Source organism: Ochotona curzoniae, unplaced genomic scaffold (genome assembly GCF_017591425.1).
Source record: "Ochotona curzoniae isolate NIBS_2020 unplaced genomic scaffold, NIBS_Ocur_1.0 scaffold_2453, whole genome shotgun sequence".
Classification (NCBI taxonomy): domain Eukaryota; kingdom Metazoa; phylum Chordata; class Mammalia; order Lagomorpha; family Ochotonidae; genus Ochotona; species Ochotona curzoniae.
The window spans coordinates 27163510-27233867 of NW_024467094.1; the positions used below are offsets into that span (position 1 = coordinate 27163510).

The window sequence follows — 70358 nt, forward strand, 5'->3', positions numbered from 1 at the left end:
AATCCAGTTCACCAGCAGCTCCACTGGTGCTGGTGAGAGGCGTGCAGAAGCTCCAGAGGGTGAGCTAGACAGCGGCGAAGTTGTGAGGGTTCTGCGGAGTCCCGGGGACTGCATTCCTGTACCGGTCCTTGGTGGCGAAAGTTAGGAGAACCCTGGGCAAAATCCCAGGAACAGACACTAGCAAAGAAATAGCAGGCTTAAAACTCCCTGTCTGCTAGCACTTCATCTGTTAGCCCGCACCACCCCCAATTTTTTTTTTTTTTAAGATTTACTTAATCTATTTGGAAGGCAGAGGGCCAAAAAGAGGAATAGAGAAATGTTCCATTCACAAGTTCACTTTTGCAATGGCCACAACACCCAGGGCTGGGCCAGGCTGAAGCCAGGAGCCTGGAGCCCCCTCTGGGTCTCTCACATGGGTCCCAAGTACCTGAGACACCTGCTGCTTTCGTGGGTGCTGGGTCAGGGGTACAGCAGCCACGGGGCCAGCATCATGCATAACAGGGAAAGCCACAGGAGTGCTGGTTTGAATTCTAGTTGCTTCACTTCCAACCCAGCTCCCTGCTAATGGCCTGGGAGAAGCCTGACCTGGATGGAGTTCCTGGCTCCTGGCCTGGGCCCTGCTCAGCCCTGGCTGTTGTGGACATTTGGGGGAGAACCAGCAGATGGAAGATCTCCTTCTCCCTTTCTGTCCCTCTCCCTCTCTTTGTCACTTTGCCTCTCAAATAAATCAATAATAAATAAACCTTTTGCAAGATGGTTGAGAATTCAGCTGGATTCCACCTCTCCCGGGCTGTTTCTATTGTTCTGAAGGTTTATGCTTGCATCTGGTTTGTTTTCTGTTTTTTTTTTTTTAAAGATTTATTTTTATTATTATTTTTTTCATTGGAAAGGTGGATATACAGAGAGGAGAGACAGAGAGGAAGATCTTCCATCCGATGATTCACTCCCCAAGTGAGCGCAACGGCCGATACTATGCCGATCCGAAGCCAGGAGCCTCTTGTGGGTCTCCCACGCCGGTGCTGGGTCCCAAAGCCCTGGGCCGTCCTCGACTGCTTTCCCGGGCCACAGGCAGGGAGCTGGATGGGAAGCAGGGCTGCCGGGATTAGAACCGGCGCCCATATGGGATCCCGGGCGTACAAGGCGAGGACCTTTAACCACTTGCGCCACCGCGCCGGGCCCGTTTTCTGTTTTTTTAAAAAGATTTATTTTGGGCCTGGCGCTGTGGCCTAGAGGTTAAAGTCCTCGCCTTGAACACGCCGGGATCGCATAGGAGCACCAGTTCTAATTCCGGCGGCCCAGCTTCCCACCCAGCTCCCTGCATGTGGCCTGGGAAAGCAGTCGAGGATGGACCTTGGGACCCTGCACCTGTGTGGGAGACATGGAGGAGGCTCTGGGCTCCTGGCTTTAGATCAGCACAGCACCAGCCATTGCGGTCACTTGGGGAGTGAGTCATCGGACAGAAGATCTTCATCCGGTCTCCCACGGGGGTGACAGGGATCCAAGTATGTTGGTCTTCATCTGCTGCCCCTCAGACATTAGCAAGAAGCTGGACTGGAACCATGAACCAGTCTAGATATAAAACAGAGCACTCTGTTACAGGACGTGGGCATTCCATGTGATGGCTTAACCCACTCTGCCACAATGTCCATCATCTATTTTAATTGCAAAATAGGTAAGTGCTCATTGTGAAAAATTCAAACAGTGTGGAAAGGATATAGCCAAAAGTGAAGTACCCCATTACCTCCTCCCCAAAATACCCCCGAGGAGTTATCTGGGGAGTGAACCAAGAGATGGGAAATGTGTGTGTGTGTGTGTCTTTCTCTCGCTCACTCACTCTCGCGCTCTCTTACCCTGTCTTTCAAATAAGTAAATCTTGAAGGGGGGAAAAAAGATGTAAGGCAGGAAGGATAATGCCTTATTAATGTGAAGTCATCAACAGCAGGAAGTAACAAATTATCCAATCATCTTGTGTTTTATTTATTCTTAAGTTTCATTTTGTAATTGGTTTTTGCGCCTAGATAAAAATGCAGTTGTTTTCTGTTTTGGTACTTAAATTTTTTTTTTTTTTTAGTTTCATTTGAAAGGCAGATCTACAGAGAGATGGAGAGAAAGAGATCTTCCTTTCACTGGTTCATTCCCCAAATGGCCACAACGACCGGATCTGAACTGACACAAAGCCAGGAGCCAGGGGCTCCCTCTGGGTCTCCCATGCAGGCACCATCCTTCATTGCCTTTAATGCCTTCCCAGGCCATAAACAGGGTTCTGAATGGGAAGAGGAGCAACTGGAACATGAACCAATACCCATATGGGATCTTAGCACTTACCGGGGGAGGATTAGCCAATTGAGCCATCGTGTCAGACCCTGTTTTGATGCTTTCTTTACACTTTATTTGAAAGACAGAATGACAGAGGGAGAGAGAAAAACCCATCTTCCATATGCTGAGCCATTTCCCAGATGGCCAGGAATTCCAGCTGCATCTCCCATGTGGGAGGCAGGGGCCTAAGCACTTGGACCATCATCTGTTACTTTCGCAGACACATCAGTGGTGTGCTGGGTCACAAGGGAGTTGGAGGGCCTTGGATACACGTGTGGGAGCTAGCGGTAGTATTACACCACAGTGCTAGCCCCGAGCATTCTTCCTCGATGGACATGCCAGTTGCTTCCATTTTCTTTGTCAGTCCAGCTGTTTGAAATATGAGTCTTTAAAAGAAGCAAAGCTCAGGCCTGGACACCTCTGTTCCACACCAAGCAGTACCAGTGTCCCTGCCCGCTCTCACACCGCACTCGCCGGAATTCCCAGGGCAGATCCTGTCCCCCTCAAGCTTCGGCCAGTATGAATTGGCAGTTTGTGTGAAGTTTTCGCAAACCAATGTGCAAAAGCTGTTGTTTTCATTTGAGATCTCTGTGTTTTTAGTGCAGTTGAGTGCCACTCTACCTGTCTGTTAACAAGTTGTGTCTTCAGTCCCGGCGCGATAGCGTAGTGCTTAAAGTCTTCGCTTTGCACGCACTGGGATCCCTTATGGTCAATGGTTCTAATCCTGGCCGCCCCGCTTCCCATGCAGCTCCCTGCTTGTAGCCTGGAAAGCAGTCGAGGATGGCCCAAAGCCTTGGAACCCTGCACCCGTGTGGGAGACCTGGAAGAGCTCCTGACTCCTGGCTTCGGATTGGCTCAGTTCCAGTCGTTGAGATCCCTTGGAGAGTGAACCATCGGATGGAAGATCTTCCTCTCTGTCTCTCCTTCTCTCTGTATATCCATCTTTCTAATAAAAAATAAATAAGTCTTGAAAAAAAAATAGTTGTGTCTTCAGTGAATTGATTCAATCTCGCTGTTGATGGATTTCCACTGGGTTTATATACCTGTCAGTAGTTAATTTGTAAGAGTTCTTTATACATAAATAATTGCAAATAATTTTTGTATTTGGCCACCTGTCTTTCATATTGTCTACATCTTCCTCAGGTTTATCTTTTCACCCATACATTTGTTATTAATAGAGAAATCTGTTTACAGGTAGAACATGCTAATTTTGGGTCCAGCACAATGGCTCAATTGGCTAATCCTCCCCTGGCAAGTGCCAGGATCCCATATATGTGCCGGATCATGTCCTGACTGCTCTACTTTCCATCCAGATACCTGCTTATGCAGTGGAAAAGCAGTGGAGGACAGCCCCGAAGGCTTAGGACTCTGCATTTGCATGTGAGTTCGATATCTGACTCCTGGCTATGGATTGGCTCAGCTTCAGCTATTTGGGGGATGAATTAGTATCCTTTCTGTAAATCTGCCTTTCCAATAACAATAAATAAACTTGGGCAAAAAAAAAAATGCAACTTTTCTTTGATTTTTAGATTTTTGGTTCGTTTTGTTTTTCGAAAAAAGGTCTACCCAACCCAAGGTTTTTTTAAAGATGATGTTTATTCATAGACTTGTAAGATGTTTCGCTGTTCAACCCACCTGGAATTTTTGTGTATGATGGGATGGAACTACGTCCCCCCAAAATTCATGGTCAGTTGTCTCCATACTGCTGTCTCCCACAAGCTTTCACTGCCATTGTCGTCATGGGCTAAGTTCCCATTTGCACAGGATGTATTTCAGTGCCAAATCTTGTCTTTTCCCATCCATTTGGCTATTCTTACATCAATACCATGTTTTTTTTTTTAAATTATCATATCCTTGATATCTTTGTTGTGTGTCTAAATAACAGGGAGTGTTCCTCTCATTATTCTTGCATTTCAGAGTGTTCATTATTCGTATATTTTTACTTCTCCTAATGGATTCTATAATCAGCATCTCCATAAAATATCCTGCTGGGATAGCATCAGGAATTAATCTGAAGGAAAATTACATCTTTTTAATACTCAATGATTTCATACAGAAATCTGAGCTATTTCACTGTATAGCCAGTATTATCTTTCAAAAAAAAAAAATGTCACGGTTTTGTGGTACCAGTGGAGTGCCAGCTGCTCTCCTCTTCAGATCCAGCTCCTTGCTAATGTGCCTGGGAAAACCGTAGAGGCTAGCCCGGGTGCCTGGACCTCTGCCATCCACGTGGGAGACGCAGATGGAGCCACAGGCTCCTGCCCGTGACCTACCCCAGTTCTGACCGTTGCAGCCATTTGGGGAGTGAATCAAAAGGCAGAAATTTCTTTCTCTTTCTCTCCCTCTCTCTCTGTTACCCTGTCTTTCAAATAAATAAGTAAATCTGTAAGTTTATACAAACTTAAAATATTATATATTAAATTAAATATCTAATTTCAATTTCAATTTAATTTAAAATTTAAATTTTGATTTAAATAATACATTAAATTAAATATTAAAATATTATGTAAGCTTCAAATACATAAATTGTTTAAGTTATAAACTTAAGTGTATAACTATAAGAGGACAATTACGTTTTCTTCATAGTAAGTCATACATACTTTCAAATAATTTTTTCCTGAACCCCTCTTAGCTTTTCTTGTTAATGCAAACTTGGTATGTTTTCCCCTAATTTTTGCTTTCGTTTAGGACACCCAGAGATTGTCCTTGTCTGTTTTCCAACTTAACACCCTGCTAAATTCTTTCATAAGTTGCTCATTTTAGGAGTTCTGCATAAATAATTACGTTATCTATAAATAATGCCATTTTGTCTCTTCTCAATGCTGATGTACACTTTTTAATTCCTTTTCTTATTACAATGAGATACACAAACAAGCTATAGTCTATGCTTATTTAATAATAGTGCTGACACCAACTCTCCTTGTCTCCATATCGACAAAAAAATTGTCTTCCCCACTAAGTAAAACATTGCTATGGGTTTCTTTCTTTCTTTTTTTTTAAAGATTCATTTTTTTTTTAAAAAGGTAGATTTACAGAAAAAAACAGATAGAGATCTTCCATTTGCTGGTTCATTCCCCCAAAATGGCTGCAGTGGCTGGAGCTGAGCCAATCTGAAACCAGGAGCCAGGAACTTTTTCTGGGTCTCCTATATGGGTGTAGGGATCCAAGGATGGGGCCATTCACTGCTGCTTTCCCAGAGCATAAGCAGGGAGTTGGATCCAAAACAGGGCAGCTGGGACATTTGGAATGCCAGCACCCCAGGCAGAGCTTTGACTTACTCTGCCATCTTGGTCAGTTACAGGCACATTTTCTTTTCTTTTCCTTTTTCTTCCTTTTTTCTTTTTTAAAACAATTGCTGTGATTATTCCCCCCCTTTGATTTGTTAATGCAGTGAGTTACATTGACATATGTGCTAGTATTGACCCACCCTTGAGTTATTTTTGATATACTGATTCGATTAGCTGATATTTCATTTACTTCTGAAGTCTATGTTCTTAAGCAGGTTTGGCCTTTGGGTCCATTTCTTTGGCTGCTGTACCCTTTTCCACTTTGGTATCCATGCTAAGCCCACATCAAATAACGAGTTTTAAGATTTTTGTGCTCCTCTAAGCACTAAATTCAAATAACAAACTTTCTGGCAGACGGAATAGCAAAATCAACTTGACCTCCCATATTTTCTGTAGGGGCTCTTAAAACAATCCTTTTCCATTGTTGGCGAGCTATGCAATTTCTTGTGTCAATTGAGACTTGTTTTGATATTTTCTAAAGAGTTGTAAATTTAGTTCAGTCATGTATAATGTCCCCTTAATTCATTTATAAACTATTTCTATAATCATGTTCTTTCGTTTGAGTTCATTTCTTTTCATTAGACTTGTAAAAAACTATATCTGTTAACTTTAGATGCTTGAACTTGGCTTTTATCAACTACTGCTGTATCTTCTTGTATTTTATTTATTTAGATACATTTTACTTCTCTTTCTCTAGCATTCTTAATGAAATGCTTAGACAACTTAGGTTCAGGTTTGTGTATATTCTAACATGTGTATTTAAGGGATAGGTCTTTGTTTGGTTATCAGTTTATCTGCATTCTATAAAATAGTGTCCACATTGTGTTTATGTGGAACAATCCATCATTTTAGGTTTTGACTTCCTGTTTAACAAGTTGTGTGTAATTCGTCTGATTTCTTCTTCACCATCAGAGCTACTTCAAAAAGCGCTCTAAAATGAACAGTAAGCAGTTTTTACTTTTTGTTTGATCTGTTGTTAATTTCTGAGGCTATTGCTCTCTGCACAGTTTGAACCATGAGAAGTATTTGGGAGAATTCATGGATAGTTGGAAAATCCCGTAAGAACAGCAATATCTATTAAATCAAGCTTCTTGATCATATTAACCAAATCTTTTCTTCTGTCGTGGGAGTCTTTCCTTCTGATTTCCTTACTTCTCCCCTATCCTTGTTTCCTTTACTTCTGTAATTCCTATGTTGACCAATACTGAATCGGTTGAAACTAATCTACGGGTCCTTTGACATCTTTTCATTATTAACCATATCGAGAAGAGAAGAGTCATGGTTTTGGCTATGGAATCCCAATGCTGGGTCTGGCATTGAGTCTTCTGGAGCTGACCTAATAAGCAGAAGGCCACGCTTCTAAAGCATGAGCACCACCACCCCGGGTCCCACCCACTCCCCTATTGAAGAATCACTTTCTAAAAAACAAAATGTATTGAGCTTTATTAGAAAGGCTGAGCTAAAGAGAGAGAAGGATAAGCAGAGAAAGAGAACGGTTCATGCTTCACTTTCCAAATAACTACAACATCCAGAGCTGGGCTGGACCGAAGCCAGGCACCAACCAGCTTCCTTCAGGGCTCCCATGTGAAAATCAGGAGGCCAAGGACTTGAGCCATCGTCTGCTGCTTTTCCAGGCCGTAAGTAGAGAGCTGGATAGGAAATAGAGCAGCTGGAACATGAACCAGCGCCTAAATGGGATGCCGGTGTTGGCAGTAGGAGGAACAATCATCACGCTGGCCGCGAGGATATTGATACTTGTACATAGTTTTCAGAAGTTTCACATCTTTTCTTACTTGAGCTGCAGCAAACTGAACTGTAATTTTTGCTTTATATAAGAAGCACGAAAGAGGAGGAGGAGGGGAGCTGAGAACTAGGGAAAGGACAAATGGGAGGAAAAAAGAAAGTATCATAAGGCACCCAGCCTTTTCCCAGATGTCACTTCTTCTCACTCGATACTCAACCAAAATGAAGCAGACACACACACACACACACACACACACACACAGAAATGTGGAAGCAAGCCAAGAAAACGTTCATGGGAAAAATAATATAGGTGTGGGCCAGCGTGATAGTGTAACGGTTAAGGTCCTCACCTTGCACGCGCCGGGATCCCATATGGGCGCCGGTTCTAATCCCTGCGGCCCTGCTTCTCATCTAGCTCCCTCCTTGTGGCCTAGGAATGCAGGATGGCCCAAAACTTTGGGACTCTGCACCCACGTGGGAGACCAGAATTCTCCCAGCTTCGAATTGGCTCAGCTCCAGCGTTGTGGCCGCTTGGGGAGTGAACCATCAGACAGAAGATCTTCTTCTCTGTCTCTCCTCTCTGTATATCCAACTTTCCAATAAATAAATAAATCTTTAAGAAGTAATAATATAGGCAGTGGTAAATATGTGAAAATATGTTCACCACATATATAATCAAAGGTATATACATGAATTAAAATATCAATAGATTATTTAAACCACCTACTTGGCCACAAATCTGTTTGGTAAGTGATGCTGACTAGGAATGCAGTGAATTGAAATGAGTTCCACTAGGGGTGTGAATTAGCACGAACCTTCTGGAAAGTGGATAGTCATGTAGGAATGTGAAGAGTCTAAAAAAATCCCTTTAGCAGGTGGTTAGTTGGTAGCACGGTTCAGTTCCGAGCTCTAGCTCCAGACTCCAGTTTCCTGCTAATTGCAGACCCTGGGAAGCAGCAGTGCTGGTGCAAATAGCTGGGTGTCTGCCACCCACATGGGAGACCTGAATTGAGTTTCCAACTGGCTTGGGTCCCTGCCACTTACGTGGGAAACCCGAATATAATTCATGCAAGGAGAAAAAAAAAACTGATATTCTACAGTAGAAAATGATTATTTTTTGAGACTCAAGTTCATGTTTTTTTGAAAGAAATTATCATTTTTGCTGTGAGTACTTGCAGCTACTGGGGTTGAAAAAGGAGACCAGATTTAGACAGCTATTAGTATTGGTCAGAGCCCTATGTTTTTAATTAACTTTTGCGCTTTCTTCATGATTGTGATGCTGTTGATATTAGATCCATGTTCAAGGAAGACAGAGGCAGAAGTACCCCAGTAGGGATGGATCCCCCAACTCTGCCATTTTTCCTCTGGGATTTGGGAGTGTTATTTCTCCTTGACTCTGGTTTCTGAGTTCACTGCCCCATAAAGAGCACTGGAAGTAGGCATGGGGACTTTTGAGACTGGACCATGAAAAGCTAGGCAGCTTCCATGTGGCTCTCAAAGAATGTTCCTTCTCTAAAAACTCCCTACGGGGACACGTGCCAGACTGGGAGCCACTGGTGTCATGGAATGGGGAGTAGGGTTCATGGGCCACATGAAAGACTCCCCTGGGAGCAGCAGTACCCACTGAGCCCAGCCCAGCCCAGCTTGTGAATCATCACAGCTCAGGGGGTGGGCGGGGGTGGACATGTTTGTGAAGAAGCCTCCAGAATTGTGCTGTCCAAGTCAGAGCAGGTGGCCACATGGAGTGGCTTACATGTGCAAGAAAATGAAGTTGTCAAAACTTTAATTCCTCCCCCACACCAGCCTGACTTCAAGTGCCCAGGAGCTTCATGCAGGTGTTGTGTCCGACAGCAAGACACAGCATCCTGCCAGCAAAAGACCTGGTGGTTGTGGCACAGACCAGCTCCCAGTGGGCCCCAAGTGTTCAAAGCAGAGACCAGCCATCCATCTCCCACGCCCTGTCTGAACCGCTGACCCACAGGATCTGAGCATATAAACATGAAGGTTTCAGGCCATAATAACTGGGTGTTTGGGGTTGTTTCTTGTGCAGGGATAGTAAACAGAACACACCCCTGTGTAAGAAAAGCAAAGCTTGCTCTGTAACCATCCCAGTTGACTTCTCTGTATGTCTCACTAGTAGCAGGACTACAGAGCCAGCCCTACTGCAAGGAAGCCTGGGAAATTTCATGAAGACAAGGAGCTTGGGCATGGGCACAGTGTCTGCCACGATGAAAGATATGCACACACACACACACACACACACACACACACATATCCTATTTTAGTATGCAGAACTGCATAATAACATATGCAACCCATGCTCTGAGTGTATTTAAAGTATTCCAGTAGCACTCACTCACAGAAGACTTAAAATAAATGTTCTTTGTACTTAGAATATCGTGAACAGTGTATCACTCCTGGAATCTGCAGCTTAATCTCTTACAGGAATCAAAATCCTCGGCTGCGCCTACTGGAAAGTAATTTCAAGCTGTGTTTGGGACCTTCATTCATCAAGATAACAGGGAGTGAGCAAGTTCTAAGCTGGCACTCACCCACCGGCCCCAGGTGCCCCAGTGGAATTGCCCATTCCTAAGAAAAATGGGTTTGTCCAAGGTTATCTAGTGTCTTTTAATTATAAATGTTCCCATGACCAGTTTCTCCTTTACACACTCATGGAAGTGTGTGCACCAACTGCCTTTGAGAAATGCGTGCAAAACACATTTCCTTGGTTTTTCACAACCCAATGATTAGTTCAAATTTGTTATTTTATGAATTTGAAGATGTGCATGCTATAGTTGTTGCTGCATGGCTCTCTAAAAAGCTTAGCAAGGATGAAAAGCACTTGTTTTCTCATCCGTGTAAACAACCTGATCTCCAACAGTGAAAATGAGCCTCCGTACACCCCCACAGCCTGTGACGGCCAGGCTCCCACATACCTGTCCCAGTTTACAAAATGGAACGAGAAACAGCGAGTTGGGGATGCATCTCTCTCAGAAGTCTAGATGGCCAGCATGGATTTGAATGGTGATGATTTGGGGCATTTTCAAGGACCCGTATGTTCCTAAGAAGTTGGAGGTCGCTCCCTGGACAACAATCACCTCGACTGCAAGACATCCTTCAAGGAACTGTATGGGAGGCAGGGCTGTGGGCTCCCCACCCCCCAACACAATGAACTAAACACTCAACAGTCTACATCCCCTTCCCCACAAAAACTCCAGAGCGAATGCCGACAGGTGCTTAACCACCAGAGAGGGTCTTTAAAACACAAAACTTAGACAATATCACACTGTGTGACTGGCACTGTGCCATGAGACAGTTTTCCCTTCTATTTGTAACCCTTGTCTGGAAAAAGAGCTACATTGTCAGGGTGCTGAGTTTTAAGTGTGATTTTTTTTTTTTCTGTTGAGAGGGATGTCAGAGATGATCTAATACAGCCATTTCTAGAGGTGAGAAGACAAAGTTATTAGAAACTGACAAGAAGCTTGGACCTCCCAGCACCTGCCCTGTATCCCATGAGGCTTCAGGGCGCCTGTGTGTCCTTGTGTCCTTACTGGGGATGAAATCCTCTGATGCCTGAGTGAAACAGCATGAACTCATTACATTTTTTAAAAAGATTTATTTTTTAATTGGAAAGTCAGAATTGCAGAGAGAACAAGAGACAGAAGGATCTTCTGTCTGCAGGTTCACTGCCCAAGTGGCTTCAATGGCCAGAGCTAAGCCTATTTGAACCTAGGAGCCAGGAGCTTCTTCTGGGTCTCCCATGCAGATGCAGGATCCCAAGGCTTTGGGCCTTCCTCTTACTGCTTTCCCAGGCCACAGGCAGGGAGCTGAGTGGCAAGCGGAATAGGGATTAGAACTGGTGCCCATATGAGATCCCAGTGCATGCAAGGCGAGGACTTGAGCTGCTAGGCTACCACGCCAGGTCTGAATTCATTCTCGACATTGAAACTTCTGACTTTGAAATTCCATTTATTTATTGGCATTGTTATTTAATCACCTGATGACCTGATGAGTACTTTTTAAAACTTATTTGAGAGGCAAAGAGCAAGAAAAAGCACTCTCACCTGCTAGCTCTGTCCCCGCCAAAGGCCCGCCCAGATCTCCCGTGAGGGAGACTGGAGCCTCAGTCCAGCAGAGCGTGCTCCAGCAGGAAGCTGGAGGCAGGGATGAAGTCCCGGCTCTCCGGGAGGGACTAGTATTTTAAACGTGGACTTGCAGACTGCACACACAGCCTTTCATGATGAGTATGGAAAAGCTTGACAACATTACAATCCATCCATCTTTAGTTAGACATTTAAATCTCAGCCAAGCCTAATAGGCTTCCCTAATTATGGTGATATATTTTCCCAAATTACAAATCAAAACACATGGCCCAACACATGGTCCTACCATTCTGAGTATCAGGGACGAAGGTAGCTATGTGGAAATGGTAACTGGAGAATGAATATTGGTGGTATATGTATAAGGTGTAGTTTGAAGTATGATTCAATGTAAATTTTTTGTCTTAATGCTAATAGTTATGATATTCTATCTTATTAAAGGGGATAGTGGTGAAATTTTAAGTTGATGTTATATAGAAAATCAGATAAAAATGATGAAAGAGAAAAACACAAATGATTTATTTATAACATTTGTATGCAGAGGAAAAGGAATATCATTGAAAATGAGAAAGTACATTATATTCCAATATTTAGTTTGAAACAAAAAAAAAAATTAACATAATATTAATAACTAATTAAATAAAATAAGTATGTAAAAATAAGTCAAAAAAAATGAGCGAGTGCAGGTTTGGGGATACTGAAGTTATCAATCAGAATCTTGAAACGCCGTGTACTGAACCATTATTTCAAGACAGGGTATTATGGCAAATGGGCGTGAGAGAGGCATGATCGGAATCTCTCGGTCACAGACATAACTGAGCTGATACGAGGGTTCGAGCCGAGCAGGCGAGAGGTCTACACAAGGCGGGAGCTGCGCTCCAGCTTCTTCCTGGCAGGTGGAGGAGGCGAGCCTCCACAGGAGCCGCGTGTTTGTTCAGGGAGCAGCCTCCCGAAAGCCGAGCCAAGGCGAGCGGGCAAGGCCGGGCCTTGGGCGTTTCATTCATGGCTCTGCCGCCCCCTCGCTCCCCCTGGACTCTCTCCCCTCCGGGTCCTAGCTTGACGTCCGTCTCCTGGATACCAGGCAGCCAATCGCCGGGTTGTCAGGGGCCGAGCGCGGCCAATCGGGCGTCGTTGCTACCTGTGAGTAATATTTTTAGCTGACAGCGACGCCCCGTTCCACGCCCCGCGTAACTTGGTGTATTTGTTCGCGGCGGGGCTGTGAAGAGACGGCCCCCCGGGATCTCTCGGCCCGCTCCCTAGCTTCCCCGCATCGAATTCAACCCGGATATCCTCTTCAACGCGCCGTGTGTGTTCCGTGCACCTGCGTTCGAGCCCTTGATGCGCACCCATGCATATGTATAGATGCATACACACACGCAGAGATACGTACGCAGCTCGGCACGGTGTCGCCACCCCCTAGCCACGGACGGCCTGGGCTGGGGCCCGGGGGATGAAATGGGATCCTTCTGACCGCTTCTCCCAGCTGCTGCAGGGTCGCACGGGCGGGTCTCGGGTGGGACTGCAGAGGCAGTTAAACTGTCACCTGGGCGGAAGGTGCGGCGACGTGGCCTCCCGTCCCCACCCCCAGCCCGGCAGTTTTGGGTTCTGTAGTTGCCACTCTCCCGGTGGCGGTTGGGCGAGATCCTGACGTGATTAATATTCAATTAACCAAAGGGGGGGGCACGAGTCCTAGTCCGCCCTTCCTCTAGGCTCCCTGGGGGTGGGCAGAAGGCCGACTCAGTGGTTCCTCCGCCAGCAGGATTTTCCTCGGCCACAGTCCCGCTCGGGTGGGGCATTTTTCTGTAACCCTCCCCTCGCTCTCGGGGGGGCCCGAGCTGCTCCCCCACCCCCACCCCACCCCCTTCTCCCCTGCTGCTTCGCCACCTGCTCGGCTCCCCTCCCCCTGCTCGCCGGCGCTCGGCTTCGACCGAGCCATCCCGCCCCACCTCTTTCTCCCTCACTGTCAGGTCCCTCCTCCAATCGCTGTCTAACGTTCCTCTCGGTCCCGCCCACGGCCTCTCCAGGCTGTCGACTCATTGGCTACTCTGGAGCGGGTGTGGCCTGCTCCCCACCCCCGGCCGTCGGCCGCCCGTGGGGCCTGGGCAGGCGGGCCTGGGCCAATGGCGTCGAGGGGTAGGGCAGGGGTGGAGCGAGCCGGCGAGAGTCTGGGGTGCGGGACCGGGAGGGCGGGGAATGGTTACGCCGCCCGAAGCTGTGTGACGCGGGCGGGCGCGCGCACCCCCACGGAAAGCACTGGGAGGGGGCAGGGAGGAGACTATAAAACGAGAGGCGGGGCGCGCGCCGCGGCAGAAGGAGCGAAGCTCTGGCCCGGCGCGGAGTGGGCACTCTACGGGGACGCTGGGCCGGGGCACCGGGCTGTGTGGAGAAGTGAGCGCGCTCGCCTGACCCCCCTGTCCCCGCCACCCCGAGCCACAAGCTGCGAGCTCCCTAGGCCCGCCCGAGGCCTCAGTTCCCCCGTCCCGAGGCGGCGACGACGTCTTGCATTCGGCTGAGTCGCCGCGCCCGCGCCCCCGCCCTGCCGCCCCCTTCTTGCCCTGCCGGCCGCGGGTCTGTGGTGAAACGCAACCCCGAAGCAGCCCGTAAGTATCGCGGGGCGGCGGACGGCCGGGACACCGGAGTCCAGGCCGAGGCCCCGGAGGAAGGGCTTGCAGCGTCGTCGAGCCCCGGGCTCTCAGGGAGTGGAGGCCCGGGCGGGGGGCCAGAGGGGGACGCGACGGCGGCTTGGCGGCCGTGGGCGCGGCGGGGACAGCTCTCGGGGACCGGCCCGGAGCGGCTCTGAGCGCCGGGCCCGAGCCGCTGGGATCGGGGGTTGGGGCTGCGAGGATGAGCGGCGGAGCTCGCGGGAGTGTGAGTGTGTGAGTGTGTGTGTGTGTGTGTGTGTGTGTGTGTGTTGGGGGGTGGGGGAAGGACGCCGGGATTTGAGGGGCCGGTGGCCGCCGAGGCTGAAAATGGTGCCGGGGAGCCGGTGCTCCCCGGGCTCTGGCCGGGTCCCAGGAGCCTCGGGCGGGGGGAGGGAGCGGCGGGTCAGGTTACGGCGGGGGGAGGGGAGCGGCTGACCCGGCGGCGCCCGACCTGCCCGGTGCCCGATGCCCGGGTGCCCGGCCGCGGCTGCTGGCTTTTCGCCCTCCCGAGGCCTTCATCGTCGTCGTCGTCCTCCTCCTCCTCCCTTCGGGAAGCTCGTACTCTTTTCCCCCTCCGCCTCCTCTTGCTGGCTGCTGCCGTAGCGCTTGGGGCTCGAGGGCTGTGAGCAGAAATCTAATGAGACCCAACTGGCTGTTTATGTAATTCTTCATACTCCCGTCTTCAGGCGCTGCTTGAAAACTACCTTCCACCCAGCCCCAGTTGGTTCGGCTGCACCTTGGAGCAATTGAGCTTCATCAGCCGCCTCCGCCTCCACTGGGGGCTTGGAAAGTGTTTGTAGTTGGGGAGTAGCCAGGGAAACCCTTTTCCTTTGTCATCGTGAATCTAGGAAAAGAGAAGGCTTTCCACCAGCTTGGTTTTCAAACGACCTTTTCCATCAGCTTCAGGGAACCAATAGGTCTCCTTTGCAAGTATCTGGTGTTTGCCCTTGATCTTATCCCCACCCAGTGCTGACCCAGCAAACGTTTAAAGGTCGACCTTATCAGACAAGCCTCACCACTGTGCTCTTACCATCTTGAGAGGCTTGGAGGTGGTTTTGAAAATCAGAATAAAATTCAAAACCCTGCCCGCTAAGCGCAATAAACAATAGTGTTCTGAAATTCGTCCTTTCTCCTGTTAAAGAAAAACACTTGAGCTTTGTACTTGCTGGCCAAGAGGTGTTTCCAGATGTAGAAAAACACACCACACTGGAAAGAAAAAAGGCATGGCGAAGCTCCATGTTGTGTGTGCCTTGAGTATGTTTAAGTCCTGGAGCGGGCAGGATGGCTTAGTGCGTGATTATCCTTGCCAAGGATGGCAATTCGTTTGGCATGTGGGGCCTTTCATGTTCACATCACGTACTTTAAAATTAGTTTTCCCTGCTTCTCTGCTTTCAAAATGTTTAAGGATAGTGTGCGTTAAACAGTATATAACCAAAATGGACCAACATACAGGACTCCTAGGCTGATGAAGAGCGATAGCAATTAAAGAGCAGCTCCTACCAGCAGCATGTGCGTGTGGGTGGAGGGTGCGTGAGGGGGTGTGCTCGCTTGTTTCCAGTAAAAATTTTTGGGAGAACTGGGAGGGGGGAGGAGGAGAGAGACTGTGTAGAGTGAGGGATACTTGCTTTAGAACTCTGTTCACTGAACAGTCCTTTTAAAGAATATTTATTTCAGCTACAAATTGACATTTCCTCCTGAGATTTTAAACTTGAAAAAATAACTTTCTATTATGTATTTGTTATGCAGTTTATATTTTTCAGGCTTTCTAGCCTACTCATCATTTTTTTGGAAGGTGAAATAACTATGGGGGTAAAATAAAGGTCATGGGCCTGAACCTTATGCTTGTCTTACTCGGATTTGCTTTTGTTTTGTTTTCCTTAAGGGCCGAGTCCACTGAAGGTAAAGGAGAAGGATAATCTTCCAATACCAGCACTTTGAATGAAAGCTTGTTTCTCTGCCACACACTGAACACTTTTTTTTTGTAGCGAAGTTGAAACAGACCTAATTTTGTGGCCTAGCAGCTATGCAGCTTGAAATCCAAGTAGCACTCAATTTTATCATTTCATATTTGTACAATAAGCTTCCCAGGAGACGTGTCAACATTTTTGGTGAAGAGCTCGAAAGACTGCTCAAGAAGAAATATGAAGGGCACTGGTATCCTGAAAAGCCATACAGAGGATCAGGGTTTAGATGTATCCACATCGGGGAGAAAGTGGACCCAGTGATCGAGCAAGCGTCCAAAGAGAGTGGGCTGGACATTGATGATGTGCGTGGCAACCTGCCCCAGGACCTCAGCGTTTGGATCGACCCGTTTGAGGTGTCCTACCAGATCGGGGAGAAGGGACCCGTGAAGGTGCTATATGTGGATGATAATAATGAAAATGGATGTGAGCTGGATAAGGAGATCAAAAACAGCTTTAACCCAGAGGCCCAGGTGTTCATGCCCATCAGTGACCCCGCCTCCTCGGTGTCCAGCTCCCCGTCACCTCCCTTTGGCCACTCTGCTGCCGTGAGCCCTACCTTCATGCCCCGGTCCACCCAGCCTCTGACCTTTACCACTGCCACTTTCGCCGCCACCAAGTTCGGCTCCACCAAAATGAAGAACAGCGGCCGCAGCAGCAAGGTGGCCCGCACTTCTCCCATCCACCTCGGCGTGAACGTGAACGTGAGCGACCTCCTCAAGCAGAAAGCCATCTCCTCCTCAGCGCACTCTCTGTACGGGCTGGGCCTGGGCAGCCAGCAGCAGCCGCCACAGCAGCCCGCCCAGCCGCCGCCCCCGCCGCCAACCCAGCAGCAGCCACCGCAGAAAACCTCTGCGCTTTCTCCTAATGCCAAGGAATTCATTTTTCCCAATATGCAGGGTCAAAGTAGTAGTCCCAATGGAATGTTCCCAGGTGACGGCTCCCTCAACCTCAGCCCTCTCCAGTACAGCAATGCCTTTGATGTGTTTGCAGCCTATGGAGGCCTCAACGAGAAGTCTTTTGTAGATGGCTTGAATTTTAGCTTAAATAACATGCAGTATTCTAACCAGCAATTCCAGCCTGTTATGGCTAACTAAACAAAAAATCCAGAGGAAAGAAAAAGTGTATCGTACAAATTAAAATGCTCGGGCCCAAGGGGGTATTTTTTTTCTCACCTCCTTGAGATTTTTTTTTAAGCTTCTAGTGAAGATACATTCAAGCTTGGTTACAAAAATAAAACATGCATCATTTTTCATTTGCCAACCAAGCACAGAGTTATTTTATACTGACTGTATATTTTAAAGTATACTCTCAGATATGGCCTCTGACAGTATTTAAGATATAGCAAGGACGTGGCTGATTTTTTTTTTTTTTATAAAAAATTGGCACTAATAAGTGGGTTTATTGGTCTTTTCTAATTGTATAATTTAATTTAGTACAAAGTTTGTAACATATCAGAGGATATATATATTGTTTCTACGACATGGTATTGCATTTATATCTTTTTACTACAGTGATCTGTGACAGCAGCAGCTTCATGTTGTATTTTTTTTACTGAAATTGTAAGATATCCATCTTAAAGACATCAACTATTCTAAAATTGTGTACAGGATATTCCTTTAGTGGTGGAATTAAAATGTACGAATATTTGCTTTTTCAAAAAAATGTATTTTCTGTTAAAGGTTTAAAGATTTTTGCTATATATTATGGAAGAAAATGTAATCGTAAATATTAATTTTGTACCTATATTGTGCAATACTTGAAAAAAAACGGTATAAAAGTATTTTGAGTCAGTGTCTTACATGTTAAGAGGGACTGAAATAGTTTATATTAAGTTTGTATTAAAATTCTTTAAAATTAAAAATGCCTCTTGTCATTTTTTTCCTCTAAGCCCTTGCTAAGGACCTGACTCCAGAGTTAGATTGTAGACACTGATGGGAGAAGGCCTGACTCACGGAGTCACAAAGCAAAGGCGGGAAGCGGGCACTGCCCTAGCATACTCGCTAGGCTTTGCTGCCCGTGCAGTCGCTTGCTTGACCAGTGCTTGGGGCAGCTTGCTTTTTGGAGGAATCTCTGTGGTCCGCCTTTGTCTTACGATGATGGCACAGTAAGGCTGTAGGTGCTTCTTTACAGCACATTTTACAACGAGGTGTCGCGTAGACTTCTCAGAGTTGGGAAATATGAGGAAATCCACTTGTGTAATCTGGGAGGATTTAGTTGTATGTGTGTGTGTGTGTGCAGAAAAATCACTAGATAGATTTTCTGTTTTTACATGGGAGGTAAGTTCAGTACTTGGCTTGAATAGAGCAGCTGACCCAACTTTAAAAAGTTTTAGGTCTGTTTCCTAATCCTTGTGCCTAAAGCTCGTTGTTTATTGCTAGAAAGAGCCTTTGGTCAGAAACTTATTCACAAACAGGAGGCTAAATGTTAGCATTTGCCTTCATTTTCCAGCTAAAAGTTTCTAAGTGTGGATCCAACTTGGTTTCGGGGATGGGGCAGTTCAAAGGTCATTATCATGATAGCTTGGTGAGGGTAGTTTTTTAAGAATGATGACCAGAAGTTGGAAGAAATTAAAATGAGTCATTTCACTGCGTAAATGCCACATTGATGGCAGTGTTGACACAGCACTGCTAAGAAAATTGTCTTAAGCTGGACAACTTTCCCTGTGCTTTTTATACTAAGAAACCAGCCCAGAGTTGCCAGTGAAATAAATTTTGATCTCAAGATGATGATTATTTTTTTTTTACAAAAGCCTTTTGTCACCCATGCAGCTTAGAACAATAAGTCTTAAGGAAACAAGCCCTGGGACATATCAAGAGTTTGGCTCAGGCCTGGCACGACAGCATAGTGTTTAAGGGCCTCACCTTGCATGCCTGGATCCCATATGGGCGCTGGTTCTAATCCCAGCGTCCCTGCTTCCCATCCAACTCCCTGCTTGTGGCCTGGGAAAGCAGTTGAGGACTGCCCAAAGCCTTGGGATCCTGCACCTGCATGGGAGACCTGGAGGAGGTTCCTGGCTTCAGATTGGCTCAGCTCCGGCTGTTGCAGTCACTTGGGGAGTGAACAATCGGACGGAAGATCTTCTTGTCTGTCTCTCCTTTCTGTATATCCGCCTTTCTAATAAAAGTAAATAAATCTTTAAAAAAAAAAAAAAAGTTGGGCTCTTCTGTGGGCTCCACGGTGAGGCCTTGGTGCTTCAGAAGACAGAACGAGGCTGTGGAGGATTGGAAAGGAGTAAGTGGTCCTGGCGGCAGCCCTTAGCCAGTTACGTGCTTTTGTTGTGAAAACTGTCAGAACAATCATTCCCGCTAATCTGTGTTGCAGCATTTGGTGAAGTTAGAGTCCTAACTTGGGAAAACATTGACTAGAGATGGGGCCGAGATTTTTCTGGAAATTCTAAGGCAACTAAATAGCACATGAACATAGCATTTGTGGCAGTCTGGAATGAATCCATCAATTGCCATTTTAATGATTGAACTTAATGTGAGCATGAATGTCATCGGTTCTTAGTAATAAACATATTGACGGATCTTAGAGAAATTGCATCTCCGGACATTGTGTAGGCTTGGCACTTGAGAAGGGTTACACTGTATCAATTGTTTTCATGAAATCTGATTTGAGCTTTGTGTCTTCGTAATTTTTTCTTTTAAAGCATGAACAAAGGCCTTGCTTTCATGCATTTGGGAATGGAAAGTTTTTAAGTAGTAAGGTGCTCTTGTCTGACGCATCTTAGAAGCTTATGTCTTTGTGCCCCTTCTTCCCACTTCGCCATCACACTTTTGGTCCTCTCTGGGAATTCTTTAGTAGGTGGTATAAAGTGTTAATGACCCTCGTGGAACTTTCCCTTCTTTCCAACTCCTATAACAATGAGGTATTGGAGCACCCACAGAGTGTTCCACCATGGGCCAGCTTGCTTGACCCATGACATCAAGTAGTTTTCCAAGTTTAGTTCTTTGCTCCTGCAAGTGCTTAAGTTCTAAAAGTTCTGTGAAATCTTTGAGCAACTATCACCTCTTGCAAATGCAGGCTTTTGAGTCAAAATGCCTCCTTCACAATGACAAGCCTTATTTGATACTGTTACTGGTCTGCCTTTGAAGGGGAAGCTAGGGCCCAGGTTAATGTGTCTCTAATGTATGTTGGTATGACTTGCAGTCACTTAGGTATTGGCATTTTACTTGGGTGAATTGATCTGACTGCATCTAACCTTCAAGCCACCGTAAGGTAAAGAAAACCATATGTGTCTCTCTGGACATAATTAAGCTGATGAAGTAAAATACTGCTTGGAGACCTCCTCCAACACTTTTTCTTCTCTTATACAAGCAGAAACTTAGACAGACATGGTACATTATACAGGTATCCCTGCTTGATGAGAATGCTTGCTCTGTCACAAGTACACATACAGGGAAGAGGAAGACAGCCCTCTTAGAGGTATGTAGCGTGGTCAGTACTGAGTCAAACCACTGCTGAGGTATGCCAGTCGGGGGCGTTTCATCGGCAGGACCCAGGAGGGCACATGAGGTCAGGGTGCTTTAGGTTTTGTGGTATTTGGAGGGAGATTGCTACCTTCTATCTGAAAGATGTGAGGTCAGTCTCTGTATGCATACAACTTCGTTTATTAAGGTCATTTGAAAAAAGCAGTTTAGATCATGCCATTAACAAACACTCATACCACTCACCATGTGGCAGGCACAGTTTTAACCCAGTTTATGAGGTGGGGAAGGGTTAGGGTAGGTATAGAAAACTTAACTCACCCCAGGTTGTGTGGCCAATAAATGGCCAAGGGCATTGAGATTACAGTAGTAGCTGGCAGAGTTCATGCTGTCTAACCTAACACTTGGTTCCCTCACATGGGCAGCAGTTCTGCTGGGGAGGCAGGGAAATGAGGGCATTCTTGCTGTGCAAGCCAGGATATGTTGAGAAGGGTCCAGTGAAAGGCTAGGTGTCAACTGTACCCTGAAGTCACATTGATGTTTTCAGAGACTGTATTTCCACTGGCCATAACCATCTGCTATCTGGAAATGTTTTTAGAAATTAAGTTATATCCATGCTCTAATTTTGTGAAATTTCTTAATCCAATCATGTAAATAACTTTTCTCATTCTAGAACTACTGGATGACTCTTTAAGGTAAGTTGTAGATTTAGTGGCCTTGTTGCCCAAGCAGGATTCTGACTACTTAAGGCTATTTTCGTATATATTCCTTATCTTTGCTTAAGGGTAAACAAAATAAAAGGCCAAGTGACTTAGCAAAGTGGGCCTCTACTATGTGTTTCTAGTGCCCATGATTTTTTGATTTTTACATTTTGGGTTACATACTTAGGATCCCATTCTCTCTGTCTCTCCTCCTATCTGTATATCTGACTTTGCAATAAAAATAAATCTTTAAAAATAAGGTATTAAAATATGATTTGGCTTAAAATGAATTTGGTCACATTTTAGAAGTAAAAGCTATGGTAGATGAACTTACATAGCTTATATTATTGCCATTAGTTTTAAACATGTTCAAATTGCACAGAACACAGAAAAAACTTTTTAAAAGATTTATTTTTATTGCAAAGTCAGATATACAGAGAGGAAGATCTTCCATCTGCTGTTTCACTCCCCAAGTGGCCACAACAGCTAGAGCTGAGCCAATCAACCCAGAGTCAGGAGCTTCCTCCAGGTTTCCCATGTAAGTTCAGGGTCCCAAGGCTTTAAGCCATCCTCTTCTGCTTTCCCAGGCCCCAAGCAGGGAGCTGGATGGAAAGGAGCAGCCACGACACAAACTGGAGCACATATAAGATCCCAGCACATGCAAGGCAAGGATTTAGCCATGAGGCTGCCAGGCCCAGAAAAAAAAAATTTTTTTTTAAAGGCTCAGGAGGGTTTCTGTGGCTTCTGGGTAGGTTAGATCCGAGGTACTAAGCTGTCTGCTGCTTAGATTTTTTTTCCTTAGTTACAATTTGATCTCCTGGGTCCTGAGGTGGGCTGTGGGGGTTGTATTTGAGCCAAAAGCTTTTGTTGCTGATGGAATTTGATTTGTTAAGTAGTAAAGTTCTAACCATTTCTCAATGTTGGATTTTAGGATATTTCAGCAAATTTGTTTTAGACAAAGGGTCTGTTGATGAGAATTTCAAGGTCATGTCACAGTTGGATAAACCTTAGAAGAAAATGCTAACCAGAGGACGTTTCATGTCTAGAGACTATTTGAAATGATGGGCCTAATTCCTTGCTAACCATATTAGTCATCGGATGCAGATGGATCAGAGTACCCATTTGCAAAATGAGTATACTCAATGGTATCAGTATATCGCTTTGGGGAGATGCAAATCTCCCTTACGTTAAGGGTTGTCAGTGAACATACAGAACATGTGTCCTTAGATGTTCTTGGGATGTAGAAACTGTGAAATTCAGAATTTTGATTATGTTTGCTACCCTTTGAAATCAGAAAAGCAAATGAAAATCCTAACTTTTCCAATATCCCTAACTTGCCAACAAGTTGTTATTTGCGTCAGCCAAGAATTAAATTCTAGCCATTGTCTACAAGTTATTCCATTTGAGTTTTCAGTAATAAGTATCACTGAGTTGTATTTCTAATCCTGAGGCATTGAAGGAAACCAGAGCCTTGGTTCCTTTTCCTCACCCTTGGCAAACTGGCTACAGTGCAGAGTCCTGTTTGCTGTCTTCATAGGAGCAACCAAGAATGTTGCTGGGTTCGAATCTCTACATGCTTGTGAGAAATGCAGACATAATTCTTATTTTAAGATATTGGCTCAGGAATAGTGGTAGTTAAATGCGGTTCTGGTGGTGAGTTTGTCATTTGGCTAATGGTGCTAGCTTCATTTTATGGCAGGTAGAGAAGAAGAGGTTTGCTTTACAGAGGGGAAAAACATTGAAGACTTGGAAGGAAAAACACATTCCATCTGGTGTTAGGAGTACTTACTTCACTGATAAAATATGACCAGTGTGCAGAACAGAGAACAGGTGTAAAATATTTTTAGACAAACCTTGGCATATACTGTAGGTCGCATCCCTTCTGTCTATATACTCCTCAAGTGATTCAAAATTAATTGTGGAAAAGCCACATTGACAAAATGAGCTAGACATTGTGTGTCTGAGTCTGAGTGTGTGTGTGCCTGTGTGTGTTGAACTGAATGGTAAAATCAAACACGAGCTTTCTCGGCAGGCATCAGGTCGCAGCTATTTTTAAGCAGCGGTTCTTCACATGCCCTTCTGGAGTTCTTGAGATCTCTCTTCTCCTTCCTTACTGCAAGTGAGAGAGCTAAAAGAAAGAAAGAAAGAAAGAAAGACACCATAGATTCTTAGAGAGTGAAGAGTGGGTTCTGTTCCCCCCACCCAGACCAGATTCTGACTTAACCCCATTTCCTACTTCCTGTAGGCCAGGAAGAAAGGGTGACAGGCATGCACATGGCGTTAGTCTAGCCATGTTCTAGTGGTTCTAGTCATCAGGGGGTACATAGATGACTTAAGATCCCACCAGAGAGGAATGCTGTATCGTGTCAGAACGGATTAAGACATGGAATCAGAAGCTGCACAGATCGTCCCTATGATATCATAATAGGGGCGGGATATCTCACAGCACAGGTTCAATCATTGGCAGGCTTCATCCCTTCTTCTACGTCGCCCCAAACACAAGTCCTTTCAAATGGTTGCTTTTCCTTGCTACCCCCTCCCCCAGTCAGCACTGTTTGTTTGTAGTAAGGATGAAGGTTAGGCTTTGTTTGGTTCTATAATAAGCAAGCCTGTTCTTTCACTCGTTATCCAGATGTGCCTATGTCCTCAGAGCGCTCTTCCTCCAAAGCAGCCACGCCGATGCTGCCAGCTGCCAGCCTTTCAGAAGGGCTGTGGAGCCCAGCTACCTGGACAGCGGGCTGCTTCCCGGCTCCAGGAAGCATGCTGGTGTACTCTGGTACGTTTCCATGCCACGAGGAAGACAGCCACAGCCCCCTGGGCGGCCTCTCCGGAGACTAAGGTGTCACCAGAGACTCTGTAAAGACTTTGTCAGAAAACAACCCATTTTCACGCCTGTGATGGACGTCACCCGGGGAGATTGTATCTTTCTGATCCAAGATCATATCCCGCTGAGAGGAGCAGGGTCTGGCAGGAGAAAAGGGGGACAACGGCAAACCTTTGCCTTTCCTAGGGTTCTGGGGAAGTCAGAGAGGAGAGTAAGGAGAGAGGGTCAGTGTCCACTGTGTAGGGCCCGACCCCAGGGATTTGTTTTCTTTGGCGGAGGCTGTGCAGAAGCTCTGGCATTTGGAACAAGTGCCTCTAGCCAGGCACATGTGTTCTCTGCTGGCCACCTGTTTCTTTCCAGATTTTGAGGGAGGGTAGGTAGTGGCTACCATGGCATACCTGCTGTTTGAAGAGTGGCACTCAGAAACTACCACAAAGTTTTAGCAAGTTTGGACAGAATAACCAATCCCCAAAAGCTCAATAAGAATAGCTAGGGGGAAGGCAGGAACCTTGTGCTGTGGTATAGCAAAACAAGCTGCCCTCTGCAGCGCTGGCATCTCATATCCACACCAGTTTGAATCCAGACTGCTCCACTTCCCAACCAGCTCCCTGGTGATTCACCTGGAAAAGAGAGCTGAGGCCAAGCGCATTAGCCTAGCGGCTAAAGCCCTCACCTTGAATGTGCCGGGATCCCATATGGGCACTGGTTCTAATCCGGGCATCCTCGCTTCCCATCCAGCTCCCTGCTTGTGGCCTGGGAAGGCAGTCGAGGACGGCCCAAAGCCTTGGGACCCTGCACCCACTTTAGAGACCCAGAAGAGGCTCTGGGCTCCTGGCTTCGGATCAGCTAGACTCTGGCAGTTATGGCTGCTTGGAGAGTGAATCAATGGATGGAAGATCTTCATTTCTGTATATCTGACTTTCCAATACAAATAATTAAAAAAAAAAAGCGAGAAAACCAAAGGTGACCCCATAGCTTAGGACCCTGCACCCATGTGGGAGACCCAGAAAAAGCTCCTGGCTTTGGACTGAGCCAGCTCCAGCCATTGTGGCCATTTTGGGAATAAGCCAGCAGATGAAAGATCTCTTTCTCCCAGTCTCTTCCTTTCTCCGTGTAATGCAGCCTCTCAAGCAAATCTTTGTTTTTTTTTTTAAGCCAACATATGGATAGCATTCTCTCAGCACTAGATATTATTCTAAGCATATACATACTTTAATTCATTTCCACTTCTTACCAGCCGTCTGAATGAAGGTTGTCCTGCTTCCCCGCTTACAGATAAAGAAATACAGGCAGGGAGTTTGTCGTGCAACCATGATAGCAGCAGACCGAGGACCTGGATGGTGTCTGATCCCAAAGTCCCTGATCCTTATCCATTTGGGTGACCTCAGGAGGTAGATTTTGTGAAAGAATCACACGTGGTTTTAGAAGCAGTCACCCAAAATGCATGCTGTGCCAAGGTTCTTTCTCCATACCTAGCTGGATCCTTAAGCGATTGCTTGCTTAGCAGCCACAAACTCAATGTTGTTGTCAACCCTTCACAGGCACAATTAAGAAAGGACAGTCTGTTGCAAGAACACAAAGGAAGGGCTGGTACAGTGGCATAGCACACTAATCCTCTGTCTGTGGTACCAGTATCCCATATGGGCACTGGTTCTAGACCCAACTTCTCCAGTTCCAGTCCAGCTCCCTGCTGATGGCCTGGGAAAGCAGCAGAGGATGGCCCAAGCCCTCGGCACCCTGCACCTACGTGGGACACCCAGAAGAAGTTCCTGGTTGCTGACTTTGAACTGACCCAGCTCTGGCTATAGTGGGCCATTTGGGGGAATGAACTAGCAGATGAAGATTTTTATCTCTCTCCTCCTTCTCTCTGTAATTCTGACTTTCAAGTAAAATAAATCTTAAAAATTTAAAAAGATCAGGGCTTCTTAATAAAACAAACACACACACACACCCCCACACACACAGCAGCAATAGGTGAGAACTTGAGACTACAGGCTGGTTGTATTGATCCACCTCACCACCGCTGGCTGTAACTGCAGCAGCTTCACTTCCTGAAGTCTTCGGTCCTTGACTTTACTGGCACTTGTGACAGCCAAAGAGTGGTTTTGACTCAAGTGGCTGTTCTGGGCGTAGATTCCACTCTGTCCCTCGATTGCATCTCCAGGTGAGCTAGGAGGACGCAGCCACTGGCCCATGTATGGGGCACCTGTTGCTGGGCTGGCAACTGGTCGAATCTCCCTAGAGGCTCACATTCTGACTCAAACGGCCCAGATACTTGTAAAACACGGGGCAATCTCAACGTCTGAGCAAAACCCGAGTGACTGTGCCTGTTTGCAGGGTCTGAGATCTAGGGGAAAGCTGGTCAGGAAGCCTGGGTGAAGTGCTCAGCCCATCGCAGGACAGCTTTGGCCTTGGCTCTGTGGTGTGCACTGAGGCAGGAATGTGGACTGTGCGAGCCGGCGTTCTGCCACTGGTCTACCGCGCCTGGGACAAGTTTGCCTTTGCTTCTGGACATTTGCATTTATTACTACACCACCACCCACTATTGCAAGCTTTGTATGGAGACATTATGATATTCAGGTGGCTTCATCATAGTTAGGTGGAGAGGACACAGAGAGATGGTGGAAGGGAGAGAGGGGTCAGCAGCTGCAAGAAGATAGCTCTGACTCCTGTCTGAGGACGAAGGTTCCATTTAATGCTTACCCAGGCACCTCCTCGAGCTGGAAGCTCCCTCTAGTGTTTTCCTCTCTTTAGTGACAAAACCTACTTAGAGTTCACAACAGGAAATTCGCTGTTCCCCCTTCCAGAATCTGGTGTTGGTACAAGGTGTGTATTCCCTGCATACACACTCCCAGGCCACTCCCTGCCCCCAGCCATGGTAACATGTCTTGGCCAAGATCACCCATGCCCTTTTCCAATTTGGGCTTTTTAGTGTGAACATCAATTGCAGCCAGAAATTAACAGCCCCCATCCCAGTCACTTTCCCCTAGGGCCTGCCCCCCTCCACTGCTGGGTGCCCAGTCATCTGCTAAGAACGCTCTACACACTGGCTATACGGCCAAGAGCATTAGTAACACGGAGGTGGCTTTTATGCTGGAGTTGCCAGTGTCTGATCCAGACTGCCCACTGCCAGCTCCACCAGCAGGGCCATGTTCAGGCCCGGGTGTTTCCTACAACTCCTTGGTGACCTCTAAGAACTCAACGAGCATGCTCAGTAGACATGCAGGGGGCTTCATGAAGCTGCTAAATCACATTACTCCTGTAGAGAAGGAATGTAGGCTTTCAGGTCAAACTAGAAATTGAATCTCAAACTTGCCCTTTAGCAGCTATGCCCTGCTGGTTGAACTTGACTCAGCCTCCTCCAATTTCCTATCTGTGAAAGACAGCTGCATGGTCCTGTCTGCCAGGGAGCAATGGATGTGTAAGATACGGAAAGCCTGCCCCACACAGAATAGCTTAACTCTCACCCCTGTCAAATAAGAGAGGGCTTGCATCCTGCCCCTTCTCCTCATTTATGGTTCAGCTCAAGGGTGAGGGGAGGCAATCTTATTCATGGGAATCCCAGGAAGAAAAACCTGGCAGATTCATGGGGAGAAGGGAGGAATCGGAGGCGAGAGAAAACTGCTCCTGACTCTTCTTGATTCTGCAGTGGAAGAAATGATACATGTGGCTAAGTACGTAGGCAGAAACACACTGAGGGTTGGCCAGGGAGCTTGGGTCTGCCTGAGCCTCTGTGTTATCATCTCATGAAATGAGGGAGAATGTTAAATGGAGTCTAAGGAAGGGCAGCCTGGCATGGGTCGTCAGCTTCTGTGTGAGTCTTACCAAGGCTGCCTTCTGCCTGTTTACAAGCACTAGTTTCTCTGTTTAGGGTGCCAGTTTGCACCTCTAAGGTGGGAAGTCTTTTCTGAACCTGTCACTGAGCATTCCCCAGGCCTTGAGGGCCCTTCGCCACTTGGTTTTGCTGCCCTTTGTGATGCCTAAACTACAGTTTCCCTGTGCATCTCTGCCTGCACCGCCCCTGTCTTCTCCAACAGTGCTCATTCTGGCCTGTCAGCTTGTCAGCAAAGGAGATCGCACCTGAACACACCCAGTTCCTGTTCCAGACATGGGCCAGAGCATGCAGTCATTTCTGGAGGGGCACTGTGGGTGATGTTATGAACTCACATTATAGATGGGGACACTTAAGCACAGAGAGATTTAATACCCCAAAGTCACAGAACCAGTATTTGAACCCAGGAAATCTGACTCAAAGGCCCATATGTTCCCATTACTTTTATCTTTTCCCACCAAACAACAAGAGGGTTTGAAGACCCTTGGGACTAAAATACCTGGATCCTCTTTCTAAAGGCTGATGTGAGGCAAGTGTAGCAGCAATGTCCAAGAACCAAATAATTCTTAGACTTTGAGTCAGCAGATGCATGCGAGATGAAAGCTGTAGTACAGGTGTCTTTACAGAGCTGTTGAGTAACTGGCCTGTTGTCACATCGATGGACGGAAGGCACAGCCACCACAGGTACTGCAGCCAGCAGCTGGGTAAACCAGCACCTGGGTGAGCCAGCACCTGGGTGAGCCAGCAGCTGCACCTGAGCCTGACTGTGCTTATCTCTTCAGGAACTCCAGGGGATCAAGGCAGCAATAAAGAGCCTTATCTGCATGGAGATTCTAAGTTTCCTGGGAGAAAAGATGACCAACTTGAGGGTCTAGAGACAATGGGAATGATGATTAAAGAGCACTTGTAGGGCCCGGGTGCCATGGCCTAGTAGCTAAGTCCTTGTCTTGCATGCACCGGGATCCCATAAGGTTAGCGGTTCATATCCTGGCTGCTCCACTTCCCATCCAGCTCCCTGCTTGTGGCCTGGAAAAGCAACAGAGAATGGACCACAGCCTTAGGGCCCTGAAACTGCATGGGAGACCTAGAAGGGGCTCCTGACTCCTGGCTTCAGATCAGCTCAGCTCCAGCCATTAGGGAGTGAACCAGTGGATGGAAGATCTCTTTGTCTCTCCTTTTCTCTATAGATCTGCCTTTCCAATAAAAGTGAATAAACCTTAAAAAAAATGCATATTGTTGACAAAGGACCAGTGAGGGAGCCAGGTGGGAGTCCCAGATGTTAGGCTTCAGATGCAGCTCCCTGCTGATGCACCTGCTACCATGCCTGCTGCTGACATGCTCCTGGTTTTTGCCTAACTTTTGCAAGCATTTGGATGAACCAGTGGATGAAAGATCTGTCTCCCTCTCTCTACCACTTTGCCTTTCAAATAAATACATCTTTTTTTTTTTTTTTAACACAGGGCCCAGCATATAACCAAGAAAGCCCTAGAATCCTTGGCTAGGTGGGAACATGGAATTGAAGACCTTCAGAGAAAGCCCTCCTACCCTGGACACAGCACACAGTTAAAGAAAATGAGAAGTATTTCTTAATGCTAACAAGCTATGCAATAACCTGTGATGGGGAAAATATTCTTGTTTTGTTTTGAAAATTTACTCATCTATTTCAAAAGGTTACAGAGAGAGAGATGGAGAAAGATGGAAAAATTGTTCATCTGCTGGTTAACTCCCAAAAGAACCAGAAGGCTCAGAGGCTTCACCCAGAACTCTCACGTTGGTGGTAGAGGCCCAAACCCTGGAGCCATCTGCTGCTGCTTTTCCCAGGCCAGAAACAGGGAGCTGGATTAGAAACAGAGTAGCTGAATCACAAACTGGTACCCACATGGGATGCCAGCACTGCTGTTGACAGCTTTACCTGCCATGCCAAACTGGCAGTCCCAGTGGAAATATTCTGTGTCATGTGAAATGTGGCCCTTGAGATGTGCCCAGTGCAACCAAAGAGCACTTTAGCATTCTATAGAATCTATAGATTTTAAGTTTAGCCCCATTGACCTGGAAAGTTAAACTTGACAAGCTTGTTGCAAAGTCTCCATAGACCCAGCGCTCAGGGCCAGTTGGAAGTGATGGTTTCAGGTGCTCATGAACTAGACACCCTTCACCTGTGACAGGGGAGGCGCGTGTTTCAGCCTGCAGAGCAGACACCCACTAAAGTGAGACAGAAGTAGGTCAGCTTCTTGTTGACTCCATGACCCTGGGCCAAACCTCTGTGCTGTATTTAGAGTCTCAGATTCAGCATCTGAAATAACACTTATGAAGGTGTCTTTCTCCACAAGGTCTCCAGGACTTCATTTTATTCATTCAACAAAGATTCACTGGACACCCCCACAGTCAGGCCTCATGCGGAGTGCAGGTGTCTGCCTTGCTGAAGCGTGTAGGTTGGGATCCATTAGATGGCGAAGTTGTCCAATGGCACCTGACCTAAACACAGCTGTGAGCTCTCAGTGGTGCTCGCGAGTCAAGAGGGTACTTACTGCAAGCTGCGAGACCCCCGTATGCATCCACGCCCCTTCTCCTGACCCTGGGCTTCCCTCCGACCTGGCCCAGGGGCCTTGCCACCTCCCAGCTGCCCACACAGCAAGGTGACAAGACAGGTACCTACTTCTACCTTCTCAGAGATCCCAAATGGAGCTGACCAAGCTGCCAGGCAATGCATCTCCCTCTGGACAGCACTCACAGAAGGTCACGCCTCCTCAACCTGCTCATCTTGCCCCTACCTAGCAGATCCGCTCAGGAAAGACCTGGACAGTGCAAACTGGACACTGGGAGCCCAGTGGGAGCTGCTCTCCTCCCGTCTAAATTGGAGACCTGAAGGCCAGAGTCACACATCCCTGAAACTGAAGTGCCCAAGGATTCCAGAGCCTGGGTGGCAGGAAGGCCAGGGATGGGTGGCAGGCATATGCACCTGCCCGCCCCACCCTCTCTCCCAGAATGCCAGCGGAGGCTCAATCTTCCTCCCTCCTGACACAGCAGAGGACAGGAGCGTCACTTGACCTCAGGGCACATTCCAGAATGAGGCCACAGCCAAGAATAGGGCCCAGGAACCCTGCCACCCATCCCTCCGCATTAATCACATGCTCCCCAAGTCGGACTCCTGGGCAAGAGTGGGGGTGGGGAATGGTAAGAAGGGCAGGGGGAAGAGGTGTCAAAGACAGACTTGACAGAAGGAGGGAAGACCCCCAAAGGGGTTCTTCCACAGCCTCATATTCCCAGGGTGTAGAAGCCCCACACAGTCCTGGCTCCCAGAGTCCCTTGTTCACATGACAAGCCCACTCATGCTTTGGGGAGCCAGCCGACCTTCCCAGAGGCCCCTGGGTGATAATGCTGCTATGGCTCAGCGCCAGCAGTGGGAGGAGCCAGAGAGCCTGGACGAGGCTGTGGACTCCCCAAGGAGCTGAGTCTGGAAAGATGAATAGGCGCATGGCTGATGTCTCGTTCAGGAATCTAGGCCAAGCTGCGGACGCAGGTGATGGAAAGATGTGTCACGTGGCGAGCTGGTCAACTGCCCTGAGGGTGCTGTGGGCAGCTGACCCAGCGAGCCAGGCTCTTGGGTGCCAACATTTGGGGTCCTGATGGGATTGCAGGATGGGTTAGCTTTCCAGGAGCAGACAGGGATCTGGAATCATGCTGGCAGGATTCCAACCTCAGTGCCACCATGTCCCATCTGCCTGTGTGATCTGGAGCAGGTTTCTCAACCCCCTCCATCCTCAGCCTTCCTACGTGCACAATGACACAGGTCTGACCCACACAGCCATGGTGGAAACGCGGCCTGGTGCCTGTCACAGAGCAAGCCCATTTGTGTGGCTGAGGTTGGAACAGGACAGCCAGGCCAAAGGGTGCTCCCCAGCCCAGGGAGATCACCACAGATTGGGCACCCATTCTCCTCCCGCTCCCTGCCCTCTCCTCCTCCCCAGCCAGCCCTGGTCAGCTTCCACCCCCCAAGCCCCACAGTCTGTGGGGTGACATCAGACTATGGAGCAGCTAGCTGGACAATGGAGCAGAGTGTCCTAGGAGACTGGAAGCAGCCAGGCTGTTCTGCTGTAGAGGCCCCTGGGGACGGGGGAGGCCAACAGAGGCTTGTTTGGGGACAGGAAGGAGAAGCACGTGGCTACAAGGGGAGGGCAAGTGAGCGGCCAGAGTGACCGGAAAAACCGGTGAACCAGCCTTGGTGAATGAGGTCTCAGACAGCCTCCAGTATGAGTTGCCGGTAGTTTATCGGCACTAGTCCCTGCCCATGTTCTCTGAACCCTGAATCAGCCCTTATGGGGGGCTCAGCCTGGCTGTACTCTGGAAAGAACAGTACAAGGTGCTTGAAACCACCAACCATGGAGGCCCAGAAAGGCAAAGGCAGAGCCCTAGGTGGGTCCTGGGCACCCTGCTGTTGGTCTGAGAAGCTGCACAAGATGAGAAGGGGCATGGATAAGCCTCTCTGTGCCAGGCTCACTTTCCCAGGCTTCTGGTTTGATGAGATTATTGAACTTCCCTCATCTCTGTAAAGTGCTCCCACTACCATGCTGTACAGGTGAGGCAACTGAGGCCGAGAGAGCAGGTGAGCGTCACTCTGGCAGGAGTGTGACTCCCACTCGTGGGGCTTCACACACTGCCATGCTAGGGCTATGGTGGGCAGAGGCCTGACACAGGGAGGGATGGGGCCTTCTGTAACTCATACCTCCACCAGGCCCAGCCTTGCTCAGTCTCCCTCCAGGGTAACTTGAGAAACTCCCAGAGCTCTAGGCCCTTCTTCCCTCTGGGAGCAGCTTGTCTTCTGGCTCCCAGCACCAGCCTCAAACTCATGCCCTTTACTGCAGGTGAGGTAGACTGGGCTGGGCTAGGCCTTGGCCTGGATTCTTTGCCTGGGCCATGGCCCAAGAAAACCCAGGGAAGTGTGCAGGGTAGAAGTGCATCTGTGGATGTGCCATATAGCTCCTTGGGCAGGCACAAGTGGGCTGCCATCTCTGTGGCCAGAACCGAACCCCATTCCCCAGAGGAACCTGAGACAGGCCTCATCCAGAGACCCTGGGAGTCACACGAGGGCAGCATGTTCCCCGTCTGCTACCCTAGCTATCTCTTCCACCTGCTCACCTCTACACTGGACTCCATTGGCAGCAGGACCCAGACTCTGCACACAGCCATTGGGTGGGAGATAGGAGATTGCAAGCCAGTGGGCATCTGGGCCTAAGTACCACCTCCCCCCTCTGGTATAACACAACTCCCAGAGCCAAGAAGCTCAGCTGTAGCAGTGTCCTTCACTCCCCACATGCTGTCCACTGGCCCCACTGGCCTCTGAAGGGTCACGAGGGCCCAGGACATTACCCACCCCTCCCTATGCCCTGGTTCCACCCAAATGAAGTACACACAAGGGCTGTGGATACAAAGACCTTTTAATCAGTGTCTCCCTCCCTGTGTCGGAGCAAGAGCAAGGCTGCCAACGTGCCCTTCTTCAGCTTTGTGGGCTCAGGGACAGAGGGAAGGGCTGAGGATGGGGTTAAGGAGACAGATACAGAGCTGACAGTGGGGTTTCTAAATCTTGCCAGCGGTAGGATGTCCTATATGTCTAGAAACATAGGCCCAAGCTGGCCCTCCAGGTGCCTGCAGGTTCCCGAGGCCACCACCAGGTGGGAGCATCGATCAACACTGCTTTCCCTTCTCAAGGCCTCCTCCCCTCCTAGCCTTCCTCATCCCCACCCTGCCAGCTTTCTCTCTCCCTGCATTCCTCCCACTACCAAAACAGATCCAAAGGAGCCAGTGGCATGTGATGGAGACGTGTAACAGTGAGGAGGGCCAGCCTGGGGCATCCAAGTCTAGCAGCCATGACATCACTCTGTGATCCAGCACCTGGCCCCCAGAAGCCTTTGGAAAATATCCAAGTTGAATTGAATGGAACCAAAACTAACAACTCAGTGCCTGTGATGGACAAATGCCACGATGGCCCCAGTATTCCCACTCTGTGTAAGTCATGTGGCTGGTTGGGTTGGACGAGACCTCTGGCTTCCCACTGCCCATGATGCTTAACACCAAGTGGCTGTGCTCACGGCAGGGAATCTGTCTCATTGACTCCCTGGGAACTCTGCTCTACCTCACCCCGCCCCCACTCCCTCTGCAAGCAGATTCCCACAGGGATGCCAAAATCCTGGCTGGGAAAAGGCATCTGGAAACAGAGGTGGGGAGTGTGGGGTGGCCTCAGCTCCTAAAAGGAACCCAAAGAATACAAATTGACCCCAGATGCCCTGGAGGTGTATGACTCTCTCACTACCTGTTGGCCCGGGACTCTGATCTAACCTTGCCCAGCTGGCTGACAAGGGGTGGGGAGACATGGTAAGGTAGGGGGCGGGGGAGCAGGAGAGGGGCGGGACAGGAGTGGAGAGGGTTTCAGGCCAAGGCCAGGAGCTCCTTGAGGACTTCGCAGGTCTTCTTGTGCATGACCTCATGGAGCTTCCTGACGCGTCGGGTGCTAGAGGCGCCCACAAAGCTGTCGGGCCGCAGCGTGGCCATGCCGCCATCCACCTCACCCATGATGATGAGTGGCGTCTCGCCCACCGTCACATTGGGGCAAGGGCAGGCCCAGTCTACCTGTAGGAGGGTGACCTCCAGCGGCTCCCGGCCCAGGAACCTGAGGCCCATCTTCTCGTCCTTCAGGACTTCATCCACCGTCACCAGGGCGCGGCCTGAGTCGGGCTCCTCCGTCAGCTCCGAGACCCGGCCCAGGATGACGAAGTCGCTGCGGCAGAAGCTGGTGACTAGCTTCTGCCGGGGCTTGCAGGCTCGACAGCGCTGGTTCCCACGTGGGAAGGGACATGACTCCTCACACGCCTCGCGGCTCTCGAAGTTGTTGCCATTGCCCTCACAGCCACCGTAGACGAAGGACTGACACTGGCCCATCTGTCGGTTGTAGGCCCAGCGGGGCGCGTAGGCCTTGCAGGGTCCTTGCAGGGCGGGCAGGCTGCACACGGCCAGTGGCCCACTCATACAAGCTAGCATGCAGGCCTCATAGGTCTCGAAGTGGTTCAGGTTGCGGTCACAGTGGCCATAGGTGAAGGTGAGGCAGTTGTTGGCCTGGGCATCGAAATGCCAACGGGTCTGCTCCTCACCACAGTCCTCGCCATCGGGCGGCTGCAGGCACTCAGCAGCTGGGAAGGCTGTGCCATTGGGGCTGTTCTCAGAGGTAGTGGTGGCCTGACCCGGCCGGACCACTGACAGCGGGAAGTCGGCTCTCAGCACCCCGGCGGCATTACGAGCCGTGCACGTGTAGATACCAGTGTCCTGGAGCTGGGCATTGTAGATGACCAGCTGGGCAATGTTGGTGACTGCCACATTGCCGCGCACGTGGTTGGGCCACATGACGACATTCTCCCTGTCTTCTAGCTGCTTCTCCCAACTGATCTCAGGCCGGGGCCGACCCACCACGTCACACAGGAAACTCACCGTTTCGCCCACGGTGACCGACTGATGGATGGGGTGGTTGAGCAGGGCAGGTGCCGCCAAGTCCAGCCCGGGAGTTTCGGGAGAGGCCGTGGTGGGGTGCACAGTGGTCTCGGGTGGCGGAGGGCTGGTGTTGGGCCAGGTAAAGTGATAGCGACAGGTGACCACAGCCAGCGTGATGCCCTTGGAGCAGGCCTCGGCATCCATGTAGCAACGGTTGTAGTAGGTGAGGCCATCCGAGGCGCAGGTGAAGCTGGGTTCCTTCTCACAGCGGTCCCGGCACTTGCACACGGGCTGGCCATCCCACACGTCGCACTCAGAACCCTGCTGCAGGCACATGAAGTGGTCGCACGTGGCCTCCCTGGGCATGCCCACGGGGCCCTTCTTGCCTCTCACATCCATGTAGCGGGCTGCCACGCAGCTCTTGGTCCCACACACATTGGGGCAACACTTCTCATAGGTCTCACACTCCTGAAAGAACCACGCGGAGAAGAAGCTTGAGTGGCGAACAGGAGGGACAAAGGACAGCAGCCTGGCCCTAGCTCTCGGCTCGCACCATCTTGTGGGGACGACATGGGGTGAGGGTGGGGGTGGAATGACAGACCCGTTTTCCCACTGTCGTAACACTAGTGAGACCGCAGAACCTGGCCTCATCTCCTCTGAATCCTCAGGTTAGCCCCGCTGGCGGGGGCAGTGCCTAGGCTGCCAGCTTTGGTCTTTCTTTCCCTTGGACTGGTGTACGGGGAGAGGGTTCAGGGGCCGGCCTCCACAGTGACCGCATTCCCTTCCCACTCCTCCTCCTGGCCCATCAAGCAAGCTAGCACACACCTGGGGCAGGCATCCGGCAGAGCTGGGAAGCTGGCGGTCTGGCACCACCACTCTGGGCTGCAGCAGCCCCGCGTGCTGGGCTCTGGGTGGCACCGTTAATGTTGAGAGAGAGCAGCAGGTGAGAAAGCCCCTTGTGTGGCCACAGCCAGCAAGGCCCATAATCCCCTGGGTTTGTGGAGCCCCGGCAGGCATTAGTTTAATTCCTCGAAATTAGCAACGTGCTGCTGGAGTCGACACAAACAAGGACCTCATGTGGTGCCGTAGCACTGGGCAGGCAGGCCTCCTAATCCCCCTCCTGGTACCCGCTGCTTGCTGCTCCCTGCTCCCTGCTCCCCGCGTGGCTGGCCCAGCCTTGCTAACATTCCACATGGGCTAAGGGGCGCCCCCGCCGCGGCCGCGTGCTGCCCGCGCCTGGCTTGTTTACTGTTCTCCCCTCTCCACTCAGAATGGTGACTTTGTTTTTGCAGCCTTTGCTTGGCAGGGGTGGCCTGGCCACACGGGGGAGAGGGAGGGGAGGGAGGCTCTGGGGGCCAGGCCGGGGTCCCAGGCAAAGCGGTCCTGTGGCAGAACTGAAGGCAGCACCAGCTTCCACTCTCTTTCAGGAGCTCCAGCCCAGAAAGCTGCAGTGGACTCTGGGAGTCTGGGGGCTGGGAGGCGAGGAGGGAACTGGGGGGAGTTGGAGAGGCCCCTCAGGATACTCTGCAGCTTCAGGGCCCAGAGATGCCCCCAAGGCTGCCTGAGTCCAACCCCCTATAGGTGCTTCCTTTCCAAAGACATAAGCTCAGTTCAGTGAAAGCCACATTTAATATGTCAGCCTGTGCTAGAGAAGGAGACCTCCCTGAGTGTGGCCCACCTGCGGTGGCCTGACCTCGGCAATGGGAACCATTCCCCTCCCAAACCCCCTTGGGATCCTTTCACTTGATGTCAGCCATGCCGCCTGGCAGCATCTGTCCCTGAGTCCCTGAGAACTGTCCCCGGGTCCCTGACGGGACAGCTCTGTGCTCTTCCTGGGAGTGACCAGGCATCTACAGCAGGTACCAGGTTCTCTCATGTTCCCTGATGCTGCCTGGCCTGGAACTGGAACCCTGGGAGACTCAGAGCCTGCCAGAATGCAGCAGGAAGCGCCTGTGCCTGCAGCAGGTGCAGACAGCAGGGGCCCTCTGCCCTGGGAGCCAAGAGGTGGTGCTGTGGGCATAGCTCTGCTTGCTGCACTGTGCCCTGACCAATAGCAGGAGGCAGGACCAAGGAAGCTGGCAGGGCTGGAGGTCAGCGCACATGCTCCTGGGGACTCCAGAGTGTGCCTTGGGCTGGGCCAGCGCTGTCTGTCAGGCAACCCGGCTGCTCTCAGGCCCAGGGGGTAGAGCCTGGTAACAGGGTAACCTCGGCCTTGTCAGATAGACACGGGGTCCCCAGCATGCTCAGGCTTTGCTCTCTGCATGTCCACTCTTCCCAACCTGGTACATGCAGCTATGCCTAACATGCAAACACACCTAGCACTGCACAATGGTGAGTGGGGGAGAGGCTCACTGCAGCCCCCAGCCGAGAAGAGAAGGTACCCACAGATGCCCAGTTCCCAGGAGCTCAAACATCACACCTACCTCTTTTCCCCGGCCCTGTCCCATCGCACCAATACTCACCTGTTCCCCCTGGGATTCTGGCATCCCACTCACCTGATCGGTCTCACACTCCCTCTTGCAAGTGCTCTGTGCATCCACCCAGAGGTTGGGGTTCATGTCGTTGGGGCAGATGCCGGCATGGGAATAGCGGATGGGTGGTGGCGCCAGGCCTCGCGGGGGCATCCCAAGCAGCAGCAGCAGAAGCCCCCAGTGGGGCCACAGCCGGTGGCACCCCAGGGCCTGCATGGTGCTGTCTGCGGTGGCCAGAGACCTCCCCTGCAATGATGCCAGGGGCTAGGGTCCACCAGGGCCTTTTTCTCTGGGGCTGAAGATACCTGCCCCTCACCACCCTCACCCCAGCAGGTCTCCTTGCTCAGGCTCCTGCTGCTGCTGCCGCAAGGGCGACAGGCAGCTGCCGCTGTGGCTGCCTCCACCACGTCCCTGCAGCCTGCCGGGCTGGGAGGCTTCAGATAAAAGAAAGGTCCTTGGAAGGAAACTCCCCTCCTGAGTGTGCAGGGAGAGGCGCCTCAGCAGGGGCCTCGGGCTGGATTTATATCCTGGGCGCACCACACGAGTGGGAGCAAGCTAACCTGACGCCTGTCACGGGCAGGCTGCTGGTGCCTCTGTCCCGTGGCTGATCACAGACTTATTGCAGAAGGGGGGAAAGAAAAGCTGGAAGCAGTTTAGGCGGCGTATCTGGCACGGTGGGGCACCTGCTTGTTTCTGACTCCAGGAGGCCTTTAACCCCTTCCAGGGCCAGAAATGGCATGTGCTTCGGGGGAGCTGGCTCCAGGACACGCAAGCTCACTGTAAAGAAGGATTTGTTTCCCTTTCTCCCCCGCCTCTCCCCCCTTCGCCGTTCTGCTCCTCCACGCTGGGCCCCCTCCTCCCCTGTAGCCACCTCCGAAGAACACACGATCGCTTGTTACGAGGAGGGACCTGCCGCCTGCCGCTGCTGCCGCCGCGCCCGGCTCGATAGTACATTTGAGAGCAAATGACGTGGAAAAACAACAAGTTCACGGCCATTCCGGGGCGGGCCTGAGCAGTGCCGCTGTGCTGTGTAAGCAGCTCCTACGCCAGCACCAGGTCCCCCCTGTGGGAGGTGTGCGCGCGGACAGGCTCCCGGTCTCTGGGTCCCAGGCAGTCTGGGGCTTAGGTCCCACGGAGGGCATGTTCCCCAAATCATTCCAGGGACATCTACCCGCTAAACTAAGCTCCACTCCCCAGCAGCAGCCAGGACATATCACATTCCTCCTCCTCCTCCGCCTCCATGGACACTTGTCAGCTGCAGGAAAACCTACACGGGCAGGGCAGCCGCCCGCGCTCAGGGCCACTGCAGCAGCTTCTGAGCAAGCTTTCTGAATGCCAGGTGCTGTCCCAGGCACTGATTTGACTTTTCTCAATACCTTGGGGCTGGAGGAGAAGCAAGGTTGGAGTGGAAAAGGGCAGGTGACTCGCCAAAGTCACACATAGTCAGCAGTCACTGTGACATTCAGCCTTCTTGCGTGCCAGGGTCTCCGCGGGCACCATTTTATTCAACTCACACCGGCAGGCCTGGTTCAGGCTGGAGGAGAGGACAGACAGGGTGAGCAACATGGCCCAGGCTACACAGCTCCAGGACCCCAGCTTTAGCACAGGAGGGGAGAAATGGACACATTCCCCCTCCTGCCCTGGCTGTGGGCAAGGGGTTCTTGGCACCATCCTTCCCACATTCATCTGTCAGAACCATTGTCCAGGCCGAGCCCCAATGCCAGTTCTTACACACTGGGCACAAAACATCAGGGCCAGTGTTTGTAGGAGGGTTGGGGGCTGCATCTTGTCCTTCGGAGGGAAGTGGCTGGCATTGATGATGGTATGAAGTGGCCAGCAGCCCAAGTGCGTGTGGGGTTTGGTCACTGGATACTGGGGAAGTAAAAGGGAGGTCTTTGTCAAGGATTTTGGGAACAGTGACCGAGCTGCCGTGCCAGGGGGCCATGGCACAGGTGGGCACAACACACATCAGAGCAGGAAGACAGCTCTGAGACCCCAGCAATGCTCGGGGGAGCAAGGCGAGGCCCACGGGGCATAGCCTCTCCTTGTGGGACACTGAACTGTCAGGAGGTGGCACACCCTCGCCTCCCCAGGTCCACTGTTGCTCTCCCGAACTGGGTGGCATTCCGCCATGCTCCCCCCCCCCAGGGCTGTCTCCTTCCCCTGGTGTGGGTTAATCTGTCTTCCCCACTCACGTCAAATCGCTAATGAAGGGTGTCAGATCCTAATCCTCTAAATTATTGGAATAAACCTCCCTCCGTGGCCAGTCCCAGTAATGAAGCCAGACAGCGGGCGACGCCGGCTGCTTTGAATTCCCTATAATTTCATAAGCCCGTGTTCCAGCTGCTCCAAGCAGGGGCCTCGGCACAGCCCCTGGACGAATGTGCTCTGTGCAGCTTCCTTTGATGGTTCATGGGGAAATCGACAGTGACACGTTTCCAAGTGACACACGGAGGAACTGTCAGGATCCCGGTGAGGACGAGGAAGAAAATCTAAAAGGAGGAGGCAGAGACTGGGCAAGAGCTTGGGGGAGCAAAAATGCAAGGCCTTGGCTTTTCAGCCTTGTTCCTCGAGTTGGCAGACTGAGGGAGATATGGGCCTCACTCACCCAGGACCCCACTCCTGGGCAGTGTGGGGAGCACAGGGATTCTGAGCCGCTCTGGCTGTCCCTCTCAGCCCCTCCAAGTCGCTCACCAAAAAACAGCGCAGAACAATAAAGAATGACCGGGGCTGGGAGTCCACATGGTCTCCCCTCCTCTCTCTGCACTGTTGACCTCATGGCTGCCCCAGGAGCACCCTCCACCAGGTAGAAGGGGGAAACTGAGTCACAAGGAGGTTAGGCTGGGCCTGCTGAGGGGCCCAGGCCATCCAGGCTGACACTGCTGGAGAGCCTCTCCTCCCTCGCCCCAGCCTGTGCTCCGTACACACCCGCGCCAGCTTCCAGCCCCTGCAGGAAGCCTCATGCTCACTCCCTCACTCGCTTGCTCAGGCAGCTGGCCTGGCCGCGGCTTGTTTAGCAGCTGTGCTGGGAGGGCTGTGGACTTGCCTCCTCCTGGGTTCTCCCTCCTGAGCCCCTTGGCCTGGCTCCCTTCCCAGCCCCACGCCTGTGTGTGCCTCCCTCACACTCCTTGCAGACCGCATGACCCAGAGCAGGTCCCAGCCAGTGGGGGAAGGGAGGCTCATCTTCCCAGATCCTCCACCCTAGGACCACAAGACACAGGGCCTAGCCTGGACCTCAGGGCCACCCTCCAAGCTGCTCTAGGGTCACAGAGCCCAGTCAAGACTCTCCTGTCATCCAGGGTCACGGTCAAAGAAGGCTGGGCTCTTATCTGTCTCAGAGGAGCCCACTGTGGCCCTCACCGCTGCCAGCTACACAGTGGGCAGGGAAGACTCACCACCTGCAGGGGTGTGGTGGTAAGAGGTTACCCAGATAAGGAACTTGGGGTGACCCTGAACCTCAGGCCACCATGAGCATCACAGCTCCTGGGCTACTACGTTTAGGCAACAAGACCTAACCCCTTACTCATGTGAGACGGGGCCCCACAGAGATCACAGCCACCACTGCCACCACCACCTGCAGCCATCATGACCTTACATGTGAATCAAGCCTCTTTCCTTTGCAAGGCATCCTCCCACAAATGTGTTCTGAAGCACCTACTGTGTGCTGAGCTCTGGGCACACAGGGACCAGCAACAGGTTCTCTGTGCAGGAAGGGCAGTCTAGGACGGCAAAGGAACAGGCCAATGGTGGCAAGCAGCTGGTCGCAGACAGCAGGAGAGGGGCCTGATTGGCTTCCCCAGCCGAAGGGCCGAGCCCAGGAGCCAGAGCTGAGAAGACAGTTTCCAGGGCCGCTTCTCTGGCAGGCCTCCTTCCACAGGGTTCAGGCCTCGGGAAAAGGGGAGGTGAAGGGGCCTGCACAGGTTGAGGAGGCGGGGTGGGGGTGGGGACTGCAGGTCTGGCTCAGCCTGCCTGGTGCGGGCCCCAGCCGGGTCTAGCCACCCTGCGTGGGCCCCAGGCCCAAGGCAGCAACGCACTTTCTCCCTCCCCCTACTCCAAGAGCCTGCCTGCCCCAGTCTTGATCTCTCACACGTGTCTTGGGGGTGGGAGGGTCTCGGAGAGGAGGAGGAGCCTAAGGAGCAGGAATTGGGGTGCTGGGAAGAAGGTAGTTGGGCTGGGGCTCAGTTAGAGGGAGACAGTGCTCAAATCCCAGCCCCCGGAACTCAATAAGGCAGTGGGCTCATTACCCACTGGGGACACCCCCCCATCCGCCCAAACGTCCTGGGGTCTGGGTTACATTACAGGACTGCGTGAACCCTCCCCTCCAAGCAGCAAGTAAGTGAGGCTGGGGCTTGCAGTAATTATGGGGCCTCAGCAGATGGGAGAAGCAGCCGGGGGAGGCGGTCAGCTGTGGGCCATGTGACTTGGCTGCATCTGTGTGGAGCAGCATGCAGGAGGGTCTGCACTGCTCTAGTGGGTGGGCAGTAGGGAGAAGGGAGTGACCACAATGCTGAACAGAGCGCTGAGAATCATGGTATCAGTAAGGAAGTACACACCGAGACCCCTTCCAGGACCAGGCTGGAGTGGAGTGCCCGCTGGTGCATTGAGCCTGGGCACACCAGAGCTCTAGCATGCAAAGGTCTGTGTGTGTGTCCTGGAGTCCCCAGAGGAGAATCCGCCCCCTGGCATAGCAAGGAGCTGGACACTTGCCAGCGTCCTCAAGTCTTTCAGGTGGGCTCAGTGGCATCAGCCTCATCACCCACTGAGGACTCAGCCCTCATCAGGCTCCCTACAGGGCCACCTCTGACACATACCCCCGCCGGGGCCTCCCTACCGCAGCCATTCTAGCTCCCTGCTCTGTGATCCCACGTCCTCATTCCTCCAGCTTGGCCTGCATGCTGGACAGACTCAGCTGCAGAAAGCCCCAGGCAGCCCTCAGCCAAGACAAACACAGGCGTGCAGAAGCCACGGGGCTGCTGCTGGCTGCCCCATTCTGCTGGGCCAGGGGCGGGCAAAGGCCTGGGTGGCAAGAGGGGGCAATCTGTAGGAAGGCTCAGCCTCCCCCAGCCCCCCATGCAGCTGTACATGCCATCCTTCTTTCGGATGAGAGGGAAATGACAGGACCTTGGGCTTTGGGATTGCTCTGCTTGTCTGCTGCTGAGCAAGGGGTACGGATCCGCTGAGGTACCAAGACTCCCTGACACTCAGCACCCCACCGCACTGTGCACAAAGAGCAGTGACTGTGTGTGCTTATGTGTACAAGTGTGTGCATGCCTGAGTGTGTGTCTAAGCGTGGAGTGAGGAAGGTATTAGCAACAGGCCTTTCCCTGGCTGACCGTTAATCCAAGACTTCTGGCTTGGAGACGGCTTCCCCATGCCAAAACATTTAACCATGAACTTCTGCCTGTTTTGCTTCTCTGGTCTGATTGCCTGCCTCCTTTCTCTCTCAGATTCTGGAAGCTGTCACATGGTTCATTCACACTTTTTAAATTAGTAATTATTTGAATGACAGAGGTATCTCACATCTGCTGGTTCACGCCCCCGAATGCCTGCAACAAGCAGGGCTGAGCTCGGCTACAGCCAGGATCCTGGCAGGTGTGAGTCAAGGATCTCGAGTGGAGATCATCCTGGATATTCAGTAACAGCCCCAATTCCAACAACAGGAAAGATCCGGAAGATCCGAAACCCACAGAGGACGAAAGTAGGGACTGGAGTGATGGAGCCACAAGCCTAAGAATGCAGGTGCCACCAGAAACTGGGAGGAGCCAAGGTGAGCTATCTCTGGAAACAAGGGGGAGGGGCCCTCCCAGCTGGTCTGTTGTGGATCGCCACCGGCCTCTGGAGCCAGGAGATCCTAACTACGGGGTGAAGAGGCTGCAGGCTCGTGGTCGTTCATTGCAGCAGCCGCAGGAAGTGACTGCACCTGCCGCCAGCATCTTGGGGGCCCCTCCTGGTCGTGACGAAACAGCGTCACCATCATCACTTCAGGTCCCCTTAAAACTGTTTCCAGGATTGCTTCAATGGCATGTGTGTTGTCTTCTTGTTATTTAATGTTTGTTTTTATTGGAAAGTCAGTTACACTGAGAGGAGGAGAGACAGAGAGGAAGATCTGTCTGTTGATTCACTCCCCAGGCAGCTGCAATAATCGGAACTGAGCCAATCTGAAGTCAGGAGCCCAGAGCCTCTTTCGAGTCTCCCATGTGGGCGCAGGGTCTCAAGGATTTGGGCTGTCCTCAACTGCTTTTCCAGGCCACAAACAGGGAGCTGGATAGGAAGTGGGGATTAGAACCGGTGCGTATATGGAATCCCAGAGCTTGCAAGGTGAGGACTTTAACCACTAGGCTACCATGCCAGGCTATTTTATAACAAGCTGGTACACTCAATGACATACACATATATGTACATATACATATATATATGTGCTGTGGCTTTATGTGTATTGATTCTGTATGTTTTGATTGTTTTACCCTTTAATAGAAACCGATAGTCTCAAAAAGCATAGGACACAGATGAGTAAAGAGCAAATGGAGGGCTTGACCTACTCCCTGCCGCCCCCCAGCCGAGCAAGAGACGCTGTGGTATGGGACAGACTCAGGAGCCAGGACTCCAATCCAGGCAGGCTGATGTGCAAGGTGGGCGATGAACTGCCCTTGCAGCCATCTTTATTCTGTGATCTCTGAGGAAAGAAACTCCTGGGTGGCAGAGGCTGTCAAATACACCCCCACGTGGAGTCAGAAAGCCAGGCTTAATTGTGGTTTGGTACATACAATCGTAGCAACAACAGGAGTGAAAGTCTACCCAACAATCCCTGCTCTTCCCAAACGGAACGCCAGCTGTGCTTCCCTTAGGAAAGTTGGGAAGGAGAGAGCCCAGGGGCTCCTCTTGTCTCCATCAAAGGCTGAAGTTGCAGAACACAGGTTAATACCCAATAGTTGACTGCTTTTCTTTAGATCAGCAATCATGATTGGAATGTGAAGCTAAGATGGGGGCCTGCGGCGCGGTGGCGCAAGTGGTTAAAGGTCCTCGCCTTGCACGCCCGGGATCCCATATGGGCGCCGGTTCTAATCCCGGCAGCCCCGCTTCCCTTCCAGCTCCCTGCCTGTGGCCTGGGAAAGCAGTCGAGGACGGCCCAAGGCTTTGGGAACCTGCGCCCGCGTGGGAGACCCAGAAGAGGCTCCTGGCTTCGGATCGGCATAGTATCGGCCTGTTGCGCTCACTTGGGGAGTGAATCATCGGACGGAAGATCTTCCTCTCTGTCTCTCCTCTCTGTATATCCGCCTTTCCAATGAAAAAATAATAAAAATAAATCTTTAAAAAAAAAAAGATGGGGGCCTGCATGGTGGCTCAACTGGCTAATCCTTCTACCTGCTGCACCAGCATCCCATGTGGATGCCAGTTCATATCCCAGCTGTTCCACTTCCAATCCAGCTCCCCCTTTACAGACTGGGAACACAGTGGAAGATGGCTCAAGTCCTTGGGTCCCAGGGATAAGATGTCAGATCTTCCCACCTTGAGCTATAGATTCACTGTACTTCGGTCAAATCCTGGCAATCCATTTTATGACATTGACAAAATGATTCTAAAATTCACACGGAGAGGTTCAAAACACAGAATGATTGCCACAATACTGAGGGAGAATAACGTTGGTGCGCGTTGATGTCAGCCAACTTCAGGATCTACTCTAAAGCTACAGTGAACAACACATAGTAATAAGAGAGGGCTGACACGCAGGTTGATAGAACAGAGCCAGAAAGAGACTCTCAAAGGAACAGAAGAAAAGGGATTTTTTTTTTCAGCACATGGTACCAGGCCCAACAAGACATTCGTATGTCAAAAAATAATAATAATAAAAAGAAGTCTAGACATAATCGATTTTGTCTTTCACACAATTAACTAAAAAGATAAATGTAAAATACAAAACTACAGAATGTCTAGAAAGTAATACAACAGAAAACTTAGGTGACCTGGCATCTGGCAATGAATTTGTTTTGTCTGTTAAGGTTTGCTTTTTATTTATTTGAAAGGCAGAATCACAGGAAGAGAGGGAGAAACAGAGTTCTTCCATCTGCTGCTTCACTCCCCCAATGGCTGCAATGTTGTGGTCTGGGTGTGGGCTGAATATTGAATGTCTAAGTTTTTGCTTCTCACTTTAAAAAAAGCATTTAAACATAGGCACTGATTTGGCTTGGGAAAGTGGTAAGGTTTATAGAGGATGAGGAATACAGACATTTGTGGGCCATGTTTAGGGAGAATGAGTCGGGAAGAGAAAAAGATAACAGAGAGATTGCTACCTTCTGTCTTCAGACTCCATCAGCAGGAAGCAAGAGAGCAAGCGGCTAAGTGAAAGGCCGAAGCCGGCACGAAGGACACGGACGAGCCGAAGCACAGGGGACACGGGGTGAGTCATGGTGCAAGTGGAAGAGAGGGCACCCCTCCTCATCATGGCCTTCAAAGGGGCTTGATAGGAAAGCAGTTATGCAACAATGCAACACCACCCCACTCAGTCCCAGGTAATTATAGGTAAGCTTTGTTTGACGCACAAGTAGGAACAAAAAATTACACAGGCAGGGGAGGAGTGGCTCCTGAACTTGCCTAAGACCATATCAGTGATGGCTGGGATTGTGCTAGTCTGAAGCCGGGAACTCAAAGCTGCTTCTGAGTCTCCCCTGTGGGTGCATGGGCCCAAACACCCGGACACCCTCCACTGCTTTCCCAGGCACATTAGCAGGAAACTGGATGGGAAGTGTAGTGGCCAGGTCTCAAATTGGCACCTGGATGTGATGCTGGCAGCAGAGGAAGCAGCTTACCCTGCTTTACCACAACACCAGTCCCTGGCAGTAAGTTTCTAGCAGCAACATTCAAAACATGATCCATGAAAGAAAAACAAACAAATAAAACTGACAAATTACTTCTGGAAATACAAGCCAGAAACCAGGAGGAAATATTAGCAAAATACATAGCTGATAAAGGTCTGCACCCACAAAAACAAAGCACTCTGAAAATACAATAACAAGAAATAGGGAGCCGGCATCATGGCATGGTGTTAGGCCACTGTCTGTGACACGAGCATCCTCTACGAGCACCAGTTTGATTCCAGCTGCTCGACCTCCAAGCCAGCTCCCCATCAGTGTCACTGGCAAAGCAGCAGAAGACAATCCCTCCACCCATGTGGGGGACTCAGAGGAAGTTCCAGGCTCCTGTTTTCAGCCTGGCCCAGCCCCAGCCCTTGTGGCCATTTGCGCAGTAAGCAGCTGAAAGAGGTCCTCTCTCCCTCCCTCCCTGTAACTCTGCCTTTGAAATAAAACAAATATGGAACAAAAAGAGAATTAAGAAGAAGAAAATAAACACACCAGTGAAAAAATGGGCAAAAAATCTGGATCAACACTCACCAAAGAAGATGGATGAATAAATAGCTAATTATGACATGAGAAGATGCTCATTAGTGAAATGCAAATTAAAGCCACAATGAGATGTCATTACGCACTAATTAGGATGGCTTATGTGGTCACATAGGGCTGCCCCCAGCCCACCCCCACACACCCATGACAATACTGCAAGGCAGGAAGCCATGGCAGGTGTGGCGGAAGCTGAGAGTGTGCACCCCACATTTCCAGCTGTGGAATCCTTTGGGCCCATGGGCTGTGAACAGAAGCCATGTGCGTGCAAGCTCTTTGGCAGGGTTCCCAGGTCTTCCTGAGCTCCATGCCAATGCCTCTGGACCCTTCGTTTGGCACACTGACACCCACAAGGCAGCTTACAGGATGTGTGCCAAGAAGGTGATGATGAGGGTAAACTCTGCCAAGCAACCCGCTCAGCCACGAGGTCTGCTCAGTTCCCAAAGTGGTCAACTACAGTGAGCCTCAGGGGTGTTCCTTTGGGAAAGCTCTTCCGGTGCAGCCCCAGGCGCCCAGCGTGACTCAGCAGTGCCCAGAAAGGCACCCGAGGAAGGCCTCCTGGTGAGCTAACCATGGCTGCGACCTCCTTGCCGCTCCTGTGAGAGAGAAGGACTATGTTTTCCCTTCCTGGGCTCCGGCTAGTACCGTAATTAACAGAGTGACAGAAGGTGACTTCTGAGTCCAGCCTGCAAGATCAAGGCTGCCTCTTGGAAGCACCACAGTAGGAATCCAACTTCTCTCCCGAGGAAGGGCTGGTCAAGACGAGGGTGTGCATTTGCTAAGCACCTTCCATCGTGGCCCAGCCACCAGCTAAATGCAGCCGAGTGAGTGAATAATCCCAGGTGATATTCCACAGAGCAGACTTGTGCCCTAGATCCTGGTCCTTAGGACCAGAAGTCAGTAGAATGTTCTAGGTCTAAATTGTGCGGGATGGTTCTCACAGAGCAAGCCACAAGTGGATTTAGGCCTGGAGGAACTGGCTGGAGGCCGGTTTGGGCTCTCAGTGTCAGCTTCACAGCGAGTAAGGAAGCAGAAACGAAACGCAGCCAGACTTCCCTTTATAGCCTGAACGAGGCCACGTGGGGTTGTGCTCAAAGACTGAGCCTCCGGAAAAGGGTCTGGAATGTGGGCTGGGAGGGAAACACCGCCGATGGCCTCCAGACCAAGAGCCCCGGCAAGAGAGGGTTAAGTGTTCCCATAGTTACTTAACCAGCGGTTTGGAGGAGCTGTGCCATGCCCTGTGCCTGAAACGGATGAGATGCGAAAACAAAGCAGGAATGGCCTCTGTTCTCCCTGTGTTTCAGGTTCAGATGTGGGATGCACAGCCTAGACAAACACACCATGTGGAGTGGACAGAGTATGGGGGACATTTAACAGAAAACACACAGCACGCTCATTGGGCACCTAGCCATAGGGGCGATACTATTTTCTCTACCTGAGGTACAAAGGATGCTGTTTGGAAATGACCTTGGACACCTGACAAGCTCAGACTCCAGGGGGGAAGCGCTGGGGGGTTTAAAGCCCTGTTTTCTATGGAGAGCTTCCAGAGGAAGTGATGTAGATGCTAAATCCTGAAAAAGGAGACACAGCCAGGCCAAGAGAGACCAGTGCATGCCAGGGCTGGGTGTTGGAGGCGGCACAGAGCACTGAAAGCTTAGGAGGACAGTGAGGGTGGCGGAGAGAGACCGTGAGTCAATGTGGGCCCCAGCAGGACTTAGGAGTGTCTTCGCTCCAGGCCTACACCAGCCTCCGGAAGCAGACCCTGCTCTGTCTTAGTGGTTTTCAGCTGTTTCCTTTGCATTTTTTTAAAATATTTATTTACTTTTATTGCAAAGTCAGATTTATAGAAAGAGGGAAAGACAGAAAGAGCTTCCTTCCACTGGTTCACTCCCCAAGTGGCTCCAATGACCAGAACTGAGCTTATCTTGAGCCAGGAGCTTCTTCCAGGTCTCCTATGTGGGTGCAGGGTCCCAAGGCTTTGGGCCATCCTCGAGTACTTTTCCAGGCCACAAACAGAGAGACCTGGATGGGAAATGGAGCAGCTGGGATTAGAACCAGCACTCATATGAGATCCTGGTGCATGCAAAGTGAGGACTTTAGCTACTAGGCTAATGTGCCAGGCCCTCCTTTGCACTTTGAACTTGGTGTTGAGGCAGAGACTTGAGAAGAGAAAAATTGGTGAACAGTAAGGCATGATACAACCCTTGGTAGACATATCGGTGGGTCATTGTTCTCCTTCACACAAGTCAGCTAAGAGCATAAGAAGCCTGGCAGTCCCTGAACATCTCCAGGCACGAAATAGTTGAAGAGTGAGTGAAAGCTGTGCCCATGCCATGCTGGAATGCTTGGGTGACACTGCTGGACAGAGAGGCTGGGCTGCCAAGGGGCCATGTACACTTGTCAGGAGCTCCTAGGAAGTGGCCCGGGGCAGAGGGAGTCCTGCTAACCTGGAGTCCTGTGGCTGGCCACCATGGCTGAGGGCAAGGAGGCGCCTCTCTGGGGGCTGGCCATGTGTCTTCCTAACTCTGAGTCACCTGCTCGGAATGGGAGTGAGCTGGAGGCTGGAGAGGGGACGCTGAAGGGATTTCAAGCTCCCACCCCTGGGCGGAACACCTGAGTGTGCTGAGCTGATGGGGCGGCCCCGGGTGGCCTCAGGCTCTCCAAAAATCAGGGGGACAAAGACCCTTCCACAAAGGGCAGTCTCAGGGTGCTGCGAGGAAGGTCTGACGCCTCAGTGCTGTGACTCACCCTCTTCCCGCTGCAGCGTCTGAAGGAGGAAGGCCACGCACAAAAGGCCGTGCCAAGGGCCCTAGTGGCCCCACATTCCCAATCCTTTGTTGTCTCTCCTCGTGCAGAGAGCCTCCCATAACAGAGACTGTAACGGAGGGCACAGCCCTGGCCAGGAGCCATCGGTCAACTGCCAGCTCGGCTGGATGTTGGCTGGCTGACCTGCCACCCAGCCACAGCTGGAGAAGATGAACACAGAGAGATGGGGGACGAAGCATAGTGAGGGTGCCAGGTGCCTTGTGTCGAGAATGGGTGAACAAATACAGTAACCAGCCACCCCGGCCCTTTGCCGCAGCCCCTCCATCTCCTTACCCTTGTGACAACCAGGGAGGAGTCCACCAGTGAGCGCATCCGGTAGTATGTGGGTCCCGGGCTGGCACTGTTCTTCCCTCTTACCATTTAAGACCTTCACACCACCAGTTACACCTTCCTGCTACCAAATACCCACCCTTGCCTCTCAACTGAATCAGTTCCTTCTGCCTCCGCACACTCGGGAGTCTCCCATCCCAAACAGCACTGAACAAGCCCCCAGACCCCATCCCTACATCCACAGCTCCACCGCCTGTGCTCACGGCGCCCCCTGCATCCAAGCCCTACTCCTGCAGCCACAGCCCCACTCCTGCAGCCACAGCCCCACCCCCTGTGTCCACGGCCCCACCCCGTGTCCACAGCCCCACCTCTCTCCTCACTCCCAAGCCCGCCTGCATTTCACCTGTACGTTCTCACCTCCCAAGTCCCGACCCATCGCTAACTCTTCCACACACTCTGCTCCCCAATCATGCTTGGGGGCCAACAAACCTGCTGCTGCCCTCAGTTGCCAGTGGCCCCCATCCATTCCTCACTGTCTTGATTTCTGAGCTTCTGTCAGCTGCGTGGCTCCTCACTGATAGAGCGCCGGGGAGCCGCTGCCTCTCTGTTTTCCAGCCACTTCCTTGAACACACCTCCCTAGGAGCTTCCCCTTCTACTCAGGCCTTGGCCAGGGGCTCTGACCAGGGGTCCCAGCAGGGGCTGTACATTCGTCACCAGCAGGACTTCTGAAACAGCACCTGCCCCTGCTTGCCCCACCCCCTTCCAGTGCTGCCCAGATGTGCTGGCTTCAAAAGCTTCTAGATTGGGGCTGGTGTGGTGGCCTAGTAAATTAATCCTCTGCCTGCGATGCCAGCGCCCATATGAATGCCAGTTCATGTCCTGGCTATCCCACTTTACAATCTGGTTCTCTGCTTATGGCCTGAAAGCAGTGAAGAGTGGCCTAAGTACTTGGGCCCCTGTACCCATATGTGAGACTCAGAAGGAGATCCTGGCTCCTAGCTTCAGATCAGCTCAGTTTCAGCCACTGGGGAGTAAACCAGTAAATGAAAGATCTCTTTCTTTATCTCTCTCCCTCTGTGTGTGTGTAATCCCAGCTTTCCAAGTAAAATAAATTAAAATTTTTAAAAGCTTCCATGTGATTCTTGGGCATGGCCAGACTTCTGCGCTACTGCCTTCAAAATTGTATCTGACCCTGAGCCCCTCAAAGACCACTCTGCTCCCCAGAGGCACCCAGCCGGGCCTAGGGCTTCTGCTTGATTTCTGGCAAGGGCATTCTAGAGAGCCCGGATGAAGGCACCCGTGTAGCCCCTGCCTTCATCCCCATGGACTCCGCACACACATCGCTGTCCTGAGCTCCTTAGGGTCCTGCTCTTTCCTTTCTTTCTTTTTTTTTTTTCACATTTTCTTTTTCTTCTTCCTCTATCTGGGGGAAGAGAGGATAGAATGGGAAAGACCACGCCCAGCCTCCCAACCAACTCAGGACCTGACATCACCCCAGGGTCCCCTTTGCGGAACGTGTTCTGAGGGTTCTGCTCAAGTGGTTTTTATAGTTGATATTGCCGCTCCAAGAATGAGGAAATCCTTCCAAGGGCAATTGGCTGACATAGTCCACCTCAGAGTCTCCATTCGCCTGGAAGTTTACTGTCAAGTTTCACTGGAGCAGTTGATCAATTTGTTCCACCATTCCTCCCCTGCAAACCAATGGGTGTTGCAACCCAGCCCAACACTGCCCACCTCACAATTGGCCTTCGCGTACACCTTCAGGGGGACCTGAAGCCCAGTGAGAGCAAGGGTCCTGCCCCTTGAGACCTTGCCAGAAATGAGCTGAATATTTTCTTCTCTTGAGCCATAAATTCAAAAGGAAAAATCTAGAATGCTAACTCACCGATGCCAAACTAAGAGGCTTTGGTTCCTAGTTGTCACAGCTCTCTGCTTCCAATACCCTGACCCAGGCACTTGTCTTATTCCTCCCCTCATTTGTCAGAAATCACCTCTTCCTGGGAGTGCAGGAGGGACCCCTGAGTCTCAGCCCTGCCAGCCAGGCACCTATGTGCATGCTCCCACCTCGAGCTGAACGATGCTTTTGTCTCCCGTATTACAATGGACTGTGAGCCTCTGTTTCCCAGTCAGGCGTTGGGGCCAGGACCCTGCCTCATTCCCCACTGTAGCTCTGTGCACACCACGGCACCTGGAGCTAGAATTCCACCAGTCCATGAATGGAGGTCTTGCAAGTGTTCCATAGAATAAGCAATGCATAGTGGGGCTGGTCAGAATAGTGTGGTACAGAGACAGAATGGGAAGCCGGAGATGTTGGCACTTGGGCAGCATAAGGGAGTCCAGGGCAGAGAGATCCCAGGCATGAGACTTGTGCCAATCACCTGGAAGCCTTGCAAAAAACATCCTGAGCCCCTTGGGGCTCCTGAGGCCTGGTGTCCTGAGCTGTCGGGTCTGGGAATCTGTGCTTTCCACATTCCCTGGAGCTCAGGCAGTGGCCAGCTGGCTGATCCAGTGCTGGCTACACCCCAGAATTGGGGAGCAGCCTACGTGGGCCAGTTTTCTTCACTCACATGCACACTTGCAAAGCCAACTGAGGAAGCAAGTGATTTCAGCAAAGCAGGATGCACTAGCAGCCAAGGTAGGAGGCAAGCGCCATGCCCAGCGCCCCCTGCTGGGCAGGGGAAGCACCCAGTGTCCACAGAAGCCTCCTTTCCACGGGTGGTAGAGAGTGTGGGGACTCCGGGTGCAGAAAGCCAAAGTGCTAAAGCATCTCCCCTGTGACCACAGAGATGCAGGCACCACCTGCGCCTGAGCTGTATCTCTCCAGCCCCTGGCATGCATGGGCCCCACCACTGAGGCTCAGCTCCCTTCCAGGTCCTTCGAAAACCAAGACGGAATTGTGGGAGAGCCACACAATGCAATGGTGCAGCTCCCGCGAGGACTGACCCATGCTCCAACAGGGAAGGGGCCCGGAACCGTGGCATGGAGGCAGCCTCCATCTTCTACTCAGTTCCACAAACATGCAGTGGCTCCTGTCATCACCCCTGGAGATAGATCTGTTGGCTGGTCATGAGGGACACAGAAGAGGGGGGAATGAAAGTGGTGACTAACAGGAAATGGAGGTCATTTAAACATTCTGGAACCAGACAGTGGTAGTAGTTGCATAACCAGTTGTGAAATTAAAATTATCAAATGCATTGAATTGTATGCTGTGAAAGTGATTGAAATGGGGCTGACGTTGTGGTGCAGTGGGTTGAGCCACTGTCTACAGTTCCACATCCCATATGGATGCTAGTTCAAGTCCCAGCTGCTACATTTCCAATCCAGCTCCAGGCTAATGCATCTGAAAAAAGCAGCTGAAGATGACCCAGGTTCCTGGGCCCTTAGCACCCATGTGGCAGACGTAGAAGAAGCCCCTGTCTTGAACGTGGCTCAGCCCTGGTCATTGCAGCCATTTGGAGAATGAACCAATGAATGGAAGATCTCTCTATCTCTGTCCTTTTTTCTCTCTCTAACTCTGCCTTTTAAATAAAATTTAAAGACTTTACTAGTAGTAATAATTTTTAAAGAAACATGATTAAAGTAGGGTTTTTTTGTGTGTGTGATAGGGGGTTTCAGTTTAATAATGTGGCCGCAGTGGCTGGAGCTGACCTGATCTGAAACCAGGAGCCAAAAGCTTCTTCTGGGTGTCCCATGAGGGTGCAGGGTCCCAAGGCTTTGGGCCATCCTCCGCTGCCTTCCCAGGCCACAAGTAGGGAGCTGGATGGAAAGTGCAGTAGTCAGGACACGAACCAGTGCCCATATGGGATTCCAGCACAAGTAAGGCGAGGACTTTAACCACTAGGCTACCATGCCAGGCCCAGCAGTTTAATAACTTTAACCAGAAGTTAGTTCTCATCCAGGTGGTCTGATGAACCTCCGTCCTCAGTTACCTTTCTGGACAGCCTCGCATGGATGCAATACGAGACCATCCTTATTCCGTTGCCCAGGGCAGCTTTGCTGAGCCCAGCATCTCTGCACAGATCTCAACCCCCTACTCTTTCAGGGTAAACTTCTGGACTTCTTAGGGTGCCCGTGGGGCCTGCTCCTTAAAGCCCATTCCACAGCGCACTCCTTGTCACCCCCTGGATCAATGCCAGAATGGTCCTTCTTGCAGGAGTCATCCTGCAGGGTCCTAGTGGGAAAGCTGGCCAGTTTGTTTGTTTTCAAGATTTATTTATTTTTATCGGAAAGGCAGAAAGTAGTGTTTATGAAAAGGTTGGTTACAAGAGGCTGCCCTGGGTCTAACTGCTAGCTCTCTCTCTCTCTCTCTCTGCTTCCTGGATCACTTTGAGACTCTCCCTTTGCACGCACTCACCATGGGGCTGGCCCAGTGTTAAACTGTGAACCTTCAAAATTGTCAGCCAGGGTAACACTTTTGCCTTCTCCCAGGGGCTTGTCGGAGCAATGGAAAGCTGCCCCTCACACAACCCCACACTCTCCCCAAGGCAGGCAGAGGACCAGCAGCGTGCCTTGGCTTCCCCAGGCCAGGAATCTTTCCTGCAGAAGCTGGGGTGCCTGAGGCCCCAGGGCGTCCTTGCCCAGAGGCTGTGGAGCTGTTCAGGTCTCGGCTGTTCTCTGGGATACACTGCAAAAGCATCGCACATATACCCAGAGTCGTGCAGCCACCAGCACCGTGCTGTTCCACAACCTCTTCTTCACCCCAGCACCCAGAGGGGAGGGAAGCCCAGCTCCTGGAGTGTCCCTTTTTCCCAGCCCCTGGCGGCCAATCCTCCACCAACTTCCTCTCACAGCTTTTTTTTTTTTTTTCTTTATTGGAAAGGCGGATATACAGAGAGGAGAGACAGAGAGGAAGATCTTCCGTCCGATGATTCACTCCCCAAGTGAGCACAACGGTCGATGCTATGCCGATCCGAAGCCAGGAGCCTGTTCCAGGTCTCCCACGTGGGTGCAGGGTCCCAAAGCCTTGGGCCGTCCTCGACTGCTCTCCCGGGCCACAGGCAGGGAGCTGGATGGGAAGCGGGGCCGCCGGGATTAGAACCGGCACCCACGTGGGATCCCGGGCGTGCAAAGCGAGGACCTTAACCACTGCGCCACCGCGCCGGGCCCCTCTCACAGCTCTTGACATCAAGGCAATCTAACAGTCCCGGCTCTTTGGGCCTGGCTTCTGTCTCCAAGCCTGAAGCCGCCCAGGCTCTGCCAAGCGGCCATGTGTGCGTCACATGGTGACTATGTTTTATGTTGGGTACACCTGCTTCTCCGCTCCTCAGTCGATGGACACATGGCTCAGTCTCTACTCTGGGCCCTTTCTCACTGGACCCTGCTCTGCGTCCCCTTCAGATGTGGCCTTTTCTCTGGCTGCTCAGCTTTTTCTGCAGCCTGAAGCTCCTCCTGGAAAAAGCTCTGAGGCCTGAAGGTGGTGTCAGGACACAAAGGTGGATCTTCTCAGCTCAGGCCCACTGCGGCTTGATCTGACAGCGCTTCTTCGCTCCCACGGGCTCCTCTTGGATTCACTTTCAGCCAGTTCCCGCTGCCAGCAACTGCAGGCCAAACTCTTGTTTATTTTCAGTGGGACTATGTGGGAAGTAAGCCAGGAGATTGGGAGGTTCTTTCTCTGTCTCTGAGCGTCATAACAAACAAGGAAATAAATAATCAGAAATCAGTAAATAAAAATTTTGGTGCAGGCATTGTAGCACGGTGAGTTGAGCCATGGTCTATACACACCAGCATCCCACGTGAGTATTGGTTCAAATCTCAGCTGCTCCACTTCTGACCGAGCTCCCTGAGAAACTAGTGGAGGACAACCCAAGTGCTTGGGCCCCTGCACCCACACAGGAGACTCGGCTGACATTCCTAGGCCGAGCCCCAGCTATTGCAGCCGTTTGAAAGTGAGCCAGTGGATGGAAGCGCTCTCTCTCTCTAACTCTGCCTATCAAATAAAGAAAATAAGTCTTTAAAAAGACTAATAATAAAACACAGCACAATGGCTCAGTGGCTAAATCCTCTGGCCTGCTTATCTCAAGTACCTGTTCCACCAAATATTTTGTCAGTGCCCAACGTGGGTCTCAATCTTTCTGGGCCATGATGGCAGCAAAGTCAGTGGCATACATTTTGCATTTTGGTCATACAAGTTCTTGGTGCTAATGTCCATCTTGGTTAAATCAACACTGACTTATATAAGAGATGAACCCCAGATGTTTCATTGCAGAACACAATTTCTGACTCTACAAAAGAAAAGAAGGGACTAGGGGGAGGTATGGGGTCTCATGCTCCTCCGAGCCATGCGGTGAGCCGGGTGGGTCGAGGCCCTGCCATTTCCAATGCATGGCCTCCGAGTGAGAGCTGGACATGAAAAACCAGTGGCAGAGAGCAGAACAGGAGCTAGGGTCATCTGTCTTTGTGGGGAAGGATGTACTAGAATAGGGCCTGCCCTGCACGGTGTCCTCGGCTGCTAGCTCACCACCATGGCACAGCCAGCCTGCTGTGTGCCATAGATAAGGCGTGACACCCAGGGCCCAACTTCATCACTGCCTGGCCCTGGATGGAAAAGGCCGCCAACCCCAGGAGTGGGGGACTGGTGGGCTGGCCACACAGCTCCCACAGCCCCAGACAGCACTCAGCTACCTCACCCAGCTGACCGTGCAGTGTGTCTTCATGCGTGCATCCTTTGCGGGGACAGAATTGGAAGGGAGGGAAGTAGAGCAATCCTGGTCACTGAGCTCCCAAGGATGCCTGACTCGGCATTGAGCACCATGCTGTCACTCCTGCCTCAGCACTGAACAGCAATGACTCAGCATTTAGGGGTCCGACCTCATTCCTAAACTCCCAGTCTACTCTTCCAGCTACGTGCCCGACTTCTTGTATTGCTTGTCCTCACACAGAACTTGGTTCTTTCCCCCTCCAAACCTGTTGTCCTTCTGGGGTTAACAGGTCCATTAACAATACATCCTTCCCTTGAGAGCACAAACCAGAGACCTCACAGATGTCTGTGGCCATCCCTGTCCCACAGTCCCCAAGCGCACCTGCACGCGTGACTCCCAATCTCTGCCCCTTCTTCTCCAGCTCTGCCATACCCCCAGCTCTGCTCCCAGCTTCTCTCAATGACCTTGAACCTGCCGCAGCTGAGTCAGCCCCCCTCAGGCTGGTCCTGATTACCCTGTTCCCCCAGCCAGAACTCTGACAATCCCCAAAAGGCAGGAGCCTGTTCATCCCATCCCTGCAGGGGCACAACTGAGATAAGAACTTCACTTTCTGTTGTTGCAAGACCCCTTGCTCCCCTTGCTCCGTCCCTCCATTCTTGGCAGGATAAAGCACCACGAAGCACAAAGAAAATTCTTTACATAGCAGACACCAAGCCAGCAGCAGCTCCTCCCTACCCAGGAGGGTCCCACACACTGACCCCTGCTTTCATAGCTTCTCTGTCCCCAAGAACCCAGTTCCCAGAGCCTGGCAGCAGGGACAAAGCCTATCCCTTGTGGTCACTAAAGGCCAACCCTCCTCCCTCCTCCAGCTAATGGCAGCAGCCACTTTGCGGGACAAAAAGAGGACAAACTGGACTTAGCTAGAGCAGGTGCTCAATCAGAGAAGCGGCCTCATCCCTCTCTCACTTTCCCCATTATCCAGGTGTGTGTCCCCCTACATTTTGGCTGGGTGGATGACACCCAGTGAGGCTCTGGGGACACCCTGCTCTTCCCACACCCTGTTTCCCTGGATAGGACACTTGTCCCTGCGTCCCCTTTCTCCCTGAACAGCACACCTCACACCAGCAAGCAGTAACTGTATCCACCCTCTGCGCCTATGCAGCATCCTGCCTCCCTCCCCTCCACACATGGGCCCACCTGCCAGGCATATCTGCAATCTGGTCACTTCCCACCGCCATCGCTTCCCTGACGGCAGCGACCACTTCCTCCCAGAGCTTGCCACTTCCCTTCCTCCATTCAGATAGCTTCTTGCCTGCCTGCCTTCTCCTAGAGTTCCCAAGGACCCACAGCCAAGCCTGAACCTCTCGCCAGCCCCACAAAGCCCTCTGTGGCTGCCTAGGTCACCTCATTGGCCTCATGCCCTTTCTCTCTCTACCGGGTCTTCTGCCTACAGGGGAGGACCACTCCTGTCTCCAAGCCCTCATGCTCGCAGCTGCCCAGACCTGGACCCCTGATCGGCACCTTTGCACACGGCCCATTCTCTGCTTACCCACACCCCAGCTCAGGCATTTCCCCAGCAGGCTCTCCCAGACCAGACCTCTGTCAGATTCAATTCCCAGGACCAGTGTGATGGCTCAGTGGCTAAACCTTCTCATTGAACGTACCAGGATCTCGTATGGGCACTAGTTTGTGTCCCGGCTGATCCACTTCCCATCCAGCTCCCTGCTTGTGGCCTGGGAAAGCAGTGTAGGATGGCCCAAAGCTTTGGGACCCTACACCCTCATGGGAGACCCAGAAGAGGCTTCTGGTCCCAGTTTCAAATCAGCTCAGCTCCAGCCATTATAGACACTTGTGGAATAAACCAGCAGATGGATGATCTTTCTGTATATCCTCTCTGTAAATCTGCCTTTTCAATTTAAAAAAAGAAAAAAAAAAAGGCCCAGCATAATGGTTCAGTAGCTAAATCCTTGCCTTGCTGTAATCCCATATGCGTGCCAGTTCATGTCCTGGATGCTCCACTTCCCATCCAGCTCCCTGCTTGTGGCCTGGGAAAGCAGTCAAGGATGGCCCAAATCCTTGGGACCCTGCACCCACGTGGGACACCTGGAGGAGGTTACTGGCTCCTGGCTTTGGATCGGCACAGCACCGGCCGTTGCGGTCACTTGGAGAGTGAATCATCAGACGGAAGATCATCTTCTCTATATCTCCTCCTCTGTGTATATCTGACTTTGTAATAAAAATAAGTCAATCTCTAAAAAAAATTCATTGGTAAATGAAAGTACTTCCAGACACTTTCCCAGGACCCCCTCTCACCCACTCTCTCACCCCCCCAGCTTGCTCGTCCCTTTCCAGCGCTCACTGTAACACTAGCCTGGAGCCTGTGTGCCGCAGTAATGGCTGTCTTTACCAGGGCACTGAAGATCAGCACCTGACACTTCCTGGAATTGAGTTCTTGAACTTCCCATTCAGACTTGGGAAAACTCTCTTTTTAAAATATTTTATTTTTTATTGGAAAGTCAGATTTACAGAGAGAAGGAGAAACAGAAAGATTTTCCATTTGTTGCTTCACTCCCCAAATGACTGCAATGGCTGGAGCTGAGCCAATTTGAAGCCACAAACCTCTTCCGGTTCTCCCACTCAGGTGCAGGGTCCCAAAGTTTTGGTCTGCTTTCCTGGGCCACAGGGAGGGAGCTGGAAGGAAAGTGGAGCATCTGGGATACGAATCGGTGCCCATATAGCATCCCAGCACAAAGCAAGGACTTTAGCTAACTAGGCTAATGCACCAGGCCCTCGCAGGAAACCTCTTAAACCCTATGCCCCACCCTGAGCCTCAGTTTTTCCTTGGGAAGATGGAGTTAACGTTCAATGCAATCATTCATGCAAAACGCATGGCTCAGCGCTTGGCATGTGGCTGCTTAAAACTCAGCTGCAATGCTGGAGTCCAGCCATGAAAGCAGACTGATGCTGTGGCCGGTGCCGGAGTAGAGCAGGTACAGCCGTTGCCTGAGACAAGCAGCAGCCCATATGGATGCCAATTCAACTCCCAGCTGCTCCACTTCCGATCCGGCTCCCTGCGAATGCACCTGGGCAAAGCAGGACACCACAGCCTGTGTGCTTGTGTCACTGTTACCCACATGGCACACCTGGATTAGCACCCAACTCCACTTCAGAAAGTGAACCAGCAGATGGAATCAATATCTTTCTCTCGCTGTCTCTTCTCACCCCACCGCATAACTTTGACTTCCAAATCAATCAACCAATTAATATTTTTTAAAGGAGGGAGGGAGGCAGGTGCTGGAATTCTGCATCAGCCCCTTGTCTGTGGAGCCGACGTCACTGTCTCGGGCAGTCTAGGATGACACTACATAGGAAAGGCAGGTTTGGATCTGCCTCTTGGCAAATGCAGAGTAAGGGGAATCACAGAGCACCAGCCGGCTGGCTCTCTCTGCTATTGTTTTTAGTTGCTTGGCAGCAAGCACCCTCGGTGGGGTGGAGTGAAACTGGAGATGGGCTGGAGGCTGGGGTTTGCCCATGGAGGGGGCGGGGCAAGGAGCGACAAGCCCCTCCCCTGTGGGTGCTAAGCCCTATTCCTCCTGCCCATGACCCAGACTCCGCCCAGGAACACAGAGAAGTCAGAGTCCAGGGCCCAGCAGCCAGCCTCAAGAGCAGCAGGATTATTCTCACAGGTCGCTCCCTGCTGCCACCCAGACCACAGCCTTCCTGCCAGTTCTCGTTCTCTCTCTCTTTTTTTTAAAGATTTATTTATTTCTATTGCAAAGCCAGACATACAGAGAGGAGGAGAGACAGAGAGGAAGATCTTCCGTCTACTGATTCACTCCCCAAGTGACCACAACGGCTGGAGCTGAGCTGATCCGAAGCCAGGAGCTTCTTCCCGGTCTCCCACGCAGGTGCAGGGTCCCAAGGATTTGGGCCATCCTCAACTGCTTTCCTAGGCCACAAGCAGGGAGCTGGATGGGAAGCGGGGCTGCCGGGGGGTAGAACTGGCACCCATATGGGATTCTGGTGCATTCAAAGCGAGGACTTCAGCCGCCAGGCTACCGTGCCAGTTCTGCAGTTGATGTGGGTGGTGATGTTATGGACCACCCATCATCCAGAGAGCTTTATCTTTTTTTAAAAGATTTATATATTTTCATTAGAAAGCCAGATATACAGAGAGAAGACTCAAAGAGGAAGATCTTCTTTCCATTGATTCATTCCCCAAGTGGCCACAATGGCCGTAAGCAGGGAGCTGTACGGGAAGCAGGGCTGCTGGGAACTGAACGGGTGCCCATATGGGATCCCGGCGCGTGCAAAGCGAGAGAGGACTTCAGTGGCTAGGCCACCATCCCGGGTCCGAGAACTTTATTATTAACCAATGTCTACCCTCCTAGCAAGGGCTGAGCCCCAGCCCTTGGGATGCTCCACCCTTGGCTCTACCCTGCACATTACAGAAACCGCCCCCCTTCCCCTTCCTGCCCCACCCCCAGGTGTTCTAGGACTGAGTCAGTGTGTGCTCAGAGTACCCAGAAACCAGGGCCTGAGGTGTGGCCGGTGGCTAGCTGGGCCATTCGCAGGGCTGTTTTCCACACCACGCCCTGATGATGCAGACAGCAGCAAGCATGGTCCCAGAGTGGGAATGTTGGAGAAGATATGCAGACAGAAGGACAAGGAGTTTTTGAGCATTGGGCCCCCCAGCTGAAGCCCTTGTCCCACTCAAGCGCTGTTTTCAGCAGGGGAGAGGGCTGCCATAGAGCTTAGGGAGAAGGCCTGCTTGCTGGGTGTGCATGGAATGTACCATGTGCATCTACACAGAAAACACGTACAACAGAGAGGGTCGGACTTGGCGGCGACCCTCCCCAAGCTCCCTGCACAAGTGCCTGAGGCAGAGGATTCTGTGGCCAGGAAGACAGGATGACCAAAGGGCCCGGGTGGACCAAGCGCCCTCTGCTGGGCAGGCTCCGCAGAGGAGGACGGCCACAGCCCTGTATCTAGCACGGAGGAACATCAGCAAACCATCTCCAGTGGGACCCAAGACCATCCCCCTCAGCGCCACTGGAGAAAATGAGAGCATTCGAGGTTGGAGGTAACTGACAGCTGGAACTCCAGGAGAAGACATAGGGCAAAAACTTAGGGAATCCCGAGGTCGTTAAGATCATATTTAGGGGGCCCGGTGCCGTGGCCTAGCGGCTAAAGTCCTTGCCTTGCACGCCCGGGATCCCATATGGGCACCAGTTCTAATCCCGGCTGCTCTGCTTCTCATCAGCTCCCTGCTTGTGGCCTGGGAAAGCAGACAAGGACGGCCCAAAGCCTTGGGACCCTGTACCCGTGTGGGAGACCCAGAAGAAGTACCTGGATTCTGGCTTCGGATCGGCATAGTATTGGCCGTTGTGCTCACTTGGGGAGTGAATCATCAGATGGAAGATCTTCCTCTCTGTCTCTCCTCCTCTCCGTATATCTAGCTTTCCAATAAATAAATAAATCTTAAAAAAAAAAAAAAAAAAGATCATATATAGGGACCCCAAAATGACAGTCTGGTGCTTCAATCCTCACCTTGCATATGCCAGGATCCCATAGGGGCACCAGTTCGTGTCTCTGCTGCTCCATTTCCCATCCAGCTCCCTGCTTGTGGCCTGGGAAAGTAACACAGGACAGCCCAAAGCCTTGGGACTCTGACCCCTGTGGGAGACCTGGAAGTTCCTGATCCTGCCTTCGGATCAGCATAGCATCGGCCGTTGCGGTCACTTGGGGAGTGAATCAGCAGATGGAAGAATTTTCTGTCTCTCTTCTCTATAAATCTGATCTGCCTTTCCAATAAATAAGTAAATAAATATTTTTTAAAAGCAGATGGAAATGGCTGTCTGGTACAGAAAACATAAATATGGCCTGCCTGGTCAGGCCCATGAAGCACATAGGTGCTCAGCAGAGGGAATCCCAGCCTCTGCTACTTCTGCTGTCATTAACAAACGGCAGAGAGAGGCTGAGAAACTTAGGGGGGGCTTTTAAGGACAGACTTTGAGGGTTCAGTAAGGTAATCGGCCTTTATTAGGCAACTACTGTATACCATACTGAATGCTGTGTTCATCACTCCTGAGCAAGATGGAAATGATTCCAGTCTCACGGACATCAGTGTTGATGAATGAAGAACGCACTGGACCGATTTTCTACAGATTGTGGCTGTCAAGGAGGATTTGTGGGATACTAGGAATGCTGCTCTGGGGCTTTAAGCTCGAAGGTGATGCTGGGAGAGATGGGAGGTCCCCAAGGGAGGTGATGAACTGAAATGCTGGGTCTTGGAGGTTACTCAGGCAGGAGTGGGGCGGCCCCTGGTGGACAGAGGAAGAATGGCAGCTCAGGGGTAGACGGGTTCAGGGATTGGTTGGGATCCTGCACCCGCATGGGAGACCCAGAAGAAGCTCCTGATTCCCGGTTTCAGATCAGCTTAGTTATGGCCGTTGCAGTCACTTGGAGAGTGAATCATTGGATGGAAGATCTTCCTCTCTGTTTCCTCTCTGCATATTTGACTTCCCAATAAAAGTAAATTAAATCTTAAAAAAAAAAAGAAGAAAGAAAAAATAGGTCCTCTTTCTGTCCAGCACCTAGGCGGCCTCAGGGGGCCTGGGGATTCATGCTGGGGGCAGTAAAGAGGAGCAGGTCTAGTAATTCCCGCAAGTACTTGGGTCCCACATGGGTGAATAGAGGGGAGGGGTGTTAGGGCTCCAGGCTGGAATGCTGGCATGGTGTGCTGGCGGACTGGACATGGGGACTTGTTAACATGCTTGAGTCCCAACTGGGTGGAGGGGTAGGGTCCCAGGCCAACATGCCACCGTGTCAGAAGACTGAGTTGCAAAACTATATGCTCACAGGCATGGGGCTGTGGATTGATCAGGAAAGGGGGTATAGGATGTGTGGGAGGGGGGACCACTAAGCGAGTACATTACAGGTAAGGAATGACTTGTAAGGGACTTCTGCCAACAAGGCCACTGTACGTGCAGGTAAGCTAAGAGCTTTCAAGGAGGAAGACTGACCAATCCACCCTCACAAGTAGAAGACCAGAGCTGGGCTAGTTACTAACGCCCACTACTGCACATGAAAATTAGGACTGAGGGGCTTATCTGGCAGAACTGAACCACAGTACCCGCCAGTGACTACTGGAGTAGGGGATGGATGGGTCACATTAGGCTGGACTATGACACTAACCAGCACACAAGAGAACTAGGTCTGGGGGTAGATTCTGTGAGAGATACGTGGGTTCACTCCTGTGGGACTGCAGTATCTGCTGGCTTGCTCAAGAGTTGGGGGTGGTGACAGGCCAAGCTAGGTATAACTATGGAACTCTCCAACATTCATGGCTGCTGGGGTTTGGAACAGTTAAGGCTGGTCCAGACTGCAGCACCCACAGGCACACCCAAGAACTGGGAGTGCGGCAGGCCAGACTACAACATGCACCAGCACAAAGGTCAAGACTAGGGGGTGAACCACGCTGGGTAAGGGCCTAGCATCCTCTGGCACATGTGAGATCTGGATCTGGGAGTGGACCTAGTCAGGGAATTTGGGGAATTCCCCTGGTGGGCTGTAGTTGCCGCTGGTGAGCGCACGAGTCAGGGCTGTGTGTTGGTCAGGCCAGGCCAAACAGTAGCATACTGGCATGCACAGGAGCCAGGATGGGGAGTGGGTTACACTGAGCTAGGCTGTCACGCCTACCAGTTTGCATGAAGGCCAGGAATGGGGGCAAGCTGGCAGTGCTAGCCTACAACATCCACCACCAAGAGTTGGGACTGGGGGTGAGCAAGGCTAAGCCAGGATGCGGCATCTAAAGGCAAATGCTAAGCCAGGAGATGGACTATGCTGGGTTGAGTCAAACCAAGTACCGGCACATGCAAGATCTGTGGTTAGGGGGCTAAGGGGATACCCCTGTTGTGCTGCGGTTCCCACTGGTGAGCATGAGAGTCAGACAGGGGTGGTGATCTGGGCTGGACATGGCTGCAGTATCCCTCAGTATGGGTGTGGACTGGGTCTGGGGTATGCCAGACTGGGCTAGGGTCCAGCATCCACTGGTACTCACAAGAGCCAGGGTGGGTATAGGATAGGCTGGGCTAGGTCTCTGCACTCGATGAGCCACATGAAAGATGGGTTTCTGAGTGTGCCAGCAGTGGCTGGGCTGTAACACCCAACAGTAAGAGCCAGAATGAGTGTGAGCCAGATGGGCAAGGCCACCGTACCTGAAAGGACAGGAGGTAGGCCAAGTCAGGCTGGTCCAATGACCCAGTGGTATGCATGAGATCTGCAATTGGGGGGTGACTTGATAGAGGAGTTTGGGGAACTCCTCTGCCAGGAAGCAGTCCCTACAGGTGAGGGCAAGAATCAGGACTGGGAGCAGCCCAGAGCAGGACAGGTTACAGTACCTGCCACTATATGCATGGGTTAGATCTGGGGTGTGCCAGGGTGGGCCAGTTCATAGCACCCTCTGGTAGACATGAGATCCATTCAGGGTGCGAGACACATTGGGTTGGACCACAAACACCAGCCAGCTCACATTAGGGCTGGGACTGAGGGCAGCCTAGGCTGGGCTAACCTGCAGCACCTGCTAGCATGAGCTGGAACTGGGGTGGACCGGGCCAGGCCAGGCTAGGCTGCAGCATCTGCCAGTGAAAACCAAGGCAAGGCAGGTCTTGCCAGACTTGGTGACAGTAACCACCAGCACATGTAAGACCCTGGGGGATGGAGGATAAGCCCGGTAGGAGGGTTGTGCAGGCTACCCTGCTCGGTCACAGCTCCTGCTGGCGAGAGCTGGGACTTGGAAGACCCCAGGCTGGGCAGGGGTACAACACCCATTGGCCTGAGTGTGAGCTAGGTTAAGGGGAGAGCCGGGCTGAGCTGAGACCATATACACTGATACATGCAGGAGCCAGAGTTAAGTGAAGGCTGGTCAGGCTTTGCCGCAGCATCAGATGGCAAGTGTTGTGACTGCGGACAAATCCTGTGAAGCTAGACAAAAGTATTACATCCAGGGCTGGAAGTGGACCTAGTAGGAATAATATGGGAATCCCTCTGATGGGCTATAGCTCCCACTGGCGAGTATGAGAACCAGGGCTGGGGCGGGCTTGGCTGGACAGGTGGTAGCAACCCAGTCCTGTGTGTAGGTTGGATAGTGGGATTGGCTGGGCTGAGCTAGGCTCCAATACACATTAATGTGGCTAAAAAACAAACGCAATCTGGGACTGGACCAGTTTGCTGCACATACTGGCAGGCACAGGAACCAAGGCTGGGGGTGGGTCTGGTGGTTATTGGGGATTGCTGATTAGCCTGCAATTTCTGTTGGTGTGTGTGAGTGCCTAGTGTGTGGTGGCCAGGATTGGGCTGAACCGCAGCATCTATTGGTTTGCGTATGATGGGGCTGGGGACAGAAACACCCCAGCAACTGCAACCAGTGGTGAGTTGTGTAGGCTGATGTGGGTGATGGACTGAGCCAGCCTCGCACTGGCTAGCACATACAGTAGTCAGGTCTGGAGTCACCTGTGATGAGGTTTCTTTGGAGACTCCCTCCAACTGGATCAGTGGACTCAAAACTAGCACACCAGGCCCTGACAGCCATTTTTGCAAAGCAGATGAAATTAATTTTAATAACACTTTGTCCAATATACCTACTATCATTTCAACATCTAAAGAAGTATGAAGGGTCCTGGCGCAATGGCTCAGTGGCTAAATCCTCGCCTTGCATGCACCACGATCCTGCATCAATGTTGGTCCATGACTCATGTCCTGGATGCTCCACTTCCCATCCAGCTTCCTGCTCGTGGCCTGAGAAAGCAGTCAAGGATGGCAAATAGATCTTTGCAATCTCACAATTTTTTAAAACATATTTTTCTTGGAAAGGCAGATATATAGAGAAGAGGAAAGACAGGAAGATCTTCCATCCAATAGTTCACTCCCCAAGTGGCCACAACGGCTGGAGCTGAGCTGATCCGAAGCCAGGAGCTAAGAATTTCTTCCAGGTCTCCCACATGGGTGCAGGGTCCCAAGCCTTTGGACTGTCCTCTACTGCCTTCCCAGGCTACAAGCAGAGAGCTGGATGGGAAGCGAGGCCGCCAGGATTAGAACCAGCACATTCAAAAGAGGACCTAGGCTGCTACGCTCTTGTGCCGGGCCCAGAAAACAAATTTTTGTACAAAATATTGTTTCCCATTGTTTAATTTCATAAAGAAAACCTTGTCTTTGAACGGTTTGTTTTTGGGGGGAGGGGGCGGTTTACAATCTTTATTATTCACTGTCTTTGTTTTCATTTTGCCAATTCTGTGCTTGTGCACACAATACTTTCATGACCTCTGCTTCCTGGTAAGCAAAGCACACTCACCCCATCTGATGTGCCTGGCACATTTGCAGCCAACATGGGCCCTGCCGACATGCCTTTTCCTTTCAGCTTCATCACAATGTTGGGACTCACAACCCAAACCTCTCCGTCTGAGGACACACCAAGTACAGACTTCAATGCCTTCCCAACCTTCCTGGTGTAACAGCAGTCCAGGAGAGCCTGGCTTTGTTGGCAGCTGTGTTGAGCAAAAGCCTGCAGCACTACGTCACACGCGGACCACCAGAAACACACAAAACCTCACAAACCTGTGTGCCATCCTTGTGCAGGGTCCGTGGTGAACTTCTCTGTACCATTTCAGTTTTTTATTATATGTGCTTGCCTGAGCAAACACAGAAAATGTTACCTTCATCTGAAAGGCAGAGAGCTCTCAACACTGGCAGTTTCCCTCACCCAAACGCTTGCAGCAAGTCAGGGCTGGGCCAGGCCGAAGGCTGGAGCCAAGAACTTGATCCGGGTTTCCCACATGGGTGAAAGGAACCCACACAACTTGAGTCACTGCCTGCTGTCGCTCAGAGTATGTGTTAGCAGGAAGCTGGAACTGGAAGCAGAGATGGGACCTGCCCTCGGGCATTCCAGTGCTGGATGCATCATTCACATGCCAACTTTTAACAGCTACACTAAATGCCCACCCTCGATATTACTCAAAAACCAAACAAAACTTTCCAAAGTGCCTTTGAACACTTTTTGGTGTCCCAGTGAGTGGTATGTTCTTTGTAAATAAAATTACATCACAGGATAATTTTTCAGTAATTTAATGCCCTGGCCTAACTTAGGCAGTTGTCAGGAAGAGACTACAATCCAACTGGAAACCTATCAACGGGGAGCCTCCCTTCCCCACAAGACAATACTCAACTGCTAAGTTAACCATGAATAGACACAGAAAAAGAAACACATTAGATTCAGGCAAGAACACAATGCTACCCAATATGAAGCCTTTTAAAAATAACACCATAGTATCTACAAACAACTGTAATTTCCTTTGAACTTCAAAGGCAGAGACATTCGAAGGCAACTTTCAGGAAGTAAAACTCATTTTTACTGACTTCCAAGATGACAGAATACACATGATCTCTGAAGATTCACCTATGATAGCAAAGCAGCACAAATGACATTACCCAACACTTCAGAGTCAATTGGTGTTCTCCCAGCCAGTGTCAGGGTACAGCACGTTAAGGTACTGCTTTGCACTGTGTAATGGCTAACCTGGTATAAAATAGGGGGATGGCACAGTAATCAAGACTAATCTTTTGCTTGCAGGTACCTGTATGCTACATAGGCTCTGGCGAGTATCCTGGATGCTCCACTTCCCATCTAGCTCCCTGCTTGTGGCCTGGGAAAGCAGTGGAGGATGGTCCAAGGCCTTGGGATCCTGCATCCATGTGGGAGACATGAAAGCTTATAGATCCAGATTGGCTCAGCTCCAGCTGTTTCAGGCTTTTGGGGAGTAAAGCTAGCTCTCCTTCTTTACAAATATGCCCTTCAAATAGTGCAATAAAAGGGTGTAATTTGGTTCCACCCATGAGTTCGTGAGGAAGTGAAGACAGCTGGGGAAGAGCAGAGGGCGATCAGCTCGTGGTCCATGGCTGCATGATCTTCCTTTGCAATGTTAGCAGAATTATCTTCTTTGACCACGTTTTGAAGAACACTAAAAACTTTAAGTATACAGGACACTAGCTATGGGTGACACTATAATTCAGAGTTCCGCTTGTGATCAACTGTAAAAAGGCCAAGAGGTGGCTGGCATCGAGACATTAACTGTTAATTAGAGGGATGACGACAGACCTCCTCTCTTAATGAGTTAAGCCTTAGGGACCCAATAAGATCCATCAATGGCTGCGACGCTTTTCCTATTACACTGTTAAAACCCTTCTTGCTCAACTTGCCTGCTGGCTTCTGGTTATCAACTGCTTATAACTTGTAATCAGTCATGTGGCTGAGGCACTTTACTCATGTGACACCTACACTACAAGGTCACCTCTAGTCCTTACTGAAGAGGTGTAAAGTACTAACACATGTACATATCTTGCTTATGCTCCCCATCTCCCAATTTCTCAGCTCAGCTTTGATGAAGGGTGATGGGACCCATGCAGCTGTCTGGAAGGAAAACTCAAAAAGCACAAGGAACAAAAATAGTCTACCATTTGTAAACCAAGAGGGGTAGAACAGAGAGGAAACAGGACATAAACTCACAGCCAAAATATATTTAGTCAATGGATAAATTCCCAGAGATGGTTAACTGCCAGCATGCACACAGAGCAAGCATGTACCTACAGACCAGCTAAGGGTCCAAGTCTGCGATGGGTGGGTGGGTGTCTGTCAGAGCTCAGCTGGCTGTTCCAACACTTTCTGCAGGCAGGTTAATTGTAAGAGTACAGAGGGCTTGGGACCCTGCACCCACAAGGGAGACCCGAAAGAAGCTGCCAGCTCCTGGCATCGGATTGGCTCAGCTCTGGTCATTGCAGCTATTTGGGGAGTGAACCATCGGATGGAAGATCTTCCTGTCTCTCCTCCTCTTTATGTACCTTACTTTCCAATAAAAATTTTTAAAATCTTAAAATATATATGAGGTCCCTGGTATAAAGCAACCTAGGGTGCTCAGGACTCCAGTGCCAGATTTTGATAATGGATCAAAGACGGGCCAACTCCAAATAACATCTCCCTAAGAGACATCTGTTTTGAGTAACAAAAATTGAGCCAGGGGTTCAGGAATGGTTAGTGAACCAAAACCACAGTTTGTGGAAAAAATGAGATTAAGTCTTTAAGAACAGAGACCCTCCATCTACTAGTTCACTCTCCAAACAAAACTGAGCCAATCTTAAGCCAGGAGTTGCTCCTGGGTCTCACAAGGGTGCCGGGGCCCCAAGACTTGAGCCATCTTTTCGCTGCTTTCCAGGCCGTACACAGGGAGCTGGATCAGAAGCTCAGCAGCCAACACTACAACCAACGCTCCAATGGGATGCTAAGGGAAGATCTGCTTGCCATGTCATGGTGCTGGTCCCAGAAAAAAAAAGATTTTAAAGTTGTGTTTCAAGTCATTGTAGGATAAATTTTCGGGAAAACAGTGTTGAAGAAAAGCCTG

The 70358-nt window shown here is 51.0% G+C and overlaps 2 protein-coding genes and 1 non-coding gene across 5 annotated transcripts; 1 reads left to right on the plus strand and 2 right to left on the minus strand.

The window, feature by feature from the left end:
• The first annotated feature begins 12457 nt into the window (after nucleotides 1-12457).
• On the plus strand, nucleotides 12458-17906 carry TOB1 (transducer of ERBB2, 1). Of its 3 annotated transcripts, none has more exons than XM_041001158.1 (2): nucleotides 12458-12586; nucleotides 15971-17906. In XM_041001158.1, exon 2 carries the CDS (start codon nucleotides 16112-16114, stop codon nucleotides 17144-17146), a length of 1035 nt encoding a protein of 344 aa, XP_040857092.1. In that variant the 5' UTR covers nucleotides 12458-12586; nucleotides 15971-16111; the 3' UTR covers nucleotides 17147-17906. The 3 variants fall into 3 exon arrangements, with proteins under 3 accessions (XP_040857092.1, XP_040857093.1, XP_040857094.1); XM_041001159.1 differs by lacking the exon at nucleotides 12458-12586 and adding an exon at nucleotides 13755-14046; XM_041001160.1 differs by lacking the exon at nucleotides 12458-12586 and adding an exon at nucleotides 13755-14046 and having other exon boundaries at nucleotides 16169-17906.
• A 16353-nt stretch (nucleotides 17907-34259) lies between these two features.
• On the minus strand, nucleotides 34260-38007 carry WFIKKN2 (WAP, follistatin/kazal, immunoglobulin, kunitz and netrin domain containing 2). The gene is made up of 2 exons (XM_041001390.1): nucleotides 37808-38007; nucleotides 34260-35780 (listed from the first exon to the last, which is right to left on the minus strand). Exons 1-2 carry the CDS (start codon nucleotides 37997-37999, stop codon nucleotides 34260-34262), a joined length of 1713 nt encoding a protein of 570 aa, XP_040857324.1. The 5' UTR covers nucleotides 38000-38007.
• Nucleotides 38008-67500: 29493 nt separating this feature from the next.
• LOC121170548 lies at nucleotides 67501-67610 on the minus strand. The gene has a single exon (XR_005885979.1). It is a non-coding gene; the product is annotated as a U6 spliceosomal RNA (small nuclear RNA).
• Nucleotides 67611-70358: the final 2748 nt, after the last annotated feature.

Bases quoted from the DNA above. Each gene is read 5' to 3' on its own strand.
- TOB1 (XM_041001158.1), top strand. From the start codon at position 16,112: ATGCAGCTTGAAATCCAAGTAGCACTCAATTTTATCATTTCATATTTG.
- WFIKKN2 (XM_041001390.1), bottom strand. From the start codon at position 37,999: ATGCAGGCCCTGGGGTGCCACCGGCTGTGGCCCCACTGGGGGCTTCTG. The intron at 35,781-37,807 runs GTGAGTGGGATG...TGGTTCTTTCAG, and splicing joins GGGAGTGTGAGACCGATCAG to GAGTGTGAGACCTATGAGAA.